At 38.6% G+C, this 72,089-nt stretch overlaps 3 protein-coding genes across 3 annotated transcripts; 1 reads left to right on the forward strand and 2 right to left on the reverse strand.

Annotated features, from left to right (window-relative positions):
- Positions 1-5,573: 5,573 nt before the first annotated feature.
- On the forward strand, positions 5,574-6,515 carry LRRC10 (leucine rich repeat containing 10). The gene has a single exon (XM_044679199.1). It carries the CDS (start codon positions 5,574-5,576, stop codon positions 6,513-6,515), a length of 942 nt encoding a protein of 313 aa, XP_044535134.1.
- Positions 6,516-17,036: 10,521 nt separating this feature from the next.
- CCT2 (chaperonin containing TCP1 subunit 2) lies at positions 17,037-37,760 on the reverse strand. The gene is made up of 16 exons (XM_044679769.1): positions 37,604-37,760; positions 36,584-36,658; positions 36,419-36,484; positions 36,094-36,205; positions 34,413-34,489; positions 33,878-33,990; positions 33,492-33,694; positions 32,924-33,024; positions 32,707-32,834; positions 31,139-31,242; positions 29,766-29,885; positions 26,180-26,308; positions 25,873-25,976; positions 25,517-25,616; positions 20,696-20,837; positions 17,037-17,534 (listed from the first exon to the last, which is right to left on the reverse strand). Exons 1-16 carry the CDS (start codon positions 37,604-37,606, stop codon positions 17,504-17,506), a joined length of 1,608 nt encoding a protein of 535 aa, XP_044535704.1. The 5' UTR covers positions 37,607-37,760; the 3' UTR covers positions 17,037-17,503.
- Positions 37,761-51,527: 13,767 nt separating this feature from the next.
- On the reverse strand, positions 51,528-63,400 carry FRS2 (fibroblast growth factor receptor substrate 2). Its single transcript, XM_044678448.1, has 5 exons — positions 63,335-63,400; positions 58,529-58,715; positions 56,011-56,169; positions 54,907-55,070; positions 51,528-52,478 (listed from the first exon to the last, which is right to left on the reverse strand). Exons 1-5 carry the CDS (start codon positions 63,398-63,400, stop codon positions 51,528-51,530), a joined length of 1,527 nt encoding a protein of 508 aa, XP_044534383.1.
- Positions 63,401-72,089: the final 8,689 nt, after the last annotated feature.

The raw sequence follows: 72,089 nt of genomic DNA on the forward strand, positions 1-72,089 counted from the left end.
TAGCCAAAAGTCTGGGGGATTCCTGGCATGCATATTCCCTCCACTGAAGCATATCAGCAACTACTCTAAAACATAGTTATTTTTTTTCTAAAACTCTTACTTTCTGCCTTAGAATCAATACTGTGTATTGGCTCCAAGGCAGAAGAGTGGTAAGGGTAGGCAATGGAGGTTAAGTGACTTGCCCAGGGTCACACAGCTAGGAAGTGTTTGAGGTCACATTTTAACCCAGGACTTCTCGTCTCTAGATCTGACTCTAAATCCTCTGAGCCACCTAACTACCTCTGTAACATGGTTTTTAGAGGGCTGCCCATGGTCACTAAAAGGTTACAGAATCTGCCTAGAGCCACATAGCTAGTGGGTGGGAGAAGCCAACATGAGCCCAGGAATGTCTTCCTGACTCCAAGGCTGACCTTCCATCCACTCCACCAGTCAGTCTTGCATTACATGCCTCGTATCGGTCAAATCGAGACAGTGATCTAGAGAATAAAATTTCTATGTATGTCCTAAAGTTTCAATGTAATCTCTCGAAGTCCCATTTCTGGGTACCCTGGTTTTTAGCCATAACCCTTAAACAGAATATAACAGAGCACTGAAAGCTAGAAGGGACTGCAGAGATTATTGAGGCTCCTTCTTTTTGCAAGGGAAAGTGATTTGTCCACAGTTATGCAGGTAGTATATCACACAATCTAGATTCGAATGCAGATCTTTTTTTTTTTTAACCCTTAACTTCTGTGTATTGGCTCCTTGGTGGAAGAGTGGCAAGGGTGGGCAATGGGGGTCAAATGACTTGCCCAGGGTCACACAGCTGGGAAGTGTTTGAGGCCGGACTTGAACCTAGGACCTCCCGCCTCTAGGTCTGACTCTCAATCAACTGAGCTACCCAGTTGCCCCCACGAATGCAGATCTTTTGACTCCAAAACCTATGCTCTTTTTATTCTGTCATGATGAGCTTGATGGTGCAGTGGATAGAGTGTCATTCCTGGAATCAGGAAAATTCATCTTCTTCAGTTCGAATCTGGCCTCAGACATTTCCTAGGGGTGTGACCACTTAATCCTGCTTGCCTCAGTTTCCTCATCTATAAAATGAGATGGAGAGGGAAAGGGCAAATCATCCAATATCATTGCCAAGAAAAATCCAAATGAGGTGGTGAAGAGTTGGATAGGATGGAAACAACTGAACAACAATAATAAATGAAATCATCCACTACATGCCTAATATGGAGGCCGGTTGTCTTGTATGGGGATGGAATGCTCTTTCTCCCCAGTCCCCCACTGCTCCTTTTCCCTCATTTATTTCCTTCCTCTACAAAAGGTCTTTCTCCCCAGCTGCCAATGACTTCTCCTTCCGGATAAACTTCCTCTCCATATAACTTGTCCATAGCTCATCGTTTGCATGCTGTCAGCCCCTTTGGAATGAATGCCTGCTCCCTGGGGACAAGGACCACTTTGGGTCTTACTGCTTAGCACAGTATCTGGAACATTATTTTCTGAATTATTATGGAATTCTAGACTAGTGGTTTCTTTTCTTTTCTTTTCTTTTCAAATCTTTCCCCCCGTGGTTACACAATTCTTGTTGGCTTCTTCCTCTCTTCCCTCCCCATCTCCCAGAGCTGGCAAGCAATGCCACTGGGTTCTACAAGGGTCATTTCTTAATAAAGCTCATCAGTTGAGTGTGATGTCTTAGCAGCCAAAGGCAAGGGGGGAATGGAATCGACTCAATGTGCAGAAGGTCATGGTTCTTAATGGATGATCCTCTATTGTTATCTGTGGGAAAACATCCCTTAACGGGATAAACGACCCCATCCTTTGATGCTGAGCAAGCTCCCAAGTGTGTTGTGGGAAAATCCTGTGTAATCCAGCTTCCGATGGGAACACAAAAAAGGAGGCAGACAGATGAAGGAAATGAGATCCCTGACAAATAGATAACACACCTAGACATCCCTTATTTCTTAAGCATTTGTTATGGATAGGGCAAGAGCCTCCTGTGATGGCAGGTCAAATATGGTTAGGAGTGGGGCCACCCATCTTCCCCATTCCTTTAGTGGGGGCGGCGGGGCATGGAGCCCTGCTAAAGTGAGTTTCTGTTTCATGTCTAATGTCTGGTGGAAAACACTTGAATCGTGATGTGACTGCTAGCCCCGTAGAAGGCTCTCGGGTCTGGAATGCTGTTCTGGGCATGCTTGGAATCCAGAGCTGGAGGCTTATCACCAGACGTGTCCCAAAGTCACCAGGTTCCCTGGAAGAAGCTTTTCCAACGTGTCGATGAAGCCTCCTGCTGCCCTATTTTTAGGGAGAGGTATTCTTGCCCTGACCTGCTGACAAAAGAATGAGCCTGCTTCTGTCACAAGGCAGAGTCAGGATCTGAAAAGGTCTTGCTGGGCTAGATTTCCCTTGGGACCAGTCCGGCAACAGAAAATATACTAAGGAAAATATCAGGTTGAAGATTTACCACGCAAAGCACTGACTTCGCAAGTTTCACATGAGGGAAGTATGGCCCTAAAGTAGTTTGTCTGAAAACGATCTGGATTTCTTAATGGTCTACATTCAATGGTTCCCAAAATTTTTTGGCCCACCACCTCCTTTCCAGAAAAAATATTGCTTAGCCCCCTGGAAATTAAATTTTTTTAATTTTAATAGCAATTAATAGGGAAGATAAATGCACCTGTGGCCATCACCGCTCCCCTGGATCGCTGCAGCACCCACCAGGGGGCAGTGGCGCCCATTTTGGGAATCACTGGCAAGCTCAGTGAGAGTCAACAGGGTAGTAGCATAGTCCAGAAACCTAACAGGATCTTGGGTTGCAATAAGAGAAGCCTAGTCAGAGGCAGCTGGGTAGCTCACTGGCTTGAAAGCCAGGCCTAGAGACAGGAGGTCCTGGGTTCAAATCTGTCCTCAAACACTTTCTAGCTGGGTGATCCTAGACAAGTCACTTAACTCCCATTGCCTTGCCCTTACCACTCTTCTGCCTTGGAACCAATACATAATATTAATTCCAAGATGAAAGGTAAGGAGGGGCGTGGGGAAGAGAGGAAGAGAGGGAGAGAGAGAGAGAAAGGGTGGGGTAGGTTCAGAGAAGTTATAAAAAAGCCAACTTGACAATCTATAAAATCTATAAAATATTATTTACTGAAATAAAGGAAGACTTCACTAAGTGGATAGTCAATTGTGTTGTGTTACATCAATATAGGAGCAATGAAGATACTATCTAAATTAATTTATACCTTTACTGTTCTACCAGTCAAATTACCAAGGAAAGAGAACTAGATAAAATGGTAACAAGATTCATTTGGCAGAACAAGGTCTAGACTTGCAAAAGAAATAATGAGAAAAGTACAAACGAAAGAGGCATGGCATTACTAGCCCTCAAATTGGATTATACAGTGGTAGTCCTCAAAGCTATTTCCTGGTTAAAAAATAAGAGAGTGGGTAGAGGACTGGGTAGATATGACTGCAGAGACTTCCCAGCTGCGTAACCTTGGGAAAGTCACCTTAACCCTGTTTGCCTCAGTTTCCCCATATGCAAAATGAGCTAAAGAAGGAAAATGGCAAACCAGTCCAGTGTCTTTGCCAAGAAAACTCCAAATGGGGTCATGAAGAGCTGGACAAGGATGGCTAAAACAACACCAAAACAGTGGAACATACTAGACAAGCAACAAACAGAATGAATAAAAAAGAAATAGCTCAGTATTTTTCTAATGTAGAAATTTGAATTATTAGAATGTTTGTTTGTTTTTTTGTTTGTTTGTTTTTGTTTTTGACAAGAACTATTAGAAAAGCTGGAAAGCAGTTTGGCAGAAATTAGGTTTAGCAAAGCATCTTACATCAAGTGTCTTGTTCATGCCCTTTGACCCAATGGCCACACTCATGGGCATAAAACCAATGAGGTCAAAGATACTCAGTTCACTTTTGAATATGTTCAGTTTGAGGTGTCTGTGGGACGTCCAGTTCAGGTTGTACAACAGGCAAATAAGACTGGGGATCAGTAGAGAAGTCAGAGATGGCTAGAGATCTGAGGATCATCTACATCAGTGATTCCCACAGTGGACGCCATCGCCCCCTGGTGGGTGCTACAGGGATCCAGGGAGGTGGTGATGGCCACAAGTGCATTTATCTTTCCTATTAATTGCTATTAAAATTTTAAAAAATTAATTTCCAGGGGGCTAAGTAATATTTTTTCTGGAAAGGGGGCTGTAGGCCAAAGAAGTCTGGGAACCACTGATCTACCTCTTTCCTTCCACACTTCCTTCAATAATTGTCTTCTTTTCTTGCCTCCTAGTTTTACTGATAGGTGTGAGATAGATATTCCTGATATTTTCTCTTAGTAATTAATACATACCAAATATATTGTATATGCAATATAATGTGTTATATGTAATATATACATGGCCATTGGTACTCTGAGTTACACTGGGGAGGAGTCAGCAGGATGAGAGTGAGAGTGAGGGGAGTCAGGAAGAGGAAATCCAAGCGGGCAGTTTCTAATAGCAGCTGCCGGAGGGGGATTTGATTTTTCTGTTCCCTCTCAGCACAAGTCTTTTGGCTTCTGTGATGAACGCCACCTCCAAGGCATGGATGCAACTTCACGTGTGTCCCTGTTGTCATCACAAACTCCAGGGATGGATGTGATCGCCATAGTCCTCTAACGCACAAGATAGGGGCTTTTCATCCAAACAAATATTCCTCAATGATCCAAGAGCTGATGCAGAATTTGGACTTTTCCTTGGTTTCCTGGAGGCCATCAGAGCCATCAGCAATCCCAGCTTTCCTAACCCTGGCTCAGGGAGGGCTGTTCTTTAGGCATGTGTGCTCCCAGACTGAGACCTTGGTCAAGTCATTTCTCGAGAGGATCAAAACACTAGGGCTGGGAAGGAGGTTAAAAACTTTCTATTCTAACCTTGTCATTTTCAGATGAGAAAACTGAGGTAAAGCAACTTGACCACGATCATCCAGTAATAAATGGCAGATACTGGATTCGCACTCAGATTCTGTGACCCTCTTTCCACTTCATTACCTCACATCTGCGATTTCTGTTCAGAGCTCAATTGTGAGTATATGCAATGACTCCAACAAAGCAAATAGACATCCCAAAAAGGGAAAAGAGCTCTGTAAGTTCAGGGAAAAGGCCAAGGCCAGAAGCAAAAGTTCAAAGTGAAAAGGCATTTCACAACTGGCAAGCAGTAGAAGTGGAAACCACTGGCTAAATGCCAGCCATAGTTCCGTCAGTATTCCGGTGAAGGGTCTCCAGCCCTCCCATAACATTGTATTCATCCATTTTTAATTTTTTTTAAGTCAGAAAGCATCTAGTTCTGTTTCCAAACAAAAGCCAGGGGCGCTTTCCTCCAGGGAGTCAGCATGGCTTTCCCCAATCTTCTTGCCCTTATCTTTGGCCAAGGCCGGGTTTAGAAAGTGGAGATAAAGAGCTAGTTGGCGGCCAACTCTGGACGAGTCGGAGCTGGTCTCCCAAGTGCTCTGCTGGCTGTACTCTCCGTCGTCACCCAACACTCACTCCACTATCAGGAACACTGGGCGGCTCTCGAGATGAATGGCTGTTACCACATCAACGGCAGGTTATAATGGGACGGGACGAAGCAGCAGCGCGGCGCTCCCTAGCCCTGCTTCTGTGGGCCGCGGCTGCTCGCCATGCCCCCGGCCTCAGGATGGGCAACACCATCCGGGCCCTCGTCGCCTTGGTCCCCACCAGCAGCTGCCAGAACTACCTGCTCGGAGAGCTCGAGGAGATGCCCCTGGACAAGATGGTGGACCTGAGCAGCAGCCAGCTGCGCTGGTTCCCCTTGCACGTGTGCTCTTTCCGGGAGCTGGTCAAGCTCTACCTGAGCGACAACAACCTGAGCAGCCTGCCCCCGGAGCTGGAGCAGCTGCAGAACCTGCAGATCCTGGCCCTGGACTTCAACAACTTCAAGGCTCTGCCCCGCGTCGTGTGCACGCTGAGGCAGCTCTGCATCCTCTACCTGGGCAACAACAAGCTGCGCGACCTGCCCCCGGAGCTCAGCTGGCTCCAGAACCTGCGGACCCTGTGGCTGGAGAACAACTCTCTCACCCAGCTGCCCGACGTGGTCTGCGAGCTGAGCCTCCTCAAGACCCTGCACGCGGGATCCAACGCCCTCCGCCTCCTCCCCAGGCAACTGAGTCGCCTGCAGGAGCTGAGGACCATCTGGCTGTCGGGCAACCTGCTGAACGATTTCCCAGCTGTGCTCCTCCACATGCCCTTCCTCGAGGTGATCGACGTGGATCGGAACAACATCTCTCACTTCCCCAGCCTGCTCCACCTGGCAGGCCTCAAGCTGGTCATCTACGACCACAACCCCTGCAGGAATGCCCCCAAGGTGGCCAAGGGGGTGCGGCGCGTGGGCCGGTGGGCCGAGGAAACGCCCGAGCCGGACCCCAGGAAAGCCAGGCGGCTCCGGATGGCCAAGGAGGAGGCGGCTGAGGAAGGCCAGGTACCCGCTCCCCCTGCCCCTCCTCCTCTTCCACCGCCCGCTGGCGAGGACACTTGAGCGGCAGTTCCCCTTCTCTCTGGCTCACTTGTACGGGGCGGGTTGCAGGTCCGGAGACTAGGAGCAGAGACTGGCTTTTGTTCTTCCAGCCTCAGCCCTTAACTCAGCGCCCGAATAGCAGAACCACGACCTAAACTGATACCCGCCTAGTGCCTGGCTTCACGTCGCACCCAGCTTCGCTCCACTCTTGATTAGAACTTGCCGGAACTCCTTCCGCAGAAAGAAACCCCTGGAAAACGAGGGCTGTTCTCATTCCCAAGAAAACGCGACGTCCGCCAGGGAGCCCTCCTCCAGCTAACCGGGCATCTCGCCGGGCATCGCTCCTCTTCCCCTTGGCATGCTGCCATCTCTGAGCCCAGAATTTGGAAATGCATTGAGAGCCCTGTTGGGAGGGGGGCGGGGTGGATGGATTTAACCTAGTCCCCCTAGCCTGGAGAACGATACCTGGAACCTACCGGGGTGGAGGGGAGGGAGGGGGCTTAGGAAATCCTCGGGACAGCTCGAGATGGTTTTGTTTGAATCAATAAAGCCATCACTTCTCAGCATGACGGCCTGGGTCTGACTTCAATGAAACTGAGCTATTCAATATTGGAGCTAGGAAGAAATTCAGGGAAATATGGGAAGAGAATAATACACGCTACGATTCCATTTTACAAAAGCAGAGCCAGGAAATCAAGAGAAAAAAAAAGTCAACACAAAAACCCCGAAAGGAGTTCGAAAGCAGAGGGGCACACACACACACACACACACACACACACACACACACACACACACACACACACTTTTTTTTTTTTTGAGCAGTTTGAACAAATTCTAAACCCCTGAAGTTGGTGGGCTTTGCACAGAATCTCTCCTTTTTTTTTTTTTTTTTTTTTTTTTTTTAAATTTTAAACCCTTAACTTCTGTGTATTGGCTCATAGGTGGAAGAGTGGTAAGGGAGGGCAATGCGGGTCAAGTGACTTGCCCAGGGTCACACAGCTGGGAAGTGTCTGAGGCCGGCTTTGAACCTAGCACAGAATCTCTTTTATGCATGCTTAGCTCCGTGCTTTGAGTGGTGGTGGTGGTTACTCAGTATATCATTTTAAAGATTTGCTATTAAAAAAAAGAAGAAGAAACTAAGGAATTGTCAGCGTTTCCATTCATCCTAGCAGGGCAGATGGCAATTTAAGTGCGTTCTCATCCTCCGCGTTCTTTGTCCGCCCAATTACCCTTCCGTGGAGGATCTGGTTCAGGTGCTGGAGTGGCACAGTAGAAAGAGTCCTGGCTTTGAATTGTGCTTCTGCTCCTTGGCTCCTGCAAGTCTCCTGAGCCCAAGGGTCACGCGTCTGATTTTCTGACTGAGAAATGAAGGAAGTGCCTTCCCTGGGTTCTAAGGGTTCTTCCCCTTTCACATTCTACAAATTGAACCAGGTAAAGTGGCCTTTGGGGAGGGTTAGCCTCTTCTGGAAGCCTGGCCGGGTATGCCCCAAAAGGAAAGGTTCCCATTAGCCCCGGGATGTTTCTGGGACCCGCTAATATGTTCCTTCCTCCAACGGGCTGGGATTCATTCCGCCTTCCGCACTTAGCCCACTTCAAATTGTGTTCCCAGCATTGTCTTCAGCGGCAGACTCGGTCAGGGAAAAATCTTTCTCCGAATGCAGCCAGCACTCAAGAGACATTTTCAGAGACGCCCAAAGCCTCTACTTGAGGCTCCCCGACTGCCCCCACAGAGCTGCCAAACCCCAACTGACATTCAGGAACCTGAAAAGCCGGGGTTGGGCGGGGGGGGGGGGGGGCAGATTTGGCTCATTTCCCATAAGAGGCTCTTCAGGGTCTGTTCCTAATTCTTTAAGGTCGTTCAGGGTCTTAGAGGAGATCTTCTGGAAAGTAGACTCTCTAGCTGCGCTGCCGTTACGTCATGCCTCCACTGGCCTTCGGAGGCAGCTTTCCTTTTAAATTTTAAATCAAGGAGGGGCGATATAACCCCCCCATAGGCGAACTTCAACAAGGACTTTGGCGCTCCTGGTCCAAGTAGGGCTCTTGGCGGAAGTTACACGTTTATTTATTCACTTGGTTAAGGAAAGACGGAGAAGTAAGTGCGATCTACAGATTGCATTGCGTATAAGAAAAGCCGATGTTTGTCTAATTGAAAATTCATGTTCTGCTTGAATTGAGTTTGTCCAGTGTCGATGATAAGCATTTTCCAGCCATCTAAGGAAATAAAGCAATAACCTGCAGGCACCTGCACAGAGTTTTTCTCTTTAATTCCTGTGAAAAAATCCATCCACTCTCAGGCCCCTGTTGTCTTGGGCTTACTTTCTGGCCACACGGGAACTTGTGAATCTGCCCTCCAACCCGATGGCCGCCATGTTCAACGGGTCCATCGGCAACCTCCCCCGAATGCATTTAACCTAATGGAAAGGTGACTTCAGAATGCCATCTTCTGACTCACTTATTTGGGTTGAGACCTCCCTGCCAGAACAAGGCAGGGCCCGGGAGAAAGGGGAGATCTATGGATGATGGCCTCCCGGCTGACCAATTGGACCCTCCAAAGCTATTTGATGGTCATTTAAATGCAGTAAGATTATTGATAAAAATTAGTGTGGGGGGAGGAGTCTCACTCCCTTCTCTACCAGATTTGGGTCAGATTTGGATCAGGACAACAAAGAATATACCTAAAACACTGAAAACACTAAAGGGTTATCCAAATCTCACGGTGATTATTATTACACTAGCTCCGCATGGCAATCCATTCTTTTATTTTTTATTTTGTTATTTTTTTAAACCCTCACCTTCCATCTTGGAGTCAATACTGTGTATTGGCTCCAAGGCAGAAGAGTGGTAAGGGTAGGCAATGGGGGTTAAGTGACTTGCCCAGGGTCACACAGCTGGGAAGTGTCTGAGGTCATATTTGAACCCAGGACCACCCATCTCCAGGCCTGACTCTCAATCCACTGAGCTACCCAGCTTCCCTCCCTGGCAATCCATTCTTGATAGCTGAATTCATGCCATTCCTCTGGACTGGGTCCTCTTGCAGTACATACTTCCTAAATTAGATACTAGAGGCAAATTGCCCTACAAAAATAAAGGACCTGTACTTTTGCCGTTGGTCATAATAAAAAGAACAATTTTTATTATGATAACTAACATTTATATAGTACTTTAAGGCTTACAAAGAGCTTTACAATCATCTCATTTTGTCCTCACAATAACCCTGGGAGGAAGGTGCTGTCATTATCCTCATTGTACAGAAAAGGAAACTGAGGTAGATAGTGGTTAAGTGACTTGCTCTGGGTCACACTAGTTAGTAAATGTCTGTGTCAGGTCTGCCTGAGCCACCTAGTGAACAAGAACATAGATTTATGACCTCAGAGGTCATAGAGCCCTACTATCTCATTTTACAGATGTGGCAACTGAGGTACAGGGATATTGACTTGCCCAGAATCACAAAGCCAATATATATTGGAAGTAGGATTAGAATCCAAGGCAGATTCCAAATTTGTCCCAAAGAAACCTGATCTTTGAGGACACTCTCCACACATGATCTGACTCAGCTGAAAAACCTGAAAATCATTGCCTTCTCCTATTGTACCAAAGTCACATAAGCTATTTTCTACCAATAAGGCTAGTGGCAGAGGTAGGAAAAATGCCCAAAAGAACACATTTGGGGAGGGAAGGAGCAGGTTTTCACAAGTAAGAGTCAACAATGGAGCACATCTTTACCATTTCATAAATTAATTGAAAAGTGAAGATATTAGATACCATTGTGCTTACTGTTTGTTGGGTTGTTTTTTTAATGTTTGATTTGATAAGCAAAATGCCACCTCAAAGGTGCTTTTATATCGTATCTCTCATATTCACATCAAGATCAGGAAGTGTATATCAGTTAGGGGAAACTGAGGAAGACCTCCCACTACATTCAGTAGATTCCTTGAGACAGATGTACAGGAGGACATAAACTCTGAGTCACGCAAGATGGGCAGGAACAAAAGTGCCATGATCTGATTTGTTGGAGAGATTTCTCAGAATCTGTGAGATACTGAGATTCATTTGAGTATTTGATTAGGACTCATACATAGTAAGTGAATCCTTTTTTTTTTTTAATATTTGGAACCAAATTTTATCTTATGCCACTTTTTTTTTTTTTTAAAGAAAAGAAGTAGTACATTCTACGTGTTGGTTTCAAAGCTGTCCTGCTTGTCTGTTTCCTTCTGAACTTCCTTCTCTTCTTTCTGGTGCATCTTCCAAAATGTTTCAATGACCTTCTTTTCTTTGTCATTTTTTATTATCATGCAAAACACGCTCCCATATTGGTCATTGTTATAAGAGTAGAGTCATACATAATCAATACAAATACAAAATAAAACCATAAATAAACTGATATGAAAGATGATTCTCACAGTTCTTTCTCTGGATGTGGATAACATTCCCCGCCCTGTCTTTCAAGATTGTCCCAGCTCAGTGCATTGCTGAGAGTAGCCAGGCTTTCACAGATAATCATTGTCCAATATTGCTATCACTGTGTACAATGTTCTCCTGGTTCTGCTTATTTCACTCTGCATCAGTTCCTGCAGAGCTTTCCAGTTTTTAAGTTTATACTTTTTTAAAAATAAAGTTTTCATCAGTTAATTTCATGGTCCATTTCAAACTCAAGAATTTTAGTCTTCTTTGCAAAGCCAAGGTCATTCTGTTAGTTTAGAGAGAGAACAGGCATTCTTAAATAGTAAGCAGTTTTTCATCTTTAAAAAAAAAGTATATTGAAACCCTCTAGAAATCTATTACCCACTTGATTTACTTTCTTTGTTTAAGATATTCAGTGAAAGCATTATTAAGGAAACACAGGAAATGAGTGTAATTAGAAAGTGAAAATTAGATCGTAAGAAAATGTCAAGCTCTGTGAAAATTTTATACAATGCATCTTTCTTATTCTTAATTAAAAAAAAAAAGCTCTGGGAACAAATAGAGCATTGATTCTATGAAATGAAAACAAGCACAGAAACTAGCATCGTCCAAAGTTCTTGTAAGAAGGAAACTTCTTGGCACAGTAGATAAAGCTGGTTTCCTACTTAAGACTTAGGTTCAAGTGATGCCTCTAAGTCTAAGACATATTCCTTTTTTTTTTTTTAGTAGAGTTTATTATTTATTTTTAACATTCATTTTTTAAAACATTTTGAGTTCTGAATTCTCTACCTCCTGCCCATTCCTCCCCCATCCACTGAGAGGACAAGAAATAAATGTGATATCAATCATGTAAAATGCATTTCCATTTTAGCTGTGTTCCAAAAAAAAAAAGAGGAAGAAAAAATTTTTTAAATTACATTTCAAGGGGCCGCTGGGTAGCTCAGTGGATTGAGAGCCAGGCCTAGAGACAGGAGGTCCTAGGTTCAAATCTGGCCTCAGACACTTCCCAGCTGGGTGACCCTGGGCAAATCACTTGGCCCCCATTGCCCACCCTTTTACCACTCTTCTGCCTTGGAGCCAATACACAGAAGTTAAGGGTTTAAAAAAATAAAACAATAAATAAATAAAATTACATTTCAATCTGTACTCAAATATCATCAATTCTCTCTCTGGAGGTGAATAGCATTTTTTGTCTTGGGTCCTTTGGAACTGTCTCGGATTACTGTATTGTCGAGAATAGCCATCATTCACAGTTGATCATCCTTACAATATATTGTTGTTACTGTGTACGATGTACAATGTTCTCCTGGTTTTGCTCACTTCTTGCATCAGTTCATAGATATCTTCCCTATTTTCTGAAACCATACTGATTGTCATTTCTTAAAACACAATAGTGTCACATCACAATTATATATTACAACTTGTTCAGTCATTCTGCCAGTGATGAGAATCTCAATTTCCAGTTCTTTGCCACCGCAAAAAGAGCTGCTATAAATATTTTTTTGTACAAATAGATCCTTTTCCCTTTTAAAAACAAATCTCTTTGAGATAAAGACCTGGTAGAAGTAATGTTGGGTCAAAGGATACACACAGTTTTATAGCCCATTTGGACATATTCCCAAATTGTTCTCCACAATGATTATTAAACCAGTTAACAACTCCAGCAACAGTATATTAGGGTTCCAATTTTTTGACATCCCTGCCAACATTTGTCATTTTCTTATTTTTGTTGTTAGCCAATCTGATAGGTGTGAGGTGGTTCTATAGTTTAATGCATTTCTCTTATCAATAGTGATTTAGAGCATTTTTTTTCATATCTATAGATAACTTTGATTTCTTCTTCTAAAAACTACCTGGTCATAGCCTTTGACCACTTATTAATTGGGGATGAATCATCTTCTTATAAATTTGATTCAATTTCCTAAATACCTGAGAAATGAGGCTTTACCAGAGGAACTTGCCATAAAAAGTTTTTTGTTTTTTTTTTCCAGTTGTTTTCCTTCTAATCTTGACTGCATCTAGTTTTGTTTGTGCGAAATCTTTTTAATTTCATGCAATCAAAATGATTCATTTTACTTTCTGTGATCCTTTCTATCTCTTGTTTGCTCATAAAGTCTTTTCTTATCCATAGATCTAACATAAAATTTTCCAGACTCCCCTAATTTGCTTTTGTCACCCTTTCTGTCTAAATCATGCTTCCAGGGGGGCAGCTGGGTAGCTCAGTGAGTTAAGAGTCAGGCCTAGAGATGGGAGGTCCTAGGTTCAAATCTGGCCTCAGACACTTCCCAGCTGTGTGACCCTGGGCAAGTCACTTGACCCCTATTGCCCACCCTTACCACTCTTCCACCTATGAGCCAATAAACAGAAGTTAAGGGCTCAAAAAAATAAATCATACTTCCATTTTGACCTCATCTTAGTATATGTGTGAGATGTTCTGTATCTAGTTTCTGCCAAATTATTTTCCAGTTTTCCCAGTGGTTTTTGTCAAAAAACAAGTTATTATCCCCAAAGCTTAAATCTTTAGGTCTATCAAACACTATATTACTAAGCTCATGTACTACTGTTTTGTGTACATAATCTATTCCATTGATCCACCCTCTATTTCTTAGTATTTGATTGTTTTGATGATTATTTTGTAATATAGTTTGAAATCCTTCACATTTTCTTCCTTGATTCTCTTGACATTCTTAACCTTTTGTTCTTCTAGATGAAATTTATTGTTTTCATTTTATAAAATGATTTTTAGGTAGTTTGACTGATATGGCACTGAATAAGTAAATTAGTTTGGGTAGTACTGTCATTTTATTATATTGGCTCGATTGACCCATGAACAATGACTATTTCTTCAGGTATTTAGTTCTGTTTTATGTGAGTGTTTTGTAATTGTGTTCATGTGATTACACATATTCGTTATATAATGGACAAGTCACTTAACCTTAGGCAATTCTTGGTGCCAACCTACATGGGTAGAAAGAATTTGTTAGTGGAATTTCCCTTTCCATAAAGGGAAATTTTACAGGAAAGATTACCCTAAGTAAAACGAAGTTAACTAAACAGTAAAGCCAGCTGCCATTCTTAATACAAAATCTACACGATGGTCACAGGATAGGAATAATGTAGTTTTTTCCTTTATCATCTAAAAATGAATTCAAAGCAGGGATTCTCAACTTGTTTGTAAATTCCTTTTCCTTCTAAGCTTACAAGAATGTAAGCACTGTGAGGGCAGCCAGTTTCATTTTCCTTTTTGCATTTCCAGCACTTAGCATGGAGTCAAGGGGAAAGGAAGACATTCATAAATGCCTACTGAATGAGCTGAAAGCATACAGGACTCGGGCTGTTAAGTGATGCGAAATAACATAATTCTTAAGACTTGCCTCATTACCACCATTCATTGTTTTAAGTTTTTGTTCTTGAATGAAAAGATAAAAAATGACCAAAGATCAAGAGATACATAAAAGTTTCTGAATAATTCGTTTCATTGTTGCGAGAAAAAAATATCACAGGCTCCTATATGTGAGAAGTCCAATTTTGAGATCATGCCTCTGCCTCCTCATCTTGGTTCTAAGAAAATTAGGAAAAACATGGACTTGATTCCCAAGGACATTTTTGTCCCATTTCCTTAGAAATGAATTAGAATCTTTCCCTCCCACTATTGAAGGACTATTGTTGAGCCATTTTAGTTGTGTGTGTGACTCTTCGTGACCCCATTTTGGGGGGAGTTTTCTTGGCAAAAATACTGGGAGTAGTTTGCCATTTCCTTCTCTAGCTCACTTTAGAGATGAGAAAACAGGCCAACAGGGCTAAAGTGACTTGCTTTAGCCAGATTTGAACTCAGGAAGGAGCCTTTTTGACTCCAAGCCCTGCACTCTATTCACGGGGGCCACCTCGATGCCCAGCTTAGAACTAGTATTTGACGAATTAAGACCTTTTCTTGGGAATGGAACTCCAGTGACAGACTGGAGGGAAGACGTGGGCTTTTTCTTCTGTTCTGTTCTGTTCTGCCACAGGCACTAAACTAACTTTCTCGTATTTGTTTTTCCATCACCAAATCACATTTTGTTTGCGAATTATCGCAACATTCACTGGTCATGGGGCTGAGGACGCAGATATTAGATAAACTGATTTCCCTCTACGAGATCTAGACCCAAAGTATTCCTTCTAGGCTCTCACCCAAAGAGAAGGGCAGTCACATTCTTGGCAGGACTCCTCAGTGCTAGGGCCCAATATTTAAGGGAGTTCCAGAAAAGAGCCCGACTATTTTGATTGCCTTCTTTCAGATCCTTTTTGATAGATCCATGTCCTCTACACCGCGGTGCCCAGAACCGATCATGATATTCTCCCTCGGTACTTAGCTGGAAAAGACCTGAAAGAATAACTTGCCTATGGTTGGTTCTACAGCATCCCCAAGTAGAATTCTTTCCAATACACCAAGTGGTCTTCTAGAATCTACGAGGATTTTAAAAATATTTTTGTATTTGTGAAAGTATTCAAAGCGTTTCCTTCCACTATACCAGATGAGGTTTTGTGCAGTTTTAAGCCTTTTTCTTTTTTAGTCCCTACCCTGTCTTAGTATCATTCTAGGGACAAAGGGACAAGAGCCAGGGTGAGATTGTTCCATGTAAGGGCCCGGTAGCTTATAAAAGGAGTGGGAAATGGGGCCAGATGGATGCCCCACAGGGCCTAGACAGTCTGAGCCACTGAGGGAGAGAGAAAGAGAGAGAGCAAGAGAGAGCGAGAGAGAGACAGAGAGAGCCGTATCAGTGCCCAGGGTCAGGCCCAAGCAAGCTGGGCACAAGCGACTAAGAGCCAGAGCAACACCCCAGCAGCCCCATACTTGGCATTCTGCAATGAAGAAACGAGACAAGTCAAGGCCCAAATCTGTCAAGCCATGAGGGGACTGAGCCCAAACTCATGATTCCTACAGAAAGTAAGACCTCATCTTAGTTATGCCCAAGAGGACCATCCAAAAACATTAAAGGAACAGTCTAGCCCAAGCAAAAAAGCCAGAATCGAGAAACTAAAGTTGTCGAGAAAAACAAGTCCAAGAAAATACTGAACACAATGAAAAAATACAATGGTTTGGAAGCCCAAGAGATAGGCCCAGAGTCCAAGGGGAATCCCAAAGAACAGAAATTCCTGGCCACAGGGACAAGACTACCTGTAATAAGAGGATCTGAAGTAAATTAAAGATATCAAAAGTAATATAGGAAATTTCAGCTGAGAAAAAAATTGCTGAATTCTCTGAAATTAAATATTTATTATCTCAGACTGGCTTATTCTTAAACAAAACCAAAAGATTGGAAGAAAAAAACCAGAAAATAAAAGGCCTATGACAAAACCAGGCAAGGAGAGATCATTTAAGAATCAAACTACCTGAAAATTAAAACCCCCAAAAGGCCTAGACACAGTATTTCTAATCTCTAAGTGGCCTGGAAAAGTGCCCCAAACCTGCTCCATGTCATTTTTCAGAGTGAGGAGGGCTTATGTGTTGTCCATTCTTCCAACAAACAGTAAAATAAAAAGCACAGGCAGGAAGTTTAGGAAGGTCTAGATTTAATCCCATTCTGAATCTCCCAAGCCAGACTTAGCTGGGTCACTTTCCAACAATGGATAAATCACAGAGCCTTTCACATCATGTGGGTACAACATATCTTTGGTCTTTTACTTTACTTAGTAGTTGTCATTGCAGGTCAATTCACCAAAGAATTTTAATTGCATAGGTTCTATGTTAGAAATTGGGAGCTCAGAAAATGCTAAATAATCACAGATTCCTCAGACTTGATACATTAATGAAACTTGTCTTAACTAGGGCAGTTTTTACAATTCAAAATGATAGTAACGACTGCCTTGAGGTAGCTGGTGATGCAAAGGAGAATGCAGGCCCGAGTCAGGAAGACCCGAGTCCAAATCTCAGATATACTCACTAGTTGTGTGTACCCTGGCAAGTCATTTAACCTGTTTGCCTGTGTTTCCTCAACTGTAAAATGGAAATGGAAGTTATTGTGAGAATCAAATGAGGCAATATTTGTAAAAAGTGCTTAGCATGCTATATAAATATTTATTGTCTTCCCTTTCCCCTCTCAGTTTAGAAAGCAAATATTAAATACAAATTTTGTGGAATGATTTGCCACAACACCAAAGTAATAATTGAATCTTGATTTATTGGATGTTTCAATTTTAGCAGATAACAAATTACTGAACCAAATAACTAGCTCACACAGTGCTGGTGGGTAGACTACCATGACTATCTAAACTAAACTACAGAAGCTCTTCTGCAATTATTTCATTACATTAGGGATTAGCACACAACTTATGATAACACAAGACAAATTAAAAGCAAGGTAAATATTGGAAATTTTATTTCAGTGCACAGTAGGGGGAAAATGAAAACTTAAAAAAAAAAATCAACTCTATGTTTTATCTAAAAATGAAATGGCAAATAAATTAGACCCATATTGAAATAGAAGAGTCAATTAAATATCCAAATTTATAGATATGTTTCTTAGATAAGCTTCTGTTCCCTTGGTCTTCCTTAAGAGGTGCACTTCTCTCCAACAACTATGTTATGAAATGGTTGGTCCCAGAATCTTCTGGGATATGGGAATGTCTTAACAGGGGTGGTGATCTGGGACACGTTTTCTGCAAAAAAAAAAAAAAAAAGATAAATGTATTTGAGAAAAAGTGTATAAAATATCACAATTCAGTCTTTCTTAATAAATTTAAAGCATTCTTTTCTTCCCTCCCTGTTAAAAAAAATCAAATCGAATATCAACTAACTACAAGGTTAATTCATGTAAAACTATGGAAAATGGCATGATTTTAAGGCTATCACAAAACTTTGCCTTTAATAAATCTTATTTTGACTGACACCATTATACTATGGCTCTATTTGAGAAAGCCCTTTTTCACATCCATAGCACTACTTTCTTGATAGGGACACCAAAAGAACTACTGAATGTAAACATCTGTTGTTAGGATTTCCCAAGTCTTTGTCCAAAGAGAAAACCATTCATATTTAACAAAGCCTTTGTTTTTTGGTATTCACTCAGTATAAAAGGATTCTTCATGGTAGAAATTTTTGCCATGCCACAGACTAACTTATGGAAGAACCTGGAAAAATGGCCATGATGGGCAGGGCCATGAAAGGACTGTCGCCACTGTCACTACTTGGAGTAGCTCTAACAGAGGCCACAGATCCACTGGTGTAACAGTTTTCTTTTAAGGAGGTCATCTCACTTAAATATGTGAGCAAAGTTAAAGTGCCCTAAGGAAAATCAGCCATAAAGAATATGTTTAGTGGCAAGTATTCTAACAAGAAAACTATGAAAAACAGAGACGTAAACTGTAAGTGCAGGAGAGCAGCGCTGCTCCCACTGAAAGGCTTAGTGTACTCCAAAGGCTGATTAATGACTGAATATCTGTCATGTTTGAGCAGGGCTTGAATTAAGGAAAAGCTATCAAAGGAGCAGATAAAGCGAGCCAGCAGGGCATGCTGGAGTAGAGAAATGCCACAGATATGGGAATGCTGAAGGGGCGGCCAGTGAAAAGTCAAACTAAATGGGAAAGTGGAGAATGGAAACAAGCCAATGACAGAATGAGAAGTCTGAGCTTGATCCTGTAAGCGACGAGGAACCATGGATGCGCAGAATCGATGACCAAATTATCCATGTTTTAATCTGTTATTCATGCTTTATAAAGGCATGGAAGTCTAAAATGAGTTAGATTCATTATGGCATGGTTTAGATATATTTCAGAGCTCTGTGACATCATTTAAGTGAAACTAGAGATTTCCACAACATCAGTAAGAAACTTGTAAAATGGTACTGTACTACTAAGAGTGTTTAGTGCATTTGTCTACCCTGGAAAATATGAACTGTGATGCATAAAATCCTGCAACCATGTTTTCATGGGTTGCAAGCTGGCAGTTGCCAATATAGAACACAGAACCTGGCAGAGGACCCAGACCGGGTGCCAGCTGAAGTGAGGGTATAAAAGGGGTCCCAGACCCCTGACTTCCCTTCTGACTCTGATCTTCAGGGTAAGGGTGGAAAAGTGGACCCTGGGTGGTTTGGGTCAATTCCTTAGGTAGGCAGGAACAGCTACCGTAGCTAGCCAATACCAACAGTTCATTGGCAGACCCATCAACCCTTTGTAACTAAGAGAGAATTTCTATCACCAAGACATCACCATCTGGCCCAGTTTGATGGTGGGCATGGCACGTCTTCTTGAGTCTTCATCATCTCTAAAAAGACTGAGTCAAAAGTATACAATCAGATCCAAAATCCTACAATCTTCTATACTGCCCTGTGCCATTTTAAAAGACCACTCTCCTTCACCCCAAAATGTGTAAATATAAAATCATGAATGGAAAATAATAAAACTATTTAAAGAGATTTGGTTTTCAAACAATAATTTTAGGTCTTGGATGTCACTGCTTTGAAACCAGCATGTAATACCCCTCTCCTCTTTTGTACTATGTGCTCCTAATGAATTTGTTTCTAAATCCAGTGTATATCATATATATTTGGCCTACAGAAACAAAACTATTACCACTACTACTAAGATTCCATAGCAATGACTTGTCCACATTTTCCCCCTTGTCAATATATCCAGTTTCCTTACTAACTCTGTGGAATATTTTTATTAGCTGTAAAATGACTCTCAATCTAGAGTACATGATGATTTTGTCCTTTATTTGAAAGCAAATCTTATCAGAGCTACTTTGAGTAATCAAGAGACCAGAAGATACCAGGCAAAGGGAAGGGGATTTGCCCATGGCCACCTTATAGCAACAGAGCTCCAAGGTCCTCTAATAGCAAATCTAGTATGCCTTCCATCTATAGCCTGCTAGGAATGCTTTAATCACATAACAATTTCATTTGTTTTGATGCCACTTGTCAAGTTGTTCTAAGACAAATGTGAAAGAATTCAATGACACACAAAAAAAAGGTCTCACAGAATGCTATTTCACTATGATACTATTTCAGGGTGAAATCACTGATTATATATAAATCTGTATGTTTCTTTTCCTCACTAATTCATAACTAATGGGTTTTCTCTCTCTTCAAGGCCCAAGTCTTAAATCTCCAAAGACAATTTAAGATAATTTAGCCTACTTAAGTACTTCCTTAAATAAAATTCCAAATATCTTACAAGGCAAGAATATTGTTTCCAAAGAACTAATAACAATAATAAAGTCTTTTTTCAGACTTACTAATGGGTTCAAGGAACTTATTTTCTGTAGATGGGCAAGAAGGAGTCCTCCAAATTAAACCAATTAAGGCTGTTAAAATTAGATCCTGGGCAGAAAAGCAGGCAGTATTTAACATTTTAGTCTCTAAACAAAGAAAACTTGGCACATTCCAATCTTTTTTCTTATTTACAAATTTTAAAAATTGTTTGGGTAGCTATCAATTTAAAGTGATGAAGAATATTCTCTCCAAACCATATATATCATAGTTGTGGATTAAAAAAAAAATTGTCTAAATCAAGTAGCTTTCTTTCCCTTCAGATTGTGATACATATTGAAAGAAAACCATTTAAAATGGAAAGCAGTATGTGTAAGAATATTTTAAGTATGTACATAAGAATTCTGTAGATCTTTGAGTTTGTCTGATAACTAACAAGATTTTTAGGAGTTTAAAAGATTATAGGCAATACGAGGGCAGGGTCTTATATGTCTTAATTCATCTCCCCCAGGCCTACCACAGTGTAAGGTTCTTAATAAATTTAGTCAATAACTGATGCCATGTTACTAAGATCTCTAAATACTGTGTCAATAATTCACAGATGTACGGTACCTTGGTGCTGCCTTAATGATGTTATCTACACGAAGAATCACTTCTGCTGCTTCAGCGGCACTCAGCAAAACTTGTCTCTTCACTTGGAAACTTTCTGTTATACCAAGCTCAGCCATATCTCCAATGGTACCTTCTTTCATGTCTTAATAGGATAAAAAATATTAGGTTATAATATTTCAGTTAAAAATGTGAAACTCTTTACACAGTTAAACAGGAATATTTGAAAAGTTCTCAGATTTCTTTAACTTATTTTAGGATGGCACTCCCTAGCAAACTTAACTGGATATGATCCATACTATCCTTTCAAGATAAGGTCATCTAGGCAAATTATTGACTTGTAATAAACAGATACTACATGCCCAGTAATGTATTAAATGCCTGTATATTTGAAATTGGGAAAATGCCATTTAAAAGTATGTTATATATTTCCTATGGACATGTGAGAGACTTTGAAACTACATTTCCCATGATTCCTCATGGCAAACAGGAAGTATGATGATGTAAGAGAGGGGTTAAATCTCCTGGGTGAGGAGGAAGTGGCTCTCTTAGCTAGCAGGCGCGGGCACGGATGATATGAAAGGTAAAGATGACCGAGGCAATGTGAATACTTACAGGCGCGTGGTCTAATGATTTTATCCCTATCAGCATGGCTTTAATTAAACTACTATTTTCTATATTTATATCAGTCTTTATTATTTTTAATTATAACATGCCAGAGACAGAGAATTGCAAGACAGGCCCTATCCTCAGCAAGTCTGCATTCTATAGGTGAAGGGCAGAACAATGATCAAGGCCAATGGGTGCTACAGCAAGGCAGATGGAAACCCACCTTCTGTGGGGTATGGATTTTAAAATTAACATCCAATAACTAAATATTATATTTAATAAAGTTTTATTAATAATAACTAAAGTAAGAGATCTAGCTATTCAGCCTGCTCGCCAGAGCAAAAGAGAAAAAACGGAGGCAGAGCCTCAGAACTTATACAATCGTGACCACAGGAACATAAACAAAAGGAAAAGCATTCTAGGTAATACAGAAAGGAACTCTGGGCAATGCAGTCTTTGGCGGCTCAAGATTTTCCTACTATACAGGGGCCATGTGCACAGACAAAGCCACATCAGTTTCTAACTCTGAACCACTGGATGTGGCAAGTGACAAGGGTTTTGGTGACAAGTTATGAAAAATAAACCAGAATGTGGATTTAAATAAATCCATTCTCTACTCCAGATTATAGATTTTTCTAAATACTACTTTGTTACTATTACTGTAAAGCAATAATTATACTCTATAATTTAGCGGGGACAGAAAACTGAGACAATGTCGTTGGATGAATCTTAATCATCTGAAAACAATATCTTCCATGAGACACCACTAGTTTCTGAAGTGTTTCAACCAAGTCAGAGCTGCTGTCAAAATTAGCTCTTAAAAAAAAGACCAAAGTCCATGCTCAGAACTTTTCAATGGCTACCTCAAATATGAGTTCGGCATAGTTCATTCTGTTAACTTTTATTAGAATCAAGTCAATGGGCTCTACACAGAACGTCTCCTAGGAGGTAGACAGAGCCTCCCCAAAGCAGCTGTCCAAGGCCCCAGCAGCAAGCTCCCACTGCTAAAGCAACCAATTGTCAACCAGATAAGCTAGGATGATGGATAAGCCCAAATTATTTCTATTGGGTCAAGAGCATTTGATTGTTTTTTTCTCAAGATGTTGTTATATTTCATGAATTATCAGATCTATATAATCATGAAACCGAGAGCAACTTTTGAGGTCTGATCTCTGTGAAATAGTCTATATAAGTGGTCATCCAGTCTCTGAACAATGCCATTAAAGAGGATTCAATGACTACAAAAGATCATACAATCAAAAGACCTACATGGAACTAAAACCAAATATAATCTTCCTCTAAATCTTTGAAAAAAAATAAAAACACATATGGAAATGTTTTGTAGGACTATACACATATAACCTATATCAAACTGCTATCCTTCTCAAGGATGGGGAGGGAGAGGAGAATTTGGAATTAAAAAAAAATTTTAAGGTTAAAATTTGTTTTCATGTGTAAATTGGAAAAAATATTAAACTTGAAAATGACCTTAAACACATCAACTGCCACAAACAGTTTAATACATAAAGAACAGAAAGACTATATGGAACACCTATCGAGTGAGTTTTAAATATATCAAATTTCACCTGATACTGACAAACATACTTCCTGTCTGAACTTCCTTTGGCTACTTTTCAAATACATCATTACACTTTTCCTCCATATCAATCACTAATACCAAACCAGATCTGCCTCCCAAATTGCCCTACTTATTATCAATTCTAAGACAGGTCAGGGTAAAAAAAATTAGTATGTCAAACCAAACAAATTCATACACTGGCCATGTTTGGAAATATGTCCCGTTCTGTACCTCTAGTCCATCATGTCTCTTACCAAGGACTACAAAGCACACTCCATCACTATTCTTCTGGAGACAAGACTGGGCACTGATCAGAATAATCAAGCCTTCCAAGTTTTCCTTGACATTTTTGCAATCTTTTATAAAAAATGTTTTCCAGTCTACTCATTTCACTCAACATCAGTTCATACAGGCCTTCCTGATTTCTCTGATCTGCTCATCATTATTTCTTACAATATGAATATATTCTATTACATTTAAAGATCAAAATTTGTCCAGCCATTCCCCAAATGATGGGACAGCTCCTATAGATGTCCAGCCGCCCCAGTAAGTACAATCACATACCATAGCAACTCCAACAAGTGTTATTTTCTTTTGTCACCACTGCCAATTTGGTAAGTGTGAGGTGGAACTCTTTAATTTGCCATTCTCATTATTAACTTAGAGCATTTTTTCAAATGGTTGTTGATAGCTTGGATTTTTCCCTCCAAATAGCCTACTTTTCTTCCCATACCCCAGACTCTAGAGCCTCAGTAATTACTCCTTTCTGCCAACAGAGCAAAGGGCAGTAGAGAAATGGGAAGGATTTGGGGGTTTCAACTGAGCTAGGCAAGGGCTGGTAGTCTCACTCTCAGTGTAGGCTAGAGCTGTTGAGCCCTGGTAGCTGAACAAGATCCTCTCCAGTGCTTCCTTTGAGGGGATACTACCCTCAGGTAGAAGCAGTTAAAGGTGAGATTACTACAAGCCCCAGCAGTAGCACCTGTGTGCTTTGGTGTCCCATTATGGAAAGGAAGAGGCACTTTTAAAAAATTCCTGGTCTCGATTTAGGAAATACCCATTTATAATTCTTTCTAGCAAGGCCTGTGTGTCCTGCTTTCTTGAAGTTGACTGGCAGAACTTACAACTCAGTATGTTACAGATCAGAGAGACTCCCCAGCCCCAGTATTCAACATTGTTGCATCTCCCAAAAGCTTCATAACCTGACAAATAATCTCCAATGAGGATGGTCTTCAATCTCCCATTCTCTTCCCCAACTGTATCCCACTTAGGCCTCATTTAAAAATATGAAGCTTTTCTTCAAATGCCTTTTTATTAATTATAGTTCTTAATTCCAATTTAAAAAAATCCTTATCTTTTGTCTTAGAATTGATACAAATATTGGTTCCAAGGCAGAAGAGTTAGTAGTAAGGGGTAGACAATTCAGGTTTAGTGGCTTGACCAGAATTACACTGCTAGTAAGTGTTTGAGGCCAGATTTGAACCCAGACTCCAGGTCTGGTGTTCTATTCACTGAGTCACTTAGCTATCTCCCTCTTACTGCATGTTGATTGATAAAATATGTGTTTACTACTTTGCTTTTCTCTATTTACTTTGAAAGATTTTTATGCCCTAACACATGGTCAATTTTTGTAAAAGACTTGTAAAGAGAAGTGAAAAATATGTAGACTCCATTCAATTGTCAGTAATCACCAGTGGCCTATCATTAATTAAATTTTGATAAATTATCTTCAGGGTCCTTAATTTCTTTCACATTTATCTTGTTAGATTTGTCTAGTTCTAAAAGTGAGGACACCAGGGTTGCTTATCTATTAGAATTTTGTTGTCCATTTCCCTTTGGAATGCAGAAGTTGCTTTAGCTAACTACCCCTTCTGAAATTCTGTATAGGCACTAATTTCTACCACAATCCCTGGCTTTTGCTTACATCTCCCAGTGGCCAATTTCACTTCGCACAATCACCAACAAGGAGTTGGTTCCACCCTTTGTTGCATTCCAGATAGGCCCTGACTGGATTTCAAATATTTTGAGGGTACTGGATGCCTTGGGGCTACCATTTCTTTCCAGACAAGCATAGGCACCAGGTCCTGTGGTATGAACACCACATCTATTCTGGATTTGTTATCTTTTTTCTGAAGCTATAGCTGTATAAGACTGTAAACTTAGTCTCTATATCTGGATGTACCTTTTGGGCTTCTCTTAACCCATAGTAACCAGCACACTATATTCATTGCAAATCTCTCTTCTCTCTCAGCTCAATTCTTAGAAATTGTCATCTAAACCCACTGTCTCCACAACCTTTTTCTAAGTAGTTTGTCAGGGACCTATCATGTAATGTGCTTAATTTTTCTCTGGATTCCAATCAACTCTACCTTAATGATATAGTTAAAATACTAAAAAATCATGCAATTTCTGAGAAAAGAGTATATGTAGCTAAGTCTTGCAAGCCTAGAATCTTAAGTGCAATAGTAAAAAAAATGACTGGACAAGCTCAAATTTATTATATAGTTTCACTAATATTTTTTAGGGTTATTATGAGACCTTACTAGAACATATATTTGTAAAAGAACTGTGTAAATCACAGATTTCACTAGCATAAAACTCCAAAAGTCCATTAAACCAAATAAATATTGGTGTCTTACCAAGTCCACATGTTTTTTTGCCTTCACTGTGGGCAGCACGGAGTTGAGCCACCAGATCTGCACTGTCATAACCAGCATTGTCAGCTATGATGGTTGGCAGCTATAGAAAGACATGAGCAACCAATGAATACTTGCATCACCATAAGAAAGTTTGTCTTTATGAATTAAGATAGCTTTCTATAACCAATAAGTTAAGAGCTCAGAAACAAATAAAATCTCTTCTCTCTAAAAAGGAATAGAATAGTTCATCTTTTTAACTATAATGTTTTGCATGAGAAGAAATTATTGATGAAAGGACACTGGCTACAATTTAAAAAGCAACATGCAAACAATGTTACTCCTATAACATGACTTACCATTCTCAAAGCTTTAGCAAAAGACTCCATTGCAACAGCTTCTTTGCCTGGTGTTCTGTTGGCAAGTTCTGTAACAGCATGGGCCATCAGCATTTCAGAACAACCTAAAAATTAAGAGAAAAAAATCCCCATTAGTCTTTTCTTTATACCCAATTTATGAGATGAACCCATCACTCAAAATATTTTGTCAGAAATAAAAGTTCCCATATCTACTCTAAGAAAATAAATTATATGACAAATCTAATTGCTATAATCCTGAAAAAAAACAAACAAAAAAAAACACTTGGAAGCAATCTATGACACTCACCACCACCATAAACAGTCCTGGAATCTTTCACAGTCTGAGCAAGAACACAAAGGGCATCATGCAAAGATCTTTCTGCTTCATCTAGAATCTGCTGAGTAGCACCACGCAAGACAATGGTACAAGCCTCACCTAAAAGAAAAAACCAGAAGAATCAATGATTAAGTGCTTTTACTTTTGGCAGAAATGATGAAATATAGCTGTCACATTATGTATTTATGTACTTTGGGCCTCAAAAAGTTTTACCTCACAAGTTCTATTTCCAAATGGTCTAAAACAGTGGTATTCAAAATCAAATAGAAATGAAGCCACTGGGGGCAGCTGGGGGGCTCGGTGGCTTGAGAGCCAGGCCTAGAGATGAGAAGTCCCAGGTTCAAATGTGGCCTCAGATATTGCCTAGCCCTTACTGCTCTCTTGCCTTGGAACCAATAAAGTATTGATTCAAGGACAGAAGTTAAAAAAGGAAAAAAAAAAAAAAAAGAAATGAAGTCACTAACCCTGTGTATTGGTTCCAGGGAAGAACAACAATAACAGCTAGGCAAAATGGGGGTTAAGTAACTTACCCAGGGCACACAGCTAGGAAGTATCTGATGCTAGATTTGAATCCAGGACCATCTATTTCTAGACCTGACTCTCAATCCAGTGAGCCCCTAGTCCACTCAGGAGTATGGCTGGCTGCAATGTGGATTGTTGGTCATAGCTTTTACACCTCTGGTCTTAAATGTTTTCTTGAAGTTCAGATAGATTTAATTATGAATTTCCCCACTTTATTTACACCAAAAGTGCGTCTAACTAATAAATAGCTATGCTTAAACAATTAACAATAAATTTAACTCAAAACCAAAAAGTTTTCTTCAACATCTCAAATATCACCACCCCTAAGACCATTTATTCCTTTATTTCCTTTCATATCTACTTAACTAGTGGGATAGTAGAGAGCAAGTATAAGAACAGCATCATTCTAGGACTCAGAATTGAGAGGAGCAAAGTTTAAATTCTATTTCCCCTATTGTCTATGTGACACTAGGTAAGCTTTAGTTCCCTCCTCTGTAAACCAGAAATAATAGCACTTCTCTCACAGGCTTTTTGCAAGAATCAAACGTGTAACATATGTAAAGCCTTGCAATCCTAAAAGTCCTAGATGAATGCTAGCTATTGTTATTAAAAATAGTGTTGGGCAATTTAAGAAACAGTATTATCATTAATAGCAATGCAAGGACCCAGGACAATCCAGAGGGACTTATGAGAAAGAACTCCACATTCAGAAGAAAGAATTGTGGGAGTAGAAATGCAGAAGAAAAACATATGATCAATCATGTGATTCAATAGGTATGTGATTAGGGATTTTGGCTTTAAATGACCACTCTATTGCAAATACAAATAATATGGAAATAGGTTTTGAACAACAATACACGTATAACCCAGTGGAGTTGCTTGTCAGTTCCAGGCAGGGGGAAGGAAGTGGGGTGGGGGAAAGATCATCAATCATGTAACCATGGAAAAATATTCTAAATAAATTTTAAAAAGAAAAAAGAAATCTTTTCATTGTCATGTGGTACTCTCAAAATAAATGCTTGGTAAAATTGAACATTCTAAGCTTTTGATGGACAAGGTATTAAAAAATTAATCAAGTAATCCCATGTATTTTCCTAGTTTAGCACTCAAGGCACATATCGAATCAGATAGATCAACATCCAAAACGAATAGGTTGTTTTTTAGATCAATGGAAATACGTGAATATCTGCCTTGTTACTGCATTCCAAGGACAGTTTAACAGCTTAACAGCTGCGATTTCCTTCAGGTTGTCTCAATCTCTCCTGAGAGTAAGGATTATCTCTGCTTTTCTATTTGTATCCCCAGCACTTTAGATAGTGCTTTGCACAATAACCATTTAATTTTTTTCAATCATTTGTTCTCAACCCTATTCAGTGATGTTTAAAGTCACTGAAAATCCAAATAAGTCAGGAATTAAGGGAAATTAATTGTATGATGTTTTCTAAAGTCTCAGTTTCAACATTCTTTCAATTTAAGGTGAACTAAGCTTCTCTCCTTAGAGATCCTAAGAAGAGGATCCAACAGTAAAACCTTTAATTATGCCAGGACCATATGAAATAGGACAGTGGATGAGGTGGGCAGACTAAAAACTAAAAGAAAACTGATAAAAGTATCAGTTTAACTTACTGTGGTAAATGGGACAACCACTAAAGTCTTAGGACTAATTCTTTCTGTGTAACTGCAGAGCAGGGAATGTCTTTATATGACAAAAATAGGCACCTTTTCTTTTTTAAACCACAGCAGAGGATGTGAAGTCCTGAAAATAGTTCGAGCCCCTTTTGAAGTCTATACCCCCCTCCCCACCCACCCACCCCTGCCCTTTACATTATTGGCATAAGGTATGAAGGATTCGGAGTCAAGAGGAGCTGGATTAAATTCTTGGCTATGCTACTAACAACTCCAACTTCCTTATCTGGAAAAGGGGGATAACGGAGGCGGNGGGGGTGGGTGGGGGAGTTTGGACAATTGCTTCTCTCTCTCTAAAACCTATAGCAATGTTCCCTCTCCATCCCTATATATACCGTACCCTGTTTATTGCATACAATTCTCAAAGGGTCCCTGATTGCATCAGGGCAGGTGCTTCAGAATGCAGCCATCTACCTTAGTCTTTTAAGTTGATATGGCTGAAAAAACTCACCACCTGGTGCCCAACCAGATGATGAGACTCCAGAAGACCTGATTATAAGTAACTGTGTGACTACAAAAAAGTCTCAGCTGGTTTTCTTATCTGTAAATTCACAGTTTTTATTTTACATAAATTCTCATTATGAAGGTCATACACCCAGCCTAGAGCTGCTTGAGGCACTGAAGCCTCTCCAGATTTGGGGCTACCCCAGGAAGGGATAGAGGTCTGCATCTGAGGAGAGGCCTACTTTCTACAGAACAGATCACTTACATTAAGCAAGAACTGGTTGTACCTGCAACTTACTTTTTAGAAAGCTTTTGGGCAGATAAAATGAAATAATGTATGTAAAGTGCTTTAGAAACCAAGTATAAACAATGTCACTTATTTAACAATTAATGATGTTCATAATATTGATCTTTAATGATCAAGAAAAACCTGTCATTATATTCAATACAAAGGAAAGTGGTTTTTCAATATTTTAGAATAGGGATTCTTAACCTAAGGTCTACAAATTTGTTTTTATCAATGCTTTGGTAGCTGTAGCCCAACATAATTAGTTTCCTCATATTTTTTATTTTATGAATTGAAAAATGATTCTGAGGTGGGATCCATACGTTTCACCAAATTGTCAAAGGGGTTTGGGACACAAAAATATTTAAAAACTCCTGCATGCTTCAAAAGTTAATGTCATGTGCCAGTGGAATTGCTTATCAGTTCTGGGAGGGCGGACAGAAGACGGGAGGGAGAGAACATGAATCATGTAAAGGGGGGGAGGGGGGAGTTAATGTCAGCTCTCTGGAAAATACTGAGCAATTCTATATAATCACAACCAGAACATTTACACAAAACCTATCAACCCATAATACAATAATTTTAATAAGACACTATATCCTTAAAATGTGTATTTACCCAGTGCTACTCCAGAAAAATGGATGAGTTTGTCTTCTCCAATCATAACTTCTTCGATAAGTTTGCAACTTCCTAGCTTTACTAGTTCTGGATGATCAAAAGTTGAGGCGATTTCACCACCTATGAATGTGAATTTGCATTTATTAAATGGACAACAGATCTAAAACTCCTATTTAGCATTAGCAGTAATGACTACCCAAACATGTGACTGGTTATGATACACACACATCATGATATGATCTGATAACTAATTTAAAAAATTATTATTAGAATTAATTGCCAACAACTTCTTAAATACCAAATGCAAGTTTCCTCATTCCTCATTCTTTCTTTGACTTTGGGCAGCTTGTGACCACCATAGATCACATTCTTTCTGGATATTCTCTCATCCAGGTTTTCCCGACATTGCTCTCTCTTGGTTCTCCTCCTTCTTGTCCTGTCTCTTTTACTGGATCCTCATATCTATTATCTCCATTTTAAAATGCAACTGATTTAGCACATTTCCTTTTCCATTGTGTGCTTGTCAAACATCTGCCCTGGGCCCTCTTTTTCTTTTCCCCCTATGGTGTTATCAGCACCCTTGGGTTCAACTGGCGTGTGAATGCAGAAATCCTAGTGCTATATATCCAGTCCTAGCCTCCCACCTACATTCTAATTCCCTTTCACCAACTGCCTCTTGGATATTTCCAAATGGTTGCCCCAGCGGCACCTCAAGTTTAACATGTCCAAAACAGAAATATCTTTTCCACCAAACCTACTCATTTTTCTAACATCTCTACGTTCCTCAAAAAACAAAAACTCATAACACTATCCTGTTCAGTCACTGAAGTATGTAACCTTACCATCCTCCAACTCCGTGTCTCTGTCTCCCTGCTCTCCCTCCTCCCAATCTAACTAGTTGCCAAATCTTGTCCATTTTATTACATTTCTCTCATCTCCTCCTTTTCCCTCTCATAAGCTTAATAACCTAAGGTCAGGGCTTTATTACCTTTTTCCATAACTATTATAACTTCCAAATTGGAGGCAACTTGTGACACAGTGGTTAAAAATGCTGGGCCTGAAGTCAGAAGACTTGGGTTCAAATCCAATCTCAGAGACTCACTAGCTGGGTAATCTGCTGCCTAAAAGACTCCTTAACTGTAAAATGGGGATATTAGCACCAACCTCAGTGTTGTTGTGAGGATCAAGTGAATATCTGTAAAAAACTCTTAGCAGGAGGCAGCTAGGTGGCTCAGTTCATTGAGTCAGGCCTAGAGATAGCAAGTTCTGGGTTTAAATCTGGTCTCAGATACTGCCTACCTATGTGACGCTGGATGACTGAAAAGTCATTTTTTATAAGACAAGACAAACAAAGTTCAATGTCTTTTCCATACCTGTAACAAGGGCTAGGCGTTCTACACCCGCAAAGTCTGCATGTTCAATTGCCATGACACCAGCAGCACCAAATAACTGTTCAGGGTAATTATAAATCAGCTGCCTACAAATAAAAGAAAGTATGATTTTAAAAAACCTCATATTTCTATAAGCTTTGAATCACAGTGGGGCAAACTAGCCATACCAGGACCAAAAGAACAAACTACTGTAATAATATGCAGAAATGGATGTACACTACACTTTTCACAAGTCACCAGATGTTTGGCCTACAATAAACTGAGGTTCTCAAAGCTGCTGACCACCAGATTACTTTCCTCTCAACATGTACTGCTTATTTTAGAATATAAACACTTTTCACTATTTTTTTTGACTCTCTTCACTTTTTATATTCTTCCCCACTGCAAACTAATTTTTCTACATAAAGTAGAGCTGTAATAACACTAACTCAATTATCACCATTTAACAGTTTAAGCTTTCCTCCGAAGCCTTTGCTTTCCAAAAATAATGAATGTCAATACATGCAATTATAGTAATACACTAACATGAGGGCTATATTGTAATTTCTGAATTACCTGACTTATGACACAAAATATGGCATATATCCTGAAAAGAGGACTAAACTTGCAGTCCTGGCTGACATTTTTAAAAGCTCTCTCTAAAGGTATAGGATATACAGGGGAAAGGAAGAAGGAAAAGGAATCATTTCTTTTTTTGTCTTTTATCACCTAGTACAGAGCTGGGACTTAGTGAATTTCTATTGATTTATGTTCAAGGGCTATGAACTTAACCTTGTTTCTTTATTTAAATGATAATATTTGAATTGCCTTTTTCATAGATTGCTATTAAAGAAAGCATTTTTCTTTTCTTTTTTTAAATTGTCTTAGTATCAATACTGTGTATTGATTCTGAGCCAGAAGAGCAGTCAGGGCTAGGCAATGGGAGTTAAGTGACTTGTCTATGGTCACACAGCTAAGAAATGTCTGAGGACAGATTTGAACCCAGGACCTCCTATCTCTAGATCTGGCTCTCAATTCAATAAGCCACATCACTGTCTCCAAAAAAAGCATTTTTCAGCAGTTAAGTACAAAATTAATTCAAGTCTAAGTAGAAGATAGTTCAGATATAAGGTATTTCCTCCCCTGTGTCCATTTATAATGAAAGCAATATGAACTACTGTCATAGTATATAAATTTTAAAATTAAAATATAAATTTACCAGATGATTAAATGTAATCCAAACTCAAATACCATGAGAATGAAAATTCACATCTTTGTAACAGTGAATATGCAGACTTTTGGGGAGGGGGAAACTAAACCTAATTCACTGGTTATGACCCCTCAGTGCCCAAGATAACTCCTGAAGACAAGTTTTAGTACCATGGGTATTTGATCATAAATGAGGCTTCCTTACTAGGAATTCCCTTCATCAATGAAATCAGAAGACTACATACTGGTTATTCAAAATTGAGTGAGAGCCATTATTAAGATTTCTTACAAATGTAAAGATACCCTAATTTCAATTAGATTATGAAGTCATTGATAGAATTAATGGTCCTTCAAATACAAACCTGTTGATAAAGCAATTTATTCCATGCTTCAAGATGCGGTCAACTTTCTCCTTCATTTTTTCTTTTTCTGCCTGTTCTATTTCTGCAACTTTTGCTGTAGAGTCAACTCTTACTCGGGAACCAAATATCTAAATAAAAAGGACGCATAATGTTATTCAGATCATAAATTTTAAAGGGATATAAATGAAAACTCTTAAAAAGATTTTAAACCACATACTTTTATTTTGTCTGTATCCATCCCAGTATTTGCAATAAGAATTTTTGCATTTTCAATTCGCTTTGGTTGATTTACTCCAATTTTCTTATCCAACAAAAAACCTAAATTAAAAAGAGCAAAAGGTACTTGATTTGATTTTGTGATGATGCTTGGATTCTAAAGCTCTAATAACTTGTTCTCTACGATACACCACAGCCCAGCATTTCAGACACCCATGGATGCCAGCCTAATACTGGAAGTAGTGCCAGCCGAAAAGGGCATAAATGACTTGCTTAAAGTTCACTAAGTGTCATCATGTCACTTTGAACAGGATTCTGCACCCAAATTTACAGTACTAAATGACTTTATCAGAAGTATTATAAAGAAATATCTCAACTCAGAAAAATAAGCGACTATATTTTTAACCTGACAGATTACTAGGAAAATTACAATTGTTTGCAATGGTTTTTTCCCCTTAAAGATATAAAAACTATCTGGTTTAAGAGTAAATAACCAAACAAAAACTTCTGCACATTAAGTAACTGGAATCTAATCCAAGGCTCTTTATAATGCCAGAATCACAGCACACCTTCATCTAAATAGGAATCTGCCAGACTTCCTCCCAGTTTCTTGATGATATGAATAGCTTCGAGATTGCCGGAGCCCTTTAGCCTAAGAACAGCTTCTACAGCTAACTTAGTAAAGTGATCTTTGTGATGAGTTAGAAGTTTTGAGGACAATGTGGTTCCAGCAATGTTTATTAAATCTTCACGGAAAGCAGCTTCGTCATAACTAAATTGGGGGAAAAAAAAGCAGAAATAAAAACCACTTTCCATTTTCCAAGAAATACATTTTTCAAAACACATTTTACTTTCCAAGTAGTATTTATTGCCCCCATTTAATTACCAAAAGGGTGTTTTTAAATTCTCCAAATTACTAAATATTGGTTTAAAAAAGACATTTGAATATACGAACCCATGATCAACTGTAGATGCCAACAAAGCCTCTCTTGCTGCCTTTGTAGCTTCTCTCCAACCAGCAATGATGGTTTGAGGATGGATTTTTTTGGCAACCAAAGACTCTGCTTCCTTAGTAAATAATACAAAAATACAGCTTAATAACATTGCCAATTAAACTGGAAAAGTTTGTATTTCCCCTCTTTGGGGGAAGGGGGAGATTCAATTTTGGTTAACTTCTCATATTAAAATTAGAGTCAAACACTTACATTTAAAACTATTGTTTAGATTTTCCTCCTTAGATCTGTGATTTCATTAGTCTAGGGAGCTTCCAGAAAAGAAACTGTTGTCAAAGCGAAACCTGCAATTTAGTCTTATAGTTGTTTGGATCAGGTTAAATGATATTTCCAGGGTCACAGAGAGACTATATGCCATAGGCAAAATTTAAATCTACTCAGGGCATCCTGGTTGGCTTTCTATGCACTACAACGTCAAGCTGCATTTAATATATCCACGTACATTATAATGGAAATTACTAGAATGTATTTCCTTACCCTTAATAACTCAGCTGCTAACACAGTTACAGAGGTAGTACCATCACCAACTTCATCATCTTGAACTCTTGACATATCTGAAAAGAAATGTTTTACTTATTTACATAACTTGAAAATTCTAACCGTATATAATCTTTTTTTAAATCAATTTTTCATGACTCACAACCTAAATTCCCTCACTCTCGCAACAGACTTTGCCTCCTATTACAAGATGCGATTAGCAAGTTTTACCATTAGAACTATAAACGACTCCCTAAGATGTAGAGAACTGCACAAATTAATTCACACTCTCACTCTACAGAAGCTTATTCTAAGAATTTAGCTTTTATGTATTTGAAGAGACTCAAAGATTTAAAAAATCTAAAAAGAGTCCTTGACCTTAGGGTGCTTACATTACAACCCACTAGGAGAGTACAGCACATATAAAAGCAAATACAAAAATTATACTAAGTGGTTTTGGGAACACTATGAACAAAAGGGGGAGACTGCAAAAATCTCAAGTAGGAGGTACCATCAGCATTGTGCTTTAAAGGAAACTCTGAGATTAGAAATGATAGTGAGTAATTTCATCCTAGGCAGTGAAGAGGCAGAAGATGGAACATGTAGGAATCTGCTAACAGATCAACCTGACAAGAAGGTAAACTACATGAAGAGGAATATAATGGAACAAGTATAAATGACTTAAATGCCATGCTGAGGATTTTTTTATCCTTTTATCCTAGAAGCCACAGAAAGTTGGCTTAATATATATAATAAGGAAGTCTTCATACAAGCTATTTTGTTATTACTATTAAACTAAGAGTAAACTGTTCTGACTATTAATACCATCCCTTTCAAAATACTCTGTTATTTAACTTTTATTTTGTATTTATTATCTTCATATTTACTTGATATGTACTTATTAAGTACTTCCTGTCTCCTCTGTTGAAATATAAGTCATTTAAGAAGGGATCATTTCATCCTTTTATTTGTATTTCTAGCACATGACATTGTTAACTTGGGAAAAACACAGAACTACTAAAGTAGTCAGAAAAACCAAGTTTTTAATTAGGAAAGGGATAGGCCCAATAATTAGTCACTAACACAGAGCCCAGCACCAGAAACTTCACCGGGCCTACACCCTTGGGGACTCCGGGAATACATCTCTGGGAGAAGACCCTGTGCTAGATCATTTCTCCAAAGAATAATAGAACTTGGGATCTCATATACCTTTTGGGGAACTAAGGACCAGGAAGTAGGATTGATCTGACATTACCATGGCTACAGGGAAATGAGAAGTCCAAGACAAGATTATCAGGGAGAGGCTGATGTTTTATAATGGATACAAAGGAAAGAGTTCAGCCAAGGGCTGGGCTTCCTGGGAGAGGACTTTGATACAATGGGAGAAACTACTAAGACAAAAAGGTACTTGACATTTTATTTAGGTTTACTAGTTCTACTCAACTACCATTAATTACTTTAAGGTCTATTATTCAATCTGAAATAGGTAAGTCTGAAACTTCCCTTGGAGTAAATTCTCCAGGGAACAGGGGCAAATTTGGGGTCTCTAGATTTCAAGTTGACAACATATGTATTATAGATGCTAAATAAATTGTGGATTAATGATTTTTTAAAAAGACACTTCATTAAAAGCATTAGTTAAAAGTATAAGTACATTGTCAAAAGTTCTTTGCACACTCACCAACTAAAACCTTGGCAGCTGGGTTGTCAACACCAATAGATTTTAAAATGGTTGCACCATCATTGGTTACCATAAGAGAAGCATCTCTTCCACTGCTTAGAAGAATCTTGTCCTGCAGGGAACAAATTTAGTTCATAGTTTTACTCCCCCACCCCATCCATGTTCTTTATTTTCAAAATGATAGTAAGGCAAATAGAGGGGTCTATTTTTAGAAGTATTTTTAAAAATATAATTATTTATGAATATTAACCTTACATCAAAACTATTGTATATCATCAAAAATCTCTGAAAATCTCTTAACATAGATTTTCCCTATTTTTCTTACCATGCCCTTGGGTCCTAAAGTGCTCTTTACTAAGTCTCCGATGGCAATGGCACCAATAAAAGAAGACTAGGGTATAAAAAAGAAAGAGAAATCAGAAGTTATTAGAGATAAGCAAGTTGATGATCTAGAAAAGAAAATTATAGCAGCAGAAAATCAGAGACTTACCAAACGGGCTGTTTCAGCCCTTTCTTCATCAGCACCAGCCTTGAAGATGTTAACAGGTGCAAGTGAAAGGGATGCCTAAAAACAAAACCCAGCAACAGGTCCAGTTAAATTTTATATATATAGAAATGCAATAATAATAAGTAGGAAAATAAATAACAGAAATGCAAAAAAATTTTACATGTGTATACATGTAGATTTAAAAAATACTTTTATGTGTTTTCGTTGACTGAAAAAATATTTTAAAAGAAATGTTTTCCTGCACATAGACCCACCATTCTTATCTTGCAAGCATGTTGCATTAGCTCCAACTTGAATCGCAGTTAAGATTGTAATTTACAAAACGGATTTTAAAAACTGCTATTAAGTTTTAAAATATTCCCAAGAAAGCCTAGCATTAACTAGAAGAAAATGAAAAGGCGCTGCTGGTATAGAATTTTTTTTTTTTTGGAGGGGGGGGGAACCTAATTTGAAAGCCAGTTTATACACATCATGGCCCACCAGGTTTTCTGGGGGAGAGGTGGGGAAGAGAAGGGAGTGGACTAAGACTTTAAGTCGAGCCAGAGAGACGCAAAAGCTAGCATATTTTATAGCAATTTAGTTATTTCTTTTATTAGTCCTGAGCCTTGGGGAACGGAACGGAGGCCAAGGTGGGGTCCAGCCTCCCTGGGGCTGCTGGCCCCGCCTCCCGCACACACTAGAAGTTTCTTTCCCTCCGACTCGGCCCATCTTCAGAGAAGGGGCAAAGCGCGAGGGACTGCTGGGGCTCTGCTCCGGCACAGACGCAGCAGCCTCCCACTTCACTTCCCGCTCCTCAGACCCGGTGGGCAAGCAAGGCCCGAGCCCGCTGGGCCTCGCCTGGATCCGGCCCTAATATATAGGCCCCGCAGCCCGCCCCGCCCCAGCACATGTGCGGGAAGGCTCGGGGAGCCGCAGGAAGAAAGGAAGAAGGGGAGAGGACCTACGCGGGAGTCCAGGCCTCCCCGCGAGGCCGGGAGCGGCTGGACCAGGTTGGGGCCTTACCATGATTCCGAAGTTGCCCGCGACCACACCACAAATCCGCTTACACTCAGCTCGGGTCAGGTTTCTGGGACGGCAGGACAAAACGGATGTGACGTACCGGAAGCCGCCGGAAAAGGAGCGTCTGCTTGCGCGCGCTCCAGCACTGTGCAGGCGGCAGCCATTAATGCATTGCCTCCCGACCAACCCACGGAGAGAAAAGGGAGGAGAGGAAGGGCGGGGCCAGGACGACGTTTTGAGTGAAGCATTATGGGGTTTGGAGTCTGACGGTCGGAGGACAAAGGGAACCCCGGCTTGGGAGTTGCTATAGCAACAGGTTTTTGGGAAAGGAGCAAAGCTGTGGAAGATCAGCCAAAGCTGCTTCTTCCACGTCCCAACTTTCTGCGTACGGTTCCTTTTTCTTTCTTTTTTTTTTTTTTTTTTAAGTGCTTTAATGTTTGTTTTGGACACAAAAACATACATATCAATACATTTTTTAACAAATTTTTCCCTTGCAATGCACGAGGACGGGCAAAGATATCTCAGGCGTAAAAAAGATTTTTCTATAGGGGTTCTTTATACTGGAAAGTAGCCAAATCAAAAGAAATAAAGTCGACCAGCATTTATTATGTGCCCGTTATGCACCAGGCTCTACACTAAGCAAAGGGGATATAACGAAAGCCAAAAATAGGGTCCCTGCTCTCAAGGAGCTCCCGTTCCCATTGGGGAGGCAATATACAAATAACTACTACACAGAAGAAATGGGTGCAAAACAACTAGGTGACGTCAGGCAATGAGCATTAATTAAGCACTTACTCTATGAAAAGCACCATGCTAGGCTCTGGGGATTTCCAGAAGGGAAAAGGTGCTTTCTCTCAAAGATTTCAGTCTGGTGGGGGAAATATTTATGTATAAACAAGCTAATTTTACATAACCAAATAGAGGGAAAACACTAAGATTAAGCACGACAGGAAAAGGCTTCTTGCAAAAGGAAGGACTTTAGCTGAGCCTTGAAGGAAGCCAGGTGGCAGAGATGAGGAGGGGGATCGCTCAGGCCTGGAAGACAGACTGATAATAATAATCAGAATTGGTGAATGGAATTTCAGGTGAGAAGAATAACAGAGGCTCCTTGGGCTTCAGAAAGTGTGGGGATGGGGGTGAGGTGTCTGATGACTAGAAAGAGGTGAAGAGATGACATTAGGAAAAGCTTTAGAAACCAAAGAGATGATTTCTCATTCAGTCTTGGAGGTCATAGGGACCCCCAGGAATTTACTGACTGGGAGGAAGGAAATGGCACTCCTGAATCACCCTGGGTAGGATTAGTAGGTTTGTCCTAGAATGAACAATAAATCTTTGGAAGTACCCAAAAATCTCAGCCTAGCTGGTAGAATCAAATCTTAAGTGCCCTTTTGTCTTAGAAGTTTCTCCCATTGGCTTTCATGGAAGCTAGGGAAGGCCTAGATACAATCAATTGTCCTTCCTTTCTTTTATTCCCCAAAATGCATATAAGACTCCAAGTTCTTCAGTTCATTGGAAAGTCCCATGACAGAATTCTTTCATGATACATTTTCCCAGATGTTGTTCCCAGAGTCCCAGAGCTTGGCTCTAGTGGTGTTAGTGTTGTGTATGTGTATGACTGTATGGTGGCCATAAGAATTGTCTCCCTTGTCCTGATTAAAGACTTATTCTTTGTAACTCCTCAAGTGGTTCTGTTTTTCCAGGTTGACACTATTTTGTGATTGCTTAAAACCAAGATGGAGTGACTTAGTTTCATAATTAAACTCCACTTCAGCACCTCCCAATAAAAAGAAGATTCTGAAAAATTGTCTAGTTTATGGAGCAGCTAGGTGGCTCAGTGAAGAGAGCACCAGGCCTGGAGACAAGAGGTCCCATGTTCAAATGTGGCTTCAGGTACTTCCTAGCTATATGATCCTGGGCAAATTATTTCATCCCAAATGCCTACCCCTTAGCACTTTTCTGCCTTGGAACTGATCCCAAGTATTGATTCTAAGACAGAAGATAAGAATTTAAAAAAAAAAAGTTCATTACAACACAAAGTTTAAGAGACCTACTGACAGCACATGGAACTTTCCATTTTTACACAACCTTTAAAAAAAAACAGTGTATTTCAAATTAAGTTACTGGGAACCAACACTGGCTGTTCTATTGGAACTGAATTATAAAATATGATTCAATTCAATGAACTAATTGAAGTGCTTATGTTACTGTATTAGGTCTGGGGATAGAAGACAAAACCAAAAACTAAATGAGAAATTGTCTTGATCTCAAGGATCTTAAATTCTAGAAGGGCATTTACATCATGTATGTAAGGATGGAGGATAATCATGACTCTTCCCCATTTGCTGATAGCCAACAATCATTTATTAAGTAGCTACGATGGGCAAGGCTCTGTGCTAAGTGTTAGGGGGGATAAAATGGGGCAAAAGATAGTCCCTGCTCTCCAGGAGCTCACAGTCTAATGGGTTAGAACCACAATGGAATAGGGGTGGGTTCTAGGGAGAAGCATGTATAAAACTGAGCTGAATTCGCCTGACCAATTGCAGTGACATATTCAGTTAGACACAAGCACTTGGCTTATCACCCTCCTACTGGTTTCTTAATTTCCTTGACAATTTTATTAGTAGATGCCCATGTTGGAAGTCTGGCTGCTTGGAAATATGATGCAATAGGAAGGGCCATTCGATAAAAATGGCCTTAAATGAAGGGATTCCACTTTCTTTCCATTTACCTACCTTGTGTGGACTCTGAGGAAACTCAAGATTTCCCATGAGCACATAGGAAACATTTAATAAATGGTTTTCCATCCCATTTAATCTATTTTGTACATTAAATACCCTTTCCTATCTCTTTTTGGAGAGACCCTAAACATAAGCCAAAACTATGTTTTAGGTGATTTCTCTTAGGTCTATGAGTTAAGAGTGTAAAAGAAAGAGATGACCTTTTTTTTTTTAAGGAAGAGAACAAGTTTTGTAAACTGTGGGTCAGTGAACTGGGATTCCTGGGAAGCCTTAAGAACAACTCTCAAAGCATGGCTGTTGAACATTTGAAAAGAACCAGATCTCAGTGCTGATTCAGGGGCAGGGGAAATCAAGATATGCCTTGTAGAAGAGGTGGCATCTGGCCTTTGCTTTGAAGGAAGAAGACAGTGATTCTGTGAGCTGGAAAAGAGAGGAAGCATTCCAGATAAGAGGGACCACTTGTTCATGGAAGGCAGGAGATTAGGAATAACTAGCAAGCCTGTTTAAGTAAAAGTGTATGAAGAAATGTGAAAAGTGGGAAGGTTACATATTGTGTATCAAGAAGAGGGTCAGAGACTTCCAGGGTTGGAGCCAAGATGGAGGAGTAACTAGAGCAGCAGCTCATTTCACCACAAAAATCCTCTCAGACCAAGATTAAAATATTGCCACAAAACGAATACAGGAGTGAAAGAACCAACAAGGAGACAGAAACAACCTTCAAAAAAAAAGAAAAACTCAAAAAGTAGGCAGAGACCATCTGGGGAACTGAGGTGAGAGGGGAGCAGAGCTAGAAGGAGGCATAGCAGGGAGTGTAGAGCAAGCCAAGAGCAAACCACAATTCACCCCCAACCTCCCCATCCCACATCTGCCCTCACAGGTTCTGAACTTAAGTTCAAGATAAGTCAAACCCTGAGATCCTGCTGGGGAAAATAGTGTCCGAGCCAACCCACACCTCTTGAAATTTCAAACCTGTGGAGAAGTCTGGAGTTCCAGTCCAAGGCAATCTGGGCTGAAGGGGGCCAATCTGGGTAGGCCCAGAGTGAAGCCAGGAAGCCTAATCTGGGTATGGGATGAAGACATAATCCACAATTTGGGATGAGGACACTGTTCTTAGGGGGAACCTCCCCAGGATCTTTCTGCCCAAAACCAAGGGTGGAGCTCTAGGACACAGCAATTAAGGGTGTGCCTGATTGAATCAAGAACACCTTGAGACCAAAAACTTGAGCCCAAGCCTGGGGCTAGAATTTGATCAGCCCCTAACCTAATCAAGTTCAGACTGAGATCAAAAGCTTATACCTGAGCCTGAGGAAAGTCTTTAAACTATCAGCATCTCAAGGGTCAACTGAATCAGCAGGGGGAGGGGGCTCTCAGAGCTTTCAGCCCTCAGACCATCTGGTAAACTAGTAACAACCCAGAAAATAAGCCAAAAATAGCATCAAGGACGGACTGAAGCTTAAGAGGGAACTTCAACTTCCCAGAAAACAGAGCCTACCTATAATTAGATAGGAAAAAATGAGCAAACAACAAAAAAAGCACCTAACTCTAAAGAATTTTTATGGAGGCAAAGAGCAAAGTAAAGACACAGAAGGGGACAGTAAAAGCAAAGGAAACACATGCAAAGTCCAAAAGAAAAATATGGTTTGGACACAGAATCTGGAAGAGCTCAAAAAAAGACTTCAAAAACCAATTAAGAGAGGTAGAGGAAAAGTGGGGAAGAGAAATGAAAGTGATACAAGAAGAAAGGAAAGTGATGAAGAAGAGGGTCAAAGGGAGTTTTTTTCCCCTAAAATCAGAAAACAAGGAATCTACACGATGTAGATTGTGGAAAGCAGCTCATATCCAACTCAAGAAGATGAATGAATGGAAAAAAATCTTGAGTGTTTATATACTAAGCATTATGCTAAATGCTAGTATGTAAATAAGGACAAAACTCTTATTCTGTTTTTGTTTTCTTGACAGAGGATAAAAAAATTTTATACTAGTACTGACAGAACAAAAATCACTATCAGGGAGATGATATCCAAGGTAAGTAGGTAAGAGAATAACTCCTTGCTCTTAATAAATTCAAATCACCTGACCCAGATGAAGTTCCTTGGAACTTAAAAAGTACTGTCAGAGAGATTACTGAAATATTAGCGGAGATACTTGAAAGCATGAAAAACAGAAGTATCACATGGTTGGAGATCAAACATCTAATTTTCCAAAAGAGGGATGAGAATATGTTCTATAAACTACAGGCCAGTGAGCTTGAGCCCTAGGAAAATTTTAGAAGAGATCATTAAAGAGATGGTTGTTGAACATCTAGTTAGAGCAGTAGTAATGGCAAGGAAGCAACATAACTTCATTAAGAAACAATTCATGCAGATGAGTTAGGTGGCTCAGTGGAAAAAAGCCAAGCCTAGGGATAAGAGACTCTGGTTTAAATGTGGCCTCAGATACTTCCTGGCTATTTGACTCTGGGCAAATCACCTAACCACAATTACCTTCCCACTCTTCTGCCTTGGAACCAATAATGAGTACTGATTCTAAGAAAAAAAGGTATGGATTTAAAAAAGAAAAAAAGCAACAATTCATGTTAAACTAACCTTATTTCCTTTTTTTTTTTTTGACATTATTACTAAGCTAGTAGATGAAGGGAATGCTGTGGCTATCATTTGCCTGTACTAGCAAAGCATTGATTAAACTATCTCACACATTTTTGGATAAAATATCCACACTTTTTGTAGAGGAAATGGAGAGAATGAATTACTAGGCAATAAACATTTTGATGCCTGAAAGTAGCAGAAAAAACTTTGCCTTAAAAAATTGCTAAAATGTTTGAAGAAAAATTTCGAAAGGGATTTGGGTGGTTTGGGAAAGAAAATTCACTATCATAAAAAAAAACCAACAAAATCAAGATGTGAAAACAAGATGCTTTAATTTTTTGTAAAAAGTTTGAGAGTTTTGAAAATGCAGAAAAAGAACTTATTACAAACTGAGTACAAAAATATAATTTCAAGGAAAAAAATGAGACAGAGGGAGGATTTTAGCAAGAAGTCAGAGCTGTAGAGAATTATAGCTCAACTCATTTGCATATAACTGTTTTAAGGTCAAAGAGGGTAAAACTAGAAGAAAAAGAAGACACACATGTATAACTGGCAACCAAAATAAACTTTTAAAAGATTTCTGAGAGCAAATTTTTATGTAAAAAGTAAATCAATTAGAATCAGGAGGCTCTGATTTAGACCACTGAAAGATAGGGGTGGGTGTATATATATGTATTTACATGGGGGGCTCAAAGATAGAAAGCCGAGGCTGAATTTGAAGAGTAAAGAACTTGGCAAAATATTCAGCAGGGGATGAAGAGGAGCACTTTGTGGGAGCTGTCTGAAGAATTCAGTACCAGGCTTCAGCAATGTTCCTAATTGATCAGAGAAAGGCTTGGCCTCCCAGACTTCAGTTAGAGAAGTGAAGCTTCCCCAAAGTGCCTCTTCCTCTTTGATATGTATACACTTATTTTGATATATATACACTTTGATATTGATACACTTAACTACAGATCATGTTTTGATTGCTTGTATAATTATTCATTTGTTTTGTTTAGGTGAGTATATCAAACTAGAACTTTTTGAACTGTAAATATGGTTTTATTAAATAAGTCATGTAAATTGAAAAAAATATATATATATATAGTTATGAGTGGTATGCTTCTTCTGGATAAATATATATCCCTACATCCCTCCACTCCCAATCCCCATCCAAACGTAAATAGAAGAGGAAAACAGGTACTTCCAACGATTTTTTGCTGTTAGGAGAGTGGCTAGATTGATTTGCCTTGCCTGAACAGTTAAAGTAGTTGTTGCTGTGAGCCCTGTTCTGACTCGTCAACTAGAATATTGCTAAGTGAAGAGCTTGCTGGTTTTGGTACTGGTTCTGAAACAGAGAGGTCTATCAGAGGAGAAGATGAGATACACAATATAGGCAGGTAAATTAAGAAAAAGCCTAGGGTTTGACAAATCCAAAGACAACAACTACTAGAGTAAGAACTCACATTTGACAGAAGCTGCTGGGGCAATGGAAATATGGCAGAAAACTAGGCATAGGCCAACATTTTATATTTACATAACATTTTATAAGTACCAAGATAAGTTCCAAATGAATACATGACTTAGACACAAATGGTGGCATCATAAAGGGGGAAGATGGAGGAAGCATTTATAAGTGCTTCCTATGGGCCAGGTACTGTGCAAAGGGGTTTATAAATACTATATCATTTGATTCTCACAATGATTCTATTTTTATCTCCATTTTAGAGTTTAAAAAAATGGAGTCAGAAAGAGGTTAAATGACTTGTCCAATATCATACTGTTAGTAAATGACTGAGGCCGGATTTGGCCTAGGATTTTTCTGATTATTGGCCCAAAGCTAACAAATTAGAGGAGCAAGGATTTCAGATCTCTGGATAAAGGAACAGCTAGCTCAATACCTTAAAGATTTTGCACAAACAAAACCAATGCTGCTAAAATTAGGAGGGAAGTAGATAATTGGGAAAGAATCTTTGCAGCAAGTTTCTCTGATAAAGGTCACATTTTCAAGATATATAAAGAACTTACTTAAGTTTATAAGAATAAAAGTCTCAATTGACACAGTCAAAGAATATAAACAGTCAAATTCTAAGGAAGAATTCCAAGCTAACCAATAGTCATATGGAAAAAATGTTCTAAATGACTAATAATGAGAGAAATGTAAATTAAAGAAAAACTGAAATTTCACTTCATACCCATCAGATTGACAAATGGAGGCCTATGGGGAAAAAAGACACATTAACCTGTTGTTAAGCTGTGAATTGGTGGGGCTATGGATTGGTCTAGAAATTCTAAATTGTAATTTGGATCTACACCCCCAAAGTTTAGACCTTTCTATACTTCTCTGTTTACATGTATATAAAATTTGAACTCTATGATGCTATTGCTCATGTCACATATTATTTTGTATTTTAAAAATTTGTGTCTTATCTTCCTACTAGGTCATATGGCCTTAGACAAGTCATTTCCCCTCTGAGCCTCTCCTTTATCATCCAGAGTTAGACTAAATAATCTCTAAGAGCACTCCCACCACTCTACTCTAAATCCTATTACTTTATAAGCTTCTAAATTCATTTAAAGAGGATTCAACCAATAAGCAGGAGTTTTTAATTAAATGATTTATAAAATCTCAAGACTTAGAAAGGATCTTATGTGCTTGTCTTGTGTCCTAATTAAATGGCACACTCCCAGAAGACAAATACTGTTTCTTATTAAACTTTGTATGACTTTCTACCCTAATGACACACCCTGATTTGCCAGAACAGTGCTCTGTAAACCACAGATACTTATAAATAATTTTGAATTGTATTCTGCAGTTCTCCAGGGCCTTCCTAAATTTAATGTACCTTAGAATACTTACACATCTTTCAGGGTTCATTCTTTGTTTCATTAATTCTGATACTGTAAAGCTTACAGAGAAGGGGAAAGAAAGTCGTTTTGTTTTTTAAACCCTTCCCTTCCATCTTAGAACCAATACTGTGTATTGGTTCTAAGGCAGAATGGTAAGGGCTAGGCAATGGGGGTCAAGTGACTTGCCCAGGGTCACATGGCTAGGAAGTGTCTGAGGCCAGATTTGAACCCAGGACCTTCCATCTCTAGGCCTGGCTCTCAATACACTGAGCCACCCAACTGCTTCCCCCACATCCCCCCCCGGAAAGAAATTCTAAGTTCTAGTTTTATGCTTTTTTTAAATTGTCCTTTGTTTCTTTTAATGTTGATAGAATACAAATGAAACAAGTATAAGCTCCCTCAAGGATATACACTATCTTTGTATCAAGCGTAGTTTTTAGCACAAAAATTTGTACACAGATGACACTCAAATATGTGTTAAATAAACGAGTATTCTGCAGAAATTGCATCTTAGTAGGCCTACCCAGGCAACTTTTGCAGTGACTAGACGAATGTGACCTTTAATGTTCCTTTTTAATTACCAAAAATAACGTTGTTGGTAAGATTAAAAAAAAAATCACCCTAACCTACCATAACATCATCATCTGCATCCACCGTCCCTGTCACTGTCATCATCATATATTAAGTACCTACTTTATGGCCAGGTACTGTGTTTTATAAATTCTTCATTTGATCCTTAGAGATCTAAGCGATAGATGCTATTACATATTCATTTAAAATTGAGAATATCAAAGCAGAATATTGAGTAATTTGTCCAGAATCACATAGCCAGTAAGTGTCTGAGGCTAGATTTGAACTCGGGTCTCTTTGGCTTGAAGCCCAGATGAAGACAGACTGGACCACCTGGAATATTATCAGTCTTTAGACATTATATATGCAGTGTAAATATTTATAGTGTATACACACACATATTTTCTTTATACAGAGAAATATATAGATATAAATGGAATAGCAATAAAATCTTCTACAGAATTTCTGAACACTCTTGGGCAACCCAAATATAATAAAACCCCAAAGAACTAGAACCCTAAATCATTACTCTTCAATGAACCAAAGTGTTATTTTAAAGCACTCCATTTTTAGAAGGGAAGAAGGAAAATGATTTAAAGTACACACTTATAACATGTGTTACTCAGTAGAACAATTATTCAGAAACCTAGAGCTTCCATGGGATACTCTATGGTCATTATTTATTCAATCCAGCCATCTACATTATCAACAATGTACAATGAGAATTCATGATCAGTAGGACAATCCTGAAGCAATTCAAGACATTTAATCATCAAAGATTAAATTGTGTTGGGTATACTTTATTTAAGAAGCCACAAAGCTTAATACATGATAGAAAATTTGCAGCTTAAATCTTAATCTAATCATACTCAATTAGACTATTTCATTTCCCAAACATTCTTGTTAAGTGAGGTTTTTACTAATATGGAATTCTGACATGCGCAGAATAGAGATAAAAAGCATGAACAAACTTAGTTTCGGAGGGTTTGGTACTGAGATAGTTATCATGCCAAATGGAGATGTCTTCAAAAAAAGGAATTAAATGTCAACATAGCCATATCCACATCCCCCAAAAAGCCACACACTGTCATAATATAAACTCAATATTTTATTGCCATGCTACAAAATATGAAGTTGGCACTGATGGGGGATGATGGGAAATGTGGGGCTTCAAGAGAAGGGCACACAATGATGTCAACATCACATGGCACAAGGCTTTTAACATTTGGTAAGTTATTATCAATACTAAAAAAAGCAAACCAAAATTTAAATGGCGATAAGAAACAGCATCAAAAATACACAATTTCTGCATAGTACAGTATCACTTTTGTCTTTTATTAGAGAAACATGGAATGTTTATAAAAGAAATTAACCAAAGGGAGGGGCAAAATTCATATTTCATATACAATTTGGCAATGGTAGTCCCACTGTTTAGACAACTTTTTATAAAAGAAAAAATTAAAAATCTAGTAAGCTACCTTTATACAAAGTTGCTATATTTATGCCTTTAAGTAGGAAAAACTTAACATTTTATAATGTGAATTAGGACATAATAATCTTACAATATTATACACTGTAATGAAATAAAAACATAATAATACAAATTTGGCCTTTATAAAAATGTATATTTTGCATTTAATAATGCAACTGTGGCACACTGGTGACTACTGTACTATTAATACCAGTCATTTTCCATGCTATAATGGTATCCAATTGTACTGCAACTGCAACTCTATAGTGTAGTCAAAGATGCAGAAAAACTAGCCCTAAAGATGCTACAACAGAATGCAGTGTTTGTTATATGATAGGGTGATGGAAACGGGAAGAGACAGGGAAAGGGCAGAAGGGAGGTCAATGGAGTGAAAGGAGGACTGGAAGGAGGGAAGGTAGGCCAGGGTTGGTCTGGGCACAGCATCTTGTGGAACGTGGTCTAAAGACTTATTTTTCAAGTCAAATGTGTTTTCTATACATTCAGTAATTCAGTACCAATGCCTATGTTCAACATTTGGCAAAGTTCAGGGAAAACATTATTAGTACCATATACCTCACACAGCAGAACTGTAAATGTGATGGCAAGATACCTGTTACTTACCCAGGAGTTCTCTGATGGAGGCAGAATCTGTGGACACTTACTCCACACTGCACAAATTACAGGGGCATTATTGGTTAAATAGCCTGGGGGAAGGGATGGTCATCTTTAGCTTGGTGTAAAAAAACAGATTTACTTTCAGGCAAAAACACAGTGTTGTGTGGCTGGGAAGCTGAAAACATAAGGCCCCTTTCCCAATTGTGTAAAATATTATTGAGGTACTTTTTAAGAAATATGATGTGCCACAGGTTTTCTGGAAAAAAAATACAGCCTTGTCCATCTTACATTATTCCATCTAACATTTAGCTGTGGGATCAATGTTAATTAACATTTATAAACAAAAACTTATTGGCAAATTTTAGTAAGACCCAAGCCTGATATCTGCAGTCTATTTTAGATCAGCTGGAAAGTGAAAATCTTTTTTGCTGAGTCTTCAAGGGTAAAGTGCATATCTCATCACTCCACAAGCAGCAGTAAAATGAAAGAACCACTTGACTATCTTCCTGGTGGGAGGGAAGGCACCACATTTTAATTCTTACACGAAGAGAGAATCAAGAAAGAAATCATGCCAAGGAAAAGTAGCTCTATCTCCTTCCATCTGGGAGAATGCAGATGGAGACTAGGTGTGTACAGGAAGATTCGGTCGGGAATAAATTATATGCTAACAAAAGTACTCATAAAAATGTACACCTGCTAAGTCAGATACACATTCCTGGAGCGCAGCTCAAAGTCTTATTACAAAGTCTCTGGGGGAATGTATTTATTAAATAGGAAACTAGATGAATTTCAGCAGGTAACCAGATTGTAGCACCAGCTGTATACATCTAATACTTCTATAAGAGTACAAGTCAAATACTTCGTAGGTATTGCTATGCTAGTGCAGGACCTACAGCAAAAGCTGCTGGATTGGCATGTTTTGAAATAGTAAGTTGGGAGCTGGAGATGGAAGGTATATCAAATGAGAAAAAGAAAGATGAAGGGTTTTGACCTACAAGAATAGACATTATTAGCCCTTTCACTGGGAGGGGGTATTCTAGCAGTCTTTGCTATCATTTCACGAATGAAAAGCACATATATTAGTGTTGTGATTCTTATTCTATGCTATAAAAACCATCGCACAAATTTGGCACAATTAAAAATCTTCTCAGGAGAAAGCAAGAATGGAGCAGTAGAAGATATTGCAAAAGGGAACTATATCAGAGAAACCGCACACCTGGCCCCATGGCTCTAATGAGCATTTTCACCTCTCCCTTTTTACAAGCACCAAGTTCACAGAATTAAAAAAACCCTGCTAGGCAGACAAAGGGCACAGACACAAGGACACTGACATCTTACCGTGTTTACAATGACATCGCTCTACTGCTATGCAAATACAGGAACTGCCTTCATGAAGAGGGTAACCCAATTACCTGACTGGCTGTTGGTTTGAATGAAACCATTTGAAATGAAATTTGTTTGAATGAAACTCACCTGAAACCAAATGAGTGTAGTAATTTAACCCTAAATCTGGCTAGCTAGGCTCAAATGCAAAATCAGAACATAAGTAAAACAGTTTGTAAGGCGATCCAACCCTTCTCTCTACTTCCCCTTTCATTCTCAAGAATCAGGGAATTTGGAGGATTTCTGATTCTCCAACGATTTGACAAATGGACTCACATAAGTTTAAACAAATGTCAGTTCCTCTAAATCCTACATCATGACATGATCTCTTTGCTACAGATCTTCCACTGCCCACACGATGCTCATGTAATAGTATGTTAACATTCTGCCAAAAAAATCAAGGTAAATTCTAAATTCTAGCTATGTTTGAAAGGATACACATAGTTGATGAACATTATTACAGTGGGTGGAGTACAACTGCAGCCAGGCTTTATAAAACAGAAAATCACTGCTAAAGTGCAGAGGAGTGTGTCCATTGATAAATCTACAGTACCTCTGGGAAACCTGTTATTTTATTAGTGTGTACTTCTTCCATTTGCAACCAAAGAGTTCATCCATGGACACATGAATGAAAATTTAAAATCAAGTGGATGTCTCTATCAGACTTGAAAAGTAAACAGCATATCAATAAATACTGGAAAAGGGCAACCCTGTTAAAATCTAACAGTAAGTTCCAAATGAACCTTCAAAACCATAATTTGACAAAACACAGACTAAATAAGACCGAACAGATAAACAACAAAACTATATACAAATTCAACCATCTTAAACCAAAATACATCATTTAACAAAACAGACATCCTGAACACCAAAAGTAAAAAGAAAAGGTAAGTGGAAACTTAATGGCACAAATATAAATGCCTCCAGGAAACAATGCTAAGATTAATGGTCTCGGAGAATAAGTCTGATGATCAAGAATTGCAACTCTTTTCTGCTAGTATTGGCCTGAGATTGATTCTAAATTCCCATCGTGCTTCTGATCAAGGGAACCTTGACATGCCCTTAAAAGGAAAGCATGAGGTAAGAAGGGAACGTTCCACTCCCCATCCTGCCCTTCTAACACACACCAACAGTACACTGTATTCATGGATGTGTTGTTCTTTCTAATAATGCTGTAGGAAGAGGATGCGACTGGTCTATAAGGAGGGATGGCACACCTTATATATGTATTCCTTTTATGTACAATGCATTTGGCTCAAGTAAAAAAGCCTTTTAGTTAATGTAATGATGAATAACTCATGCTGGAGGCCACCTAACCTGGAAAGTGAATCTACAGATATTTACTTCCAAAGACTAGATTTTTATCTGCTAGTAATGCACACACACCAAGATATCTTATCAAGTGTTATGAATGTCAACCATGATTAGACAAAATGAGAGGCACGAGTCCAGAATATTGGAAAACTCAAAACCGGGATGTCACTCACTTCCACTCTCGATTAGATAGGCACTGTGAAAATGGCAATGGTGCTGTACAGGAACTGTAACTAGTGCTCTTTAAGGAGTACCTGCTCTACATTCATTCCCTTTAGTTAAACAAGCACATGAAGTATTCAGAAAAAAATCCTATCAGTCTATAAAAGGTGTTAGTGTTTAGAAATGAAAATGAAGCACTCGCATCTTCATTTTTAAAAACTTCACAAAGGTGCAAACGATGGATGTCGTGTTTCCAAGGCTCACATAGGCAGGTCAGTACTATTGTGTCTAGTCTTCCTAGACGTCCCATCGTCACGTGGCAGTGCTTTCTGCAAGCTTGACATGGCAGCCGTTCTTTCAATGTCTATCACAGCATACAGCTCTGTGCGCCTGGTGGGAGTTTGTGGAAGAGGAGTGGTGGGAGTTTTGGGAGTCTGAGGGTTGTCAGAGTCACTACCACCTTCCAAATCCACCTGGATATAATTGAGTTGCCTATGTTCTAAACTGGGACGCCTGATGTCAAAATTAAAGACTGTTGGTGTGCAATCCCGGCGCCTTGAAAATTCTACTTTGTGAGCACTTGCTGGCACTGTTACATTCTCTGTATTCACGTAGTTATGCATTGGATCCAGGTTACTGTGATAGCCATTGAGAGATGGGGTCTTTGGTCCTAAGGGGTCATCTTCATCTCGACTTTGCTTATGGGCTTCCCAAACAGGAGGCAAAGATGGTAAGTTTTCATAGTTTAATAATGCAGTTCTCCTCTGAGCCGAGTTGTTGATATTCTGGGTATCTGAGGTACTGGTGGATGTCAGACGAACTCTCCTGACCCCTGAGGCACTGGGAATAGATAGCCCATTTATATTTTCATATACCAGTTTGTTCCCCGAGGGTGCATCTTTTCGTTCATCACTGTCATAGCCAGTGTCCCATTCAGTGTTATTGGTACCACTACCACTCACTTGTTCTTTTCCAAGTTGCTCCAGTTTTTCTCTTTCCATTAACTGCCTTTGAACAGGGGTTGGTCCTAAAACAAATTTGACTCCTTCGGGCTCAAGAAGAATCTGAGGATCTCTGTCCTCAATATTACTCTGCTCTTCTCTTGCTTTGTTACTTTCAACATTAGAAAGCCTTGTCTCTAAAGGTATGTGTACACTGGACCTGTTTTTCCGTTCTTCTTGTACACCTGTAGTGTTGACATAGGTATGTACCTAAAAGAAAATGAATAGTTTTAAATATTCAGTCCCCAAAACAAAAACACATGCTTTATGAGACATTGGTTCATTTCACTGTTCAGGTTTGATGTCTTTCCCTTCCAAAACACTTACTGGACAAGGCCTTTAATCCTTACCTTTCTTGAAGAAAATTACTCCTTTGAAATACCAAGACTTTACTATTTCTAAAAATTAAGAAATAGAAATGAGCCCTCTCAGGGCATGTTTCCTAAATTGCTTTGTAGAATTCTACCTAAAAATGAAATCCAAGTCTCCTGCAAGCCTTAGAACTAACGATAAATAATCCTACTACTAAACCTTAAATTTCACATGAGGTTAGTAGAGAAAGAAGAATAGAGGGGGGAGCTAGGAAGCTCAGTGGATTTGAAAGCCAGGCTGAGAGACAGAAGGTCCTGAGTTCAAATATAAGTTGACATTTCCTAGCTGTGTGACTCTGGCCAAGTCATTTAACCCCTCAATGGTTAAGCCCAGTGGTTCCCAAATTTTTTTGGCCTACTGCCCCCTTTCCAGAAAAAATATTACTCAACCCCCTGGAATTAATTAAAAAAAATTTAACAGCAATTAATAGGAAAGATAAATGCACCTGTGGCCATCACTGCCCTCCTGGATTGCTGAAGCACCCACCAGGGGGTGGTGGCACCCACTTTAGGAATCACTGGCCTAGCCCTTACCACTCTTCTGCCTTGGAACTAATAAACAGTAGTGATTCTAAGACAGAAGGTAAGAAAGGAGAAGAAGGAAGGAAAAAGGAGGAAAGGGGGGGAGGGAGAGAAAATTACTAGTTAGGGCATTCTACACAAATGAAATTACTAGCAAAGGCCATTCTAGTTAAGAACGGATACATATTTCATTCCTATAATCACCGTCCCTCTCTTTCCTCCTTCAAAACTGAGTAAAGTTTAGGGGCAGCTAGATGGTTCAGTAAGGACTAGAGACATAAGGTCCTGGATTCAAATCTGATCTCAGACACATCTTAGTTGTGTGACCTTGGGCAAATCACTTAATTTCAATTTCTTAGTCCTTATTACTCTTCTGCCTTAGAACTCATACTTAGTATTGATTCTAAGATGGAAGGTAAGGATTAAAAAAAACAAACAAACCTGAGTAAAACTCTAGGACTGTGTGTGATATCTTTATTGGTTAGGCTAGGCTTGCCTGATTCCAGGCTCTTCCATCACACTAAAATTTTCTTTTTGTTCTTGATCTCCTTCCAATTCACTATTTCCCCAATACCTGAGACCTTCCCTCTACTCTGAATTCTGCTATACTTGCCTCTGTTGTCTGTAGGAACAACCCAAATAAAACACTGTTAAAAACAATGACTAATTTCCAAAACCGAAGATTATTTTATGCACTAGAAAAGTTAGATAGATTGTAATCACAACAAATCTGTAGCTTTTATGTTAAAGCATTCATCCACTGGCTAAATCTAAAGTAAAAAGGAGTAATTATCAGTTTCATCCATCATTATATATTTCAGCAATATGTATTACGTGTGTGTATATATGTATATACATATACACATACATACATACATACATACATATATATGCACACATATAGTTGTATTCCTTTAGCAGAAAAGGGACAAAATAACAAATTAATCTTTCATTTCAATATTTAATTCAATAACCAAAGCTAACAACTTACTGGCTTAGTTAAGAGGTTATATAGTAAACACTTATCTGACTATTTGGAGAACTTAGATGTTAGAGTAAATGATATATTTTGGGGAATACAGCTAATGATCATTCAACAAATATTTATTAAGCACCTATTACTTGCAAAGTATTATGGGGGACACACAAAGACAAAAAATAATCCTCGATCTCATGGGTTTTATAATCTAATAGAGATAAAACAAGTTCATAAATTACAATAAAAATAAGATACTATACTCTACAATAACTTATACAGATCTCCAGCTATTTTTTAAAAGAACTAAAATACACCACATTTAAAACTATGCTAAACATAATTTTTTTTTTTGCTTGTTTGGATTAATTCAGAAAATACTTCAGCACCTTGTGGTAGCTTGGGGTCATACTTATTAGCATGATACCCAGCACACAATATTTGGTTTAACTCAGATGCATGTCAATTACTTTAGTGGTACTGGAAGCACAAGTTGACTGACAAGTTCTGTATTTTGATTATGAGGCAATTTTGAATGGTCTGAATTTTATAAATCTTACAGTTTTACAGGGACATACACTCAGCCAATTATAAAGAAACATACTAATACTGCTAATCATGATACACAATTAACATAAGCCAATAAATAACTTTTACAATTCAAATATAAAGAGAAATTTGATGAATTAATCAGCTCTTAGTCACTGTTTTGACATATTGGGGGTTTTAGCCCATCCCAAACTTAACATAGTTGCTAACAGAGGCTTACTTGTTCCTCGGCTACAAGCAATGGATGTGTTGATTCTTCACCTACTGAAGGAAGGCGTGCACTTCCCACAGAGGGATGTCTGCTTGAAGGATGGGATGAAGCATCTCCAAATGATGGATATCGAGGATATCCATTAGGTAAATTCTGTGCACCAAACCCAGGAGCTAATAGGATTAAAAAAAAAAAAAACAAAAAACAGAGAGAATGTGACTGCAACCATTTTATTTTACCCATCTAACAATTCTAAAGAGTGTGCTTTGAAAAGCAATCACCATGGAAAGCAAAGGGCTTTCAGGCAGGTGTGAGTGGCTTCAAGTGCCAAACCCTCAACAAAACTGTCAACTGGTCTCCATTTCTGCATGACAAAACATTTACAAGCTGCCCATAATTTATGGAGTTTAAATTGTATTTTTTTTAACTAAGTAACAGCCCACCTAAGATATATATCTCACTGATAGCTCAGTTTACACCTAACCAATATTTATTTCAGATTCATATTGTTCAATATATTTATATATAGTGTAGAGGTAAGCTGAAAACCCCCTCCCAGACCACATGCTCAGCTTTAAGCCTAGCCCTAACAGCCTGCTTGGGGAAGCAATCTCTGTGGAGAGGCAACCCAGCATATTTGTCTGTCAGTGCTACAGCCCCCATCTTCTCTGCAGCCATGGCTACTAAAGACCTAGAAAAGAAAATTCTTGTCATGTAAGTCTTTGGCACTATTAAATGGTTCAGTGTCAGAAAAAGAAATGGTTTGATGAATGGGAATGATATGAAACAAGGTACATTGCTATTGCCATTGCAATCTAAGGATCTCTGGGCTCTTTTCAACTGACTTGCCTGTGAAACCCATCTTTGTTTTTTCTTCTACTAGAATTTAAGCTACTTAAATTCAGAGACTGCCTTACTTTTCTAGGTGTATCTCTAGTGCTTACCAGTCTTTTTACACATAGGAAAACCTTAGTAAATGCCCTTTATCTTTTCTTTCTCCCTCTCCTCCTCCTCCTCCTTCTCTCCAAACCATTCATCTACTTATCCTTCTATCTATAGGTTAAAACAAGCCTCTTCTCAAAAGAATTTGTGTGAATGAAGATAGGTACTTACTAGTAGGAGTTCGGGGAGTTCTGGGCACTTCCAATTCAGTTTGTTGGTGATTCCTTTCTACTACTGGCTCTTCTACTACATTTATGCTATTATTTTGCATGATCTCTTGTAGCATGTTAAACAATTCTTCTGCACGGGCACATTTAAAGGCAAATATTCCTACAAATACAAATGAAAAAATATGGCAAATGAATGACTACCATAAATAATTACAAAGAAATCTTTTCTGAAGGTTTTAAATGGTGACAAAGGTAACGTTGATCATTTAAAGGATATCTGTAAAAGAAATAAAACCACACAAGTTCATTTCCTCAGACCAGCATGAGAGGAGCCTTTTTAAATGGATAACAGATCAACATATAGCACTACTATATAATAGGGAATGTTTGTTTTTATGAGACAGTGCTTTGTACAGAGACGCACCTCTCCCTGCTTGCCAGAAATTTAACATCTAGTAGGCGAGAAGATAATCACATGAAAAGAAGAGTATATTAGGTGCATAAGAAATATGTAAAATGCATTTTGGGTTGGGGGACGCAGCAGGTTTCATAAAGGAAACGACAAATATTCTAAGTCACCAAATGATATCATAAAAGATTGAATGTACATTACACAATATGCTTACTTTAAATGAGCTTTATATACACTGCTATTTCATTTAATCCTCAAAAATTTCTGTGGTGATGCAAACCTTAGTATTATTTTTGTTATTATCTCCATTTTATAGATAAGGAAATGTGATTGTCCAGGAGTGCACCATCATGAAGAGGTAGAGCCAGGCCTGGAACCCAGGACAAAGCTTTGGCCTCTAATGCCAGTGCTTTTCCCATTACATCAAGCTACTTTAAAAATAAAACCAACCAAACAAGCAAAAAAACTAGTTAATCTAACAAGAACTGTAAATGTAGTTTGTGTGACAAATTAAGCATATTTCATGAAATAGAAGCTTTCAAATAAGGGAATAACCTGCGGAAAGAAAACTGATCAGACAAGATTTTTTCCTTCTCTGGTTTCTACTGATAAATATAAAAAAGAAAATCCTTGCATAAAGGTAAGAAGGGTTTAGCAAAGAGCTCACAGATATTGCAAAAAATAGCAACCACTGATTTTTTTAATTTCAGCGAATATGCACAATGCAAAATAGGCAGCAATGCTTTTAAAAGTACCAGTCCAGGGCCATGTGAACTCTGGGCAGTGAAGGAAATTCACAATAACAGCAAAGAACAAGGCAAAGAAGAGGGGAAGTGGTTAGGGACAGAGAAGGTAGGGAAAGTCTGTTTAGTTGCTTGGAGTGAGCTTAGACAATCCAAATTAAAGCATGTCCTCCTTGTTCTTTTTTTAAGCTGTAGTCTTCATTATTTTCCTTCTTCCTATGCAAACTGATTAAATGATATAACCACACATTTATACGATGTTTTCCCACAATTCTGAGATAGGTGAAAAAGTGGGATTCTCATTTTATCGATATTCTCTAAATTCAAGCCTAAATCCGGTATATTTTCCACTATACCATGTGTCCTTCCTCCACAATGTCCAATGAGGTAATTAAAAATGAGGTAATTAAAAATGTCCAATACTTTTTTTTGAGCTCTTGGAATCTTCTAAATTTGCTTACTCAATAAAAAAGCTTTAATTTTTTTAGATATGAGTCAACAATCTAATTTCCAACTTGCATCTCAGCACAGAAAAAAGGGTAGAAGAGCTGAATTAAAAAATTCTACAATTTTTGTTTGGGAAGCCTCTTAAAATGTTGTATACCTTTCTAGAAAAAGAGGCAGTATGTCAAAGAAAAAAAATGCCTTATTTTTCTAGTATCATGAAAAAAACACTCGACTAAGCCTTAGTTCCAATACCAGCTTATGGGATCTTTACCAGAGTCTACCAGTCTGGACTTCAACAAAGTGAGCTGCAAAATGATCTCTAAAGTCTTTTCCAGGTCTGATTCCATGTCAAATTCTGTTAAGAATTTGTTCAACTTATATTCTTCTAAAGACAAATAATAGACATCTTATAACATGCTTCATTAGGAGAAAGTGGTTACTTCTTTACTCAAGAAATTCCAATAGATCCTTTTTGCCTCTATAATAAAATACAAACTCTTCTGTTTGATTTTAAAGCCCTTTACACCTGGCTCCAGTCTACCTTTCCTGATTTCTTACATACAAAACCCAACTTGTTTCAAATAGATCTTATTATCTTTACCTCCTACCCAGCCATCTTCCAACTTTCCATTTCTGTTCAAGGCATTGTTATTCTTCTCTTCTGCTACTACATCTCACATATGTCCTTTTCTGTTTGTTCACATATCCAGCACGTTAGCTGTCACCCTCAATGCTTCTTGCCTAGATTACTGAAACAGCCTTCCAATGGATTTCTCTATTTCAGATCTATTTCTACTCCAGCCCATCCTCCACATGGCAGACATAGCATTTATTTTTGGCCAAAAGGATACCAAATACACTCTTAAAAAAAAAGTTATTCAGCTTGTTCTTAAAATAAGTGAAGAGATCTCAAATACCTTGTCCAGTCTGACACCTCCGGCCACTTTCAAAAGAGAAGAGATTTGAGTCATAGCCATAACGACGCAAACAAAGGTAGTGCCATTTTACTGCATCTCTTTTACGGGTATGTAAAATCAGTTCTGTATCTGTCAGCTCCATTACGCCAGAACCCAGCTCATTGCCATCATCATCCACATTAATAACCTTTAACATAAAGAAATACAACAAAGACTTAATACAGTAATAACTAATAAGAGTTAACATTTATATAGCACTTCTTATGTGCCAAGTAGTTCAGCAAGATTATTATCCCAACACACACATGCACGCACGCACACAGTTTGTCAATTCAATAGAAGGTAAAAAAGGCTTCAGATGATTCATTCAACTAATATTTATTGAATGATTACTATGTGCACAGGATAACCCATAAGAATACTAGACAAATATTACAAGGATATTGTTCAGTCATGTTTCTATCATCTGACTCTTTGTGACTCCATGGGAAACTTTCTTGGTAAAGATACTGGAACAGTTCGGCATTTTCTTCTACAGTTCATTTTAGAGATGGAGAACTCAGGCAAACAGAGTTAAATGATTTGACTAGAGTTATATAGTTAGTTCTTGTCTGAGGCTAAATTTGAACTCATGAAGATGAGTTTTCCTAACTTTGGGACCAGCACTCTATACACTGTGCTTACCTAGCTTCCGCAGTACTGGGATAGTACTAGGAAAGTACACTCACTCTCACTCCCACACATACTCACTCACTCTCTCTCTCTCTCTCTCTCTCTCTCTCTCTCTCTCTCACTATATATATGTATATATGTATATATGTACACACACATATATATAATATAATCTAAGTTTATAATCTCACTAAGAAGTAAAAGCATACAAACATGAAAATTTAAATAATGTAAGGTAATATGCAGCTACATGGCAAATCTGTAGTACAGGAAATTGGAAAAAAGAAGCTTTTGAGCAAGAGCGAATTAGAAAGACCTCAAAGGTGAAGGGATCTTGCTACTTGTTTGGTAGGCTAGATAGAAATTGCTTATGTAGAAAGGTAAGAAAGGGCACTGAGATGGATGGGGGTATGGATGGAGAGAGGAGATAGAATTATGGATTGACAATGGACAAATGACCAAAGGTAGGAAGATGTGTTCATTGCAAGTAGAATCAAGGAAGGAGGTATGGGTACAATAATACTTGTAACCTCAGATAGTAGAAAAGGCATATAATAAACCTAAGATTTTAATGCAACTAATGAAACCTGGCTGTATAAATCCTAAGACTTGGCAGTATGGGATTCACATCTAAAGGATAACAATGAAAGCATAGATCTTTACAGTACATGTTAAAATATATACCTACATCTAAATCCATGAACCCAAGAGAGGAAGCATAGTAGAGAGCACAGAGGGTTAAAAGAGAAAATAGCAGTGATGTCATTGTGAAAGAATATTACAGACTTCTCAGGTCTAAGGAGACTGTGGATGTCATTCTGGATTGATAGCACAAAGCTGGCAAGATGATAATGATACTTGAGATTTCTACCCTGTTTTAAGGTCTTCAAAGTGCTTTACATAACATTATTTCATTTGAGCATCAAAATGACCCTGGTAAGGGAAGTTCCACAGGTATTAAATCACCCCATTTTATAGATGAGAAAACTTGTCAGGGGCAAGATCTAAACCTGTCCATTCTGTGATGTCATGTCATGTCATTTCTCTCTCTCTGACATAGATATGATTATCACAGATATGACTGTGCTCATGAGGGGGAAAGGGGTAAGGAAGGTATTCAGTTATCTATATGTTTACATGAAATCTCTCTGCTAAAAACAAAGCATCTGATTAATTCCTGGTTTGCTTTGTCAGTCATTTCATCTTTAAAAATGGCAAGGGGGGAAGGAGAGAACTATTCATATGAACCCAATTGTGAACCAAAAGGAGAGACAGATTAGAAAAGTAAAAATGATAGGAAACTTATGAGAAAATGACCATGTCGTCTTGAAGTTAGTAAGTAACAAAAAAGGAAACACTGGGCATGGTTAGGAAATTTTAGAAAAGATTTTAAAAAGCTGACAAATATGGCGGGCATGACCTAATCACATGGAACTCAAAATGAAGGCCCAACAGGGGTAGAAAGATCTCAAGCACTGTGTGACTCTGGGCAAGTCAATTTGACCCCCACTGCCCACCCTTACCACTCTTCCACCAAGGAGCTAATACACAGAAGTTAAGGGTTTAAAAAAAAAAAAAGATCTCAAGCAATCAACTAGTATTAAATTAAATTTCTATTATGTATCAGGCACAAGTAATATAAGGACAAAAAAGAGAAATGGCTTTTGCCTAAGAGCACCAGGAAGAGGAGACAAAGAAAAAACATATTTATCAAGTACCTACTATGTAATATCCTCACCTAACCCTGTGAGCTGGATGTTACTATTATCACAACTTTATGGTTGAGGAAGCTGAAACAGGCAGAGGTTTAGTGACTTGCCCAGGATCATTACACAGCTAATAAGGGCCTGGGGCTAGATTTGAACTCAGGTTTTCCTAACTCTGGGTCCAACACTCTATTCACTAGGTCACCTAGGTCTGCATGTAAATATTTAGAAAACATATATAAAAGAAATACATACACACATACTTCTTTTTTTAAAGCACTAGCAGTTGAGGAGGATGGAGACAGTCTCATGTAGGTGAAGGTTGAATTTGAAGGAATCTAGGGATTCTAAAAGATGATGCTGAAGAAGAAATTCATTCTAAGCATGATAGGCTAGCCCTTGCTAAGGCATGGAGATAGGACATCAGTATCATGTGTGATAAACATATAGGAAGATGGTTTGATTAGACCATAGAGAACAAAAAATATGGTAATGCATAACAATGCTACAAATGTGGGCTGAACTTAGGTTGTGAAGAGCTTTAAATGCAAACTGTCTCAAAGAAACTTGGTTAAGAAGGATATAAACTCCAAGATGGATGAGGAGATACATAATGTTAGGTATTCTCTTACTGAATTCAAATTCTCAAGTCCAGATTAATAATACAGCCCAGGACATCAAAAGAGCTTGTAGGTAGATTCCCTGTGTGGAAATTTTGTAGGCAATATGCTAGAAAAAGACAAGCAAATAAGTTTCCTAATTTTCAAAAACAAAAACCAATTGATCGCACAACTATTAATTAGTAATCTTGATGAAAATCCCTGGCAGAATTCTAGAAGAGATTATTAAATGGATTGAGAGCACTTGGAAAAATGAAATGATGAGCACAAGGAGCCAGAAGTAAGGAGCTTGGCTAACAAAGGTCAGTTAGTCAATAATCTCTTATTAATCATTTATTATGTGCCAGGCACTATACTAAGCACTGAGGTTACAAAGAGAAGCAAAAGACAACCCTGAACTCAAGGAGCTCACAATTTAGCAAGGAAGAAAACAAGTGAAGGATAAATGGTTTTATACTACAGGCAAGACTGTTTTTTAAAAACTTCTTTTTAAATATGACTTTTTTATTCTTAAAATAGTAAGAACCAAAACAAAAATTTAGGACAATTAAGTTGAGGGTTACGTGCAGGATATATTAGCAGGAATGACACTAGGAAAGCTACTTAAGATTCTCTATGAGAGTGCAGACATAAGTGTTTAGGCTATGGCAATGACATCATGAACTGAAAGAAAGAAAAAATGCATGCAACATGAAAAAAAGTCAGCAGGACTTGGCAATTGAATGGATAGAGCAAGGTTGGGGAAGCAAAGTAGAAGAATGAACTGAAGATGACTTGAGGTTTCAATCTTGGGAGAATGAGTATAGAGTACCACTAACAAAAGCAGGAAAGTCAGGATTGGGGAAGGAAAAAGGGAAAAAAGAGTGTGTCAAGTTTGAACTGAGAGACATCCAAATGAGATGTCCAGTAGGCAGAAGAAAACACAAGTCAATCAAGAAGAATTTATAATGTGGTATCTGCTTTTCAAAATCCCCCTAATGAGGCCCAAGCTTTTTTGGTTTAAAAAAATAGGACCTGATATGAAGGGGGAAAATATAAAAGACCTGAAATACTACTTACTTGAAGCTACGTCAACAACCTTATAATATAATTGGGAATAGTCTATTTAATATGCTCCTGAAATGGTGTTTATAAAGCAAGGTTTTGTGTGTGACCACACATGTGTGTATATATCCTATTTATACTTGTTTTATAATTTAAGAAACATTCTCAGAGTATATTTTTTGTTGCTCTTAAAAGAGATCTCATAGAAGGGACTGATTCATTTGAATAGAGACTTGTGCTCAATGACTTTTAAAGTATCTTCCAATAGTTTTCTTCTCTCTTTTTACCAATATGTCTGACTACAGCACTCAAATATTACCTTTCAGCTCTTTCTGATGTGTTGGCTCTAATCTACTCTAGGTTAACAGTCCTGACAGTTAAGCCTATTAAAAATGACTGTGCTGGGGGCAGCTGGGTAGCTCAGTGTTCCAGTCAGGCCTAGAGAAGGGAGGTCCTGGGTTCAAATCTGGCCTCAGACACTTCCCAGCTGTGTGACCCTGGGCTGGTCACTTGACCCCCATTGCCCACCCTTACCACTCTTCCACCTAGGAGCCAAAACACAGAAGTTAAGGGTTTAAAAAAAAGTAAAAAAAAATGACTGTGCTCTGAGTAAAGGGTTCTCCAACCACATATACTATATGAGTTTTGTATGACAGATTGGCCTTTTTTTTGCTCACTTCCAGGTTCTGAAAGGTTAACATATATGATATCTGGCTATTATTACATAAATAAAACTTATAATTAGGGTTAGAAATTTTACTTACCTTAAATTTGCTTCGATGATTATCTGGGACAGTTTCTTTATCTGGACAGCTACAACAGCTACCCATGACTTCTTTAGAAGACCATGTGATCTCTATATACAAGGATGGTTCAGAGAACAATTACTAATTTTATATGTCTATTCACAGTTTTAACTTTGATTTGATCACTGTTTTCTCATTAAAATTCAAAGAAAACTCATACTTGTCATAAAGTAACTTCATTACAATGTTCTCATTTTGAAAATATCTAATAACAAGAATCAACCAAGGAGAAAAAGAGTGAAACACAATCACTTCTTGAACTAAACAGTTTGTGGATAAGAGATTTTGCCTAAAGGAATTCCCTATTTCTATAAAACTCTTCTCCAGATCATATAAAAGGCTGTGAACATATACTATTGAAGACAAAAAATTCCACATCATTGACAAATGAGGGCAATGATTTATTGGAACAGGATGAAGTTCAACAGAGGCAAGCAGGAGTGTTTATAATCAGGGATAAAAAAAGTGACTAAAGAGAAGACAAAGAATAGACTAAGACATAATGATGGAAGAAATCATTCCAAGAGCTTTCCTTACAACCACCATGTGAGGCAGTAAAAGGATAGGAAGCTACTTCACAGAGAGGATGAGGGAACTGAAACTGAGTTAAATGCTGTGCTCATGGGCCTATTGCTATTAAATGCTGAAGCTAAGATATTAATAACCCAGACCTCATAGAGCCAGAGTCAATGTCCTTTCTAATTAATATATGATGCTTTCTTGCTGTAGAATTCCTTCAGTTTCAGAGTCAGAGAAGCAATAATGCCAGTTTGGTAGTGTGCTCTCCCTGACAGGTGTGTTTCCCTTGTTACTTCCAGGACAAGAAAGCCTTTGGGCAACTGACAGAGGCAGACATCATCTGTTAAAGAGCATTTCAATAATATAACCTGGAGATGACTGGTATATTGCAAAAGGTAGCTAGTTTCTCTTAGAAGCTGAACTATACAACCTTCTTTTTGTATTCAGCTTTATATATCCGGAAAAGCTCTTTTCCCTCCTGATGTTTAAATTTAAAGTTTAAAAACAATTTTGGGAAACAACTTGAGAGTAACTGATATTAGGAATTTTTTTTTTAAACCCTTACCTTCCGTCTTGGAGTCAATACTGTGTATTGACTCCAAGGCAGAAGACTGGTAAGGGTAGGCAATGGGGGTCAAGTGACTTGCCCAGGGTCACACAGCTGGGAAGTGTATGAGGTCACATTTGAACCTAGGACCTCCCGTCTCTAGGCCTGGCTCTCAAGCCACTGAGCTACCCAGCTGCCCCCTGATATTAGGAATTTAATAGTCTTAAACCTCAATATGAGGAAAGACAAAATGAAATGCCATTCCTGCCTTTGTACTTTTGCCAATAAGCGCCTCAGGATCTCTATCCTACTTCTCCAATCCTTAACTATGGCTCTAGTCCAAGGGTTACAAGTTCCTTTGCTGGTATCACCAAATATCAGTCTACCACTAAAGTTCCAACCAGCAGGGGGCTCTCAAACTCTTTTTTTAGAAATAGAAGAAAAACTTTGCATCTGGCACTCCCTCAAAAATGCAACCCACAACTTGCTACTATTGTGAAACTTAAGGCTACAAAAACCCATACCATGAAGTTACACAGTTTTTCAAGCTTGGGCACTTTGTTTTATTACTGTGCGAGTGAGAGTAGGATAGTGAGGTCTCCTGAAAAAGGTTCTATGACATTTCGGTCCACCAAAGTACTATTTGGGGAACTTCCACTGACCAATAAGAAGCTTTTCCTTCTTCCCTAAATACAGTATAGAAATTCTATATAGATTCACTTCCTTTAAATAATACTCTTTTGCCATCTCTCCCACCTAGCCTTCACCAAAAGGATGCCATAAATCAGGTATTTTCATAACAGTAAATGATGTGCAAGTAATTAAAGAAAAATCAGTCTTGCTTCTAAACAATCTTTTAAGATAATGAAATGTGATAAATACTTTAAAGTTATAAAAACAAAAATCAGGTTCAAGAAAATCTTGATAAGCCAGCTATGACATTTTTAAAAAGAGGGCTACCAATATTCTAAATAGCAGTTGCATTAAAGAAATTTTTAAAAAATCCTTAACTTACCTAGATCTGGCCATCAATATGCTTAACCTCTGCTGCAACATCAGGACTTTAATCATACTTCAAAATACCATGCTTTGCTTGCTTGCTTACATAACCTAGGAACATTAAAAATAAGAGATATAAGAACATTCTTTAAAATTAATTATGTGGACATTGGGAGTTTTATCAATCTTATTTGGATTCCAGTTCAAAGTCTCCAAATTCTAAACATTGTGTTTAAAAGAATTAGACACCAAATGTCTGTTAAAATTTCCAAGTTTTTCCATTTTTCTATAATGTTATGTATGCCCATCAACATGAAATGTAGCTTTTCCCAAACAGAGAATAAAGTCTGATAGCTAAGGTGCTAAGGACTAAGTTGTACTCTATTTGCCACTAACCAGCTGCATAACATTGGGGATTAGTTGTTCTCAAAGGGTATATTACCACAATTTCCCCAGGTGGGCCTTCAGATTTTGGATAATCAATATAAATTTCACTTGCCCAGACAATTCCTTCAATAACTTCGAGAACCACTGGACCAGCTGATGTCGTAAGAGTTACATTATCAGTTTAGGCTCCATCAGCTCTGGCCTGGGCTAGTGTGATGGCATCCTTATTTTATCTTACAGTTCACACCCTCTCCCTTATTCAATCCATCCTTCACAACTACCAAAGTGATATTTCTGAAGCACAGGGCCATGCCTTTTCCCCACCTCAAGGAGATCCACTGGTTCCCTTATTATCTCTGAGATCAAATATAAACTATGTTCCATACTTAAAGCCCTCCAGGTTATCTTTCTCACCTTACTACATACTACTTATTGTCACATATTCTCCATTCTAATCAAATCGTCCTACTTCCTCTTCCTCATACTATATTCCATCTATTCCTGCCTTGTTTTTTCTACTTCTTAAAACTGCTAGTATCCTTCAAAGCTCAGGTCAATGGCCACCTATCACATGAGAATGGTCATTCCAGATTCTTCCAACTGCTAAGTGCCCCTCTCCCCTCAAAAATTACTTACTACTCCCTATTAATTCATAGGTGAACATGCTACCATTGGTAGAATGCAAGGTCTTTGAAAAACTCTTTGAGTTTCATTTTTATCTTAGTCTGGTGATCAGATTCAGTACCTTATTTAAGGAAAAACTAGCCCTGCCTGATTGGGATAGGTGCTGATCCTAAGATACTCTGCCTCTCAGAAAAGGTCTCCTATTTGACTGAAGAAAAATGAAAGCCATCCACTATAAGCTCTCACTTCTCTATTATTCTAAATCTCAAAGCCCCTCTACCTGTTTCCCCAATCATCTCATCTTTGAGAAAATGGAGTTCCTTCTATATCCCAAGTCCAGTAGCTCTATAAATCGATTATAGATCTTTGTGACCCTAAACCCTCCCAACTTCTCAAGGAGTACACACTTTTTTCTCCTCCCTCCTCTCTCTCATATTTCATTTTTTTTTACCACATAGAGTTTCTTCCTGTCACCCTAAAAAAGAATCCAAGTTTTCCTCAAGCCCCCAAAAACTTTACTTCACCTACCAATCTCCTCAAAATAACACCTTCTATCTTTCCTCTCTTTCAAAGTGATACAATTCTCATTTAATTCTCATTTGCTATTTGGATTCTTCCATCTTCTATTTTCTCAATCCTTTGCAATATGGCTTTTGTCCCCACCACTTGACAAAAACTGCTCTTTCCATAGTTACCAATGTTCTTTTAATTATAAAGTTCAAAATCTTTCTCGATCCTCATCTTCTTGAATTCTCCATGAATTCTAACACAATAGATCTCAAATGTTTCATTCCTCAAAATTTTCAAATGTTTACTGTTCTCTACTGGTCCTCTTCTTAGCCATTTTACAGCTCTTTCTTGGACTTCTTTGCTAGATCACCACTATCCATATATAATCCTCTAAAACTGAGTGTCTTCCAATGTTTGGTCTTGAAGTCTAATGACTCAAATTCAAATCAGACCTTAGACACTTACTTGCTGTATGACCCTGGACAAATCACTTAATCTGTCCTCCTCGGGTTTCTTTAACTACAAAATGAGATAACAGTACCTAGCTCAGAGGGTTGCTGTGAAGATCAAATGAGATAATATTTGTGTTCAGCACAGTGCCCAGCATATAAATGATTATTCTCTTCCCCCTTTTCCTTTTTCTTCTCACTGCACCCTATCTCAAGTCATCTAATTTCTATGCAGATGACCCCCAAATCTATCAAGCTTTATTCTGTCTCGTTTCTAGGCACACCACAATCCTCTAGTTCGGCCTCTCATCACCTTTCCTGTGGACTTGCAATAGTCCAATGGATTCCTCCTAATCTCTCAGCATCTATCTCTGTGTTCCTCGATCTATCCTCTTCACAGCTACTGAAATGATTTTCCTGAAGCATAGGTCTGACTGTGCTACTCCCCTACTGAATCAACTTCACTATTACTTCTAGAATCAAATACAAACTTTTCATGGCACTTGAAACATTCCGCAACTGGGCTCTGAATGACCTTTATAGGTTCAAAAACTCTACAGTCCAGCCCAACTGGCCTTATTGCTCCTCATAAATGGCATTCTACCTTCGACTTACGAGACTCTGCACAGTCTGTCCTCAATGCCTGAATGCACTTCTCTGAAGCTTAGAATTTCAACCTTCCTTCAAATCTTCCCATCTCCTTCTGGAAGGCCACACTAGTTGCTTCCATTCCTGGTCCTACCCCCACAATAAATACATATTTGTTTTGTATCTGTTCACACGTGTATATTTTGTCTACTTCAATACGATGTATGATCCTCAACAGTAGGTATTGTTTATTTTTGTCTTCATATCTCCAATGCACAGAGTTGGCACTTAAAACATACTTGGTTTTTCATTTAATTTTTTTTATCATTAACAAATATCAAATAAAATAGGTATGTGTATATAAATATACACTTTGCTTTTCTATAAAAATATATTATATAAGATATGTAGCTCACAAAATTGACCTACTTTTTGTGATTCTTTCTGGCCCCTGATAGTTTTAACTGGTATGGCACTGAATGAGTAAAATTAATTTAGGTAGTATTTTATCACTTTTCTTATAGGTTTAGCCATCACTTGAGCAATTAATGTTTCTCCAATTACCTAGGTTAATTTCCATGAGGATTATTATTTTGTACTTTTACTCAAATAGTTCTTGTGTTATCTTGATAGGTTTCCAATCATGTTATATTCTTTAATTATTCTGAATAGAATTTCTCTATCTCTTTCTGAAGTTTTGCTGTAAAATACAGAGATGCAGACTACTGATATGGACTGGACCCTGTAAATTTGCTGGGGTTATTGTTTTAACTAATTTTTTAGTTGATGCTTTTTAGATTCTTTACATGGACTAAGATATCATCTGCAAAAGTAATACTCTTCTCAATTCCTTGCCTATGCTTATTCTCTTGATTTTTTTCCCCTGTCTCATTGCTAGGGCTAGTATTTCCTTTTTTAATTATTTTTTTTTCAATTATCAAGCATTTCTTTTTTCTCCATTCACCTCCCATTCCTGCCCAAAAGACAAATAAAACCCTTAGTATATTATAGTCAATTAAATCAAATCTCATATTGGCTGTATGTGTCTGTCTCTGTATATATATACTAATATCCTTCACCTCTCAGTAGGTGGTAGCATTCTTCATTGTTGTAATTCTGGAATCATGATTGATGAAAAGTCCTTAAGTCTTTCAAAATTGTTCATTTTTAAAATGTTGATGTTGTGGTAAAAACTGTTCTCCCAGTTCTACTCACTTTATTATGCAGCTGAAACCACCCATTTCTTCACTTCTTATATCGCGATTATAATACATCATATTTATATACCATAATTTGTTCAATCATGCCCCAAATGATGGGTACTCCCTTAATTTCCAGCACTTTGTCACCACAAAAAGATTTTTAAAAAGAGATTAAATGTTTTTAGTCTGTATAGGCCTTTTACTTTTCCTTCTGTCTTTGATCTACAAGGGGCTTAGGAGTGGCATTGCTGAATCAAAGGACATGTACAGTTTAGTAACTTTTTTGGGCAGTTACAAATTGCTTTCCAGAATGACTGGACCAATTCATAGTGCTACCAACAGTGCACTAATGGTGCCCATTTTCACCAAGGCCCTTCTAATATTTGTCTTTTTCTTTTGCTGTCATTTTGTTAAGCTGAAGTGTGAGGCAGAACCTCACAGTTGATTTAATATAAATTTCTCTAATTATTAGTATTTTGAAGAATTTTTTCATATGGCTTTAGATGGCTTGGATTTCTTCCCTTGATTGTTCATATCCTATGACCATGGGTAACATGGGTAACAACTCTTATTATTCTAAATTTGAATCGGTCCCTTATATTATCTTGAAAATTGGACCTTTTCCAAAGCAATAAGCATTTATTAAGCACCTACTATATGCCAAGCACTCTCCTAAGTGCTGAGAATAAAAGGTAGCAAAAACCATCCCTGGCCTCAAACAGCATTGTTCATAGAAGAAATATTCAGGATCAGTTGGACTTTTCCTCCTTATTTCTATTACATCAATTTTTATGTTTTTATTTGTAATCCCCCTCCTTATCTCTTTTTCATCATATCTACTTTTACTGTTGCCTTATCTGAAATCTGGATTGCAAGGCTCTAGTTTTTTTTTTAAAACCCTTAACTTCTGTGTATTGGCTCATAGGTGGAAGAGTGGTAAGGGTGGGCAATGGGCGTCAAGTGACTTGCCTAGGGTCACACAGCTAGGAAGTGTCTGAGGCTGAATTTGAACCTTGGACCTCCCGTCTCTAGGCCTGACTCTCAATCCACTGAGCTACCCAGCTGCCCCCTCTAGTTTTTTTAAAATATGTCTGAGATATAACAGATTTTACTTCCACCTTTTATTTAATGTAATTTTGTGTAAATCTTAAGGTATGCAGTGTGCCTGTTATCAATACTATACTGTTGTTTGCATTCAGCTTTTCTAATCTATTCTGTTTTCCACTTGACCTTTTACATTAAGGATAAGCTCATTCCAATCATGTTAACAGTTCTTTTGCATTCTCCCTCTCTTTGCACATTATTATATATTGTTAATGTATGAAAGCTATTATGTTACATATATTATGGTGATGATAACAACAACAATAGATAGCACTTATTTAGCACTTTATGGTTTGCAAAATGTTTTTCAATACTGTCTTCTTTTATCTTCACAATCATGTAGGGAGGTCATTTGAACCCAGTTCCTCTGACTTCAAATCTGGAATTGTTTTCATTGTTCAATGCTCCTTCTGCAATAACTACCAATTATAAAAGGTCCTTCTGTAATGTGACCTTAGGTAATTTTAAGGTGATAGACAAATAATAATTCTTGCCTTGCTTATTTTACAAGGTTGTTGAAAAGATAAAATAACAAATATGAATTTTCCTCAGAAAATAGAAATAGTTTTAATAAATGTAGTATTACTACTGTAAGAACTAAAGAAAAGAGGCATCTACGTAGCAAAGGAAAGAGAACCAGGACTGAAATCAGGGGAACCTGGGTTCAAATCTCATAATCAGATACTTCCTAGCTGTGTGACCCAAGGCAAATCATTAACTCCTGCTGCATTTCTGCCTTTGAATTGATACTTAGAATCAATTCTAAGCCAAAAGGTAAGAGTTTAAAAAAAAAAATTCAATGTCTGGCCTAGGTCACAAAAACACTATGAGTCTTAGGCAGAACTTGAACCCAGGTCTTTCTATTCAAATTTTCAATTAAATAAACACATATTAAGCTCTCACTATGTGTCAGGCACAGACAAATATGAAAAATAAAGATAGTCTTGGCCCACAAGAAGCTCACAGTCTCATGGGGGAAGACAATACAAAAGGAAACTGAAAAGTTGTGGAGGGGAAGGTACTTGGCACAGGTGCATGAAGAGCAGGATGATGAGGGAATGTGAACAAGGAGAGTAGCTGGTGGCTACGGTCCTCCCTGAATGGAGCTTTGGGACTGCCCTTTGGCCCTCTGCTCAGAGGGGCACTGATGAGCTGGGACTCTCAAAGCTCACGCAGTCTTCCTGGGAACCTGGCAATGGCGGCTTCGAATCTGAGAAGGCGATGGGCCACAGCTCCCAGCTCCAAAGTCAGGCCACTTCTCATGCAGGCAATACAAGTAGTAAATAATAGTGAGGGCTGAAATCCAGATCATCTTTCTATCTTAAATTATTCTGATCCAAAAATCTGGAGATGGAGAACATCCCGTGCTGGCAAAGGCGCGGTAGCATGGAGGGGGCTGCTCCCCCCTCCCCATATCTCTGCCCAGAGACAATGCAGGGGCTTGCAGGCGCCTAGAAGGTACAGTGTGGGCACGCCATCTCTAAAAGGTTCTCCAACCCTGGCCTAGGCTGTCCAACAGGTGCACGTGTGGAGGTTCGTCTTACTAAATTGCTCCTCCTGCCCCTTTTCTCATTCATGAGAGTGTCGGGTTATTTTTGTTTTTGTATCCCAAAGCCTAACAGGAGAGAGCAGCTCCTTGTGTGAAGGAAGTGACTGAGGGGATGCTGATCTCGAGGAGGGACTCTAAACTCTGGTGCCTCCTGGGGTCAGCAGGAAAGCCAGCAATGGAGGTAGGGGTCAAGAGGCAGGCCAGGTGTTCCCTGGGCAGCCCCCCTCTCTCTTCC

This window comes from Gracilinanus agilis, chromosome 5 (genome assembly GCF_016433145.1).
Source record: "Gracilinanus agilis isolate LMUSP501 chromosome 5, AgileGrace, whole genome shotgun sequence".
In the NCBI taxonomy this organism is placed as follows: Eukaryota; Metazoa; Chordata; class Mammalia; order Didelphimorphia; family Didelphidae; genus Gracilinanus; species Gracilinanus agilis.

What these genes read in the sequence shown, in the direction of transcription:
- LRRC10 (XM_044679199.1), top strand. Translation starts at nt 5,574, where the DNA reads ATGGGACGGGACGAAGCAGCAGCGCGGCGCTCCCTAGCCCTGCTTCTG.
- CCT2 (XM_044679769.1), bottom strand. An exon ending in CTTTAGGACCCAAGGGCATG is followed by an intron (nt 36,206 to 36,418) that starts GTAAGAAAAATA and finishes TGTTCCCTGCAG; the next exon opens with GACAAGATTCTTCTAAGCAG. An exon ending in ATAAATTGCTTTATCAACAG is followed by an intron (nt 31,243 to 32,706) that starts GTTTGTATTTGA and finishes TTTTATTTGTAG; the next exon opens with GCAGCTGATTTATAATTACC.
- FRS2 (XM_044678448.1), bottom strand. Translation starts at nt 63,400, where the DNA reads ATGGGTAGCTGTTGTAGCTGTCCAGATAAAGAAACTGTCCCAGATAAT. An exon ending in ATCATCGAAGCAAATTTAAG is followed by an intron (nt 58,716 to 63,334) that starts GTAAGTAAAATT and finishes TTTATGTTAAAG; the next exon opens with GTTATTAATGTGGATGATGA. An exon ending in AACTCCCCGAACTCCTACTA is followed by an intron (nt 55,071 to 56,010) that starts GTAAGTACCTAT and finishes TAATCCTATTAG; the next exon opens with CTCCTGGGTTTGGTGCACAG.